The sequence below is a fragment of the Cajanus cajan genome, chromosome 6 (assembly GCF_000230855.2).
Source record: "Cajanus cajan strain Asha chromosome 6, NIPB_CcT2T_4, whole genome shotgun sequence".
NCBI classification, from domain to species: Eukaryota; Viridiplantae; Streptophyta; class Magnoliopsida; order Fabales; family Fabaceae; genus Cajanus; species Cajanus cajan.
Window position 1 is genome coordinate 62074940 of NC_138522.1, and position 52235 is coordinate 62127174.

The window sequence follows — 52235 nt, forward strand, 5'->3', positions numbered from 1 at the left end:
CCTCTTCTTACAAATGTATTTTCTATACATTAAACTAAGAATTAAATTTCTAATTAGATGTTTAAGAAATATTACTATGTTACGCTTTGTTAGTATATATTTTTTAATTGTTAACACATAGACTATTTTAAAAAGCATAATTTTTTTTACATTTTATTATACTTCAAAATATCATAATTTGTATCGTGATTTTTTTCCAAATCAAAAGGGATTGAGGTAATTTAGCACTGAATACTTATTTACAAGGAAAATAAATAAATTTTAAATTTTTTTTTTAAAGTAAAACATTTATCTTTATAAAAACATCATTAACATTTTTAATATGATTTCTAACATGTCTTTTATTATTAATTTTTAAAAATAGCTATATACAAAATGAATAAGTTAAGAGAACAATGCTTTTAAGAGAATCAAGTGTAGTGTTAATAGCAAAAGCACTACAAAAACCGTAAACAAAATTCACTTAGAAAGACTCACAGCCAGTTATAATTTAAACATAATATAATCCCATCGTTTAATTTACATAACCAACCTTACTGATAAAAAGAAGCTCAATGTCGTCCTTTGATATATATAGGCAATCTGCACGTAACTGCAGATGTGGCTTAGATCAAGATTTAGATAAGATGTTGTTATCAGAGTCGTATTATAATATAACAGGCCCATATTTGTTATTGGGCTTGACCTAAGGCAATGGGCTTGTGAGCGGTAAAAAATATCTAAGGTGATCGCGATGATCGAAACGTGTACGTGCTAGATTCGGTCTCGTAAACAGACAACACAGCAGGATCCTTGACCTTATAGATTCCCTTGCTATAAATCCATTTTCCCCCTCCATCGCAACGACCTAATCCAAATCCAGTACCGTTCTTCCTCCGACACATTTTTCTCCGATCCCCAATTTCTCCTCCTTCATCGTTGTCTTGTTTTTTTTGTTATATCAAACTGAGATAATAGATAGATAGATCTCTCTATGGGTTAATTCCGAATCCGATCTAACTATTTTCGCTTTAGGTCTTTTAATTTGGATTTGAGGTCTTCCAATACTCTTCGATTCGTTTCTCCCTTCAATCGAACGCTGTTGTGTTCAGGTCTCGTTTTGTTAGGCGTTTGAGTATTAGGGGGTTTCGAAGAGCATAGAATAATGCCTTCGCTGCCCGTTGATCTTGACTTGGTTCCTTCCTTGACCATTTTCAATGGTGCATCCTCCTTTCATCGTCTGAAAAACCTTGAAAAAAGTGATCGGCGTGGTAATCTTAGTTAACAATAGGACTTCCGTTTTCTCCCTTTCTTCTTCGTTTCTCTCTCTTTATTCCTCTTCTTCGTCGTCGTTGTTGTTGTTGATATTGTTTTGCTCTGAACGAGGTGCGAGTTAATCCGTCAACAGATCGGGGATCAGGGGATTCGTATTGTTGTTCTTTCTGTGGTTGCTATTCGCAGTTCCTGTTTTGATATTGTTATAGTTGCAGCACCAAACGTCGTTTTAAGGTATGTTTGTGTAATATTGTTTAATTTGATGTTTTTTTTGAAAGAGCTTTTTTGGGATATAATAGCTTAAGTGTCATATGTTTTCCGATTTGTGTTTGTAATGTATGATGTGATTGCTATGATGTTTTTTTTAGGACGAAACTTAGATGCAGTTATATAGGTACTGTCGGTGCTGGTGTTGATCTCTGATCAGAATTAGTTTTTTTATCTAGGTAATATAATTAAATATTTAATGCAGACCATGGTAATATACATTTACGCAAGATGTAACTCTAATTCTGATTGAAAAACAGTATCAGTACTATCTATGGTAGTGTAACTAAGTTTTGTCCTTGTTTCTAATGAGTTTTGCCTTTGTTATCTATGTAGAACATGTTTCTAGATAATATGTATGCCTATCTTGTATGTTTGTATTCAAAATCATGTTAGTGTGAACAGATCTGGCTCTGATTGTTATCTTTTAGCTAACAACAATGGGATTATGGAAATGGTTCGACAAGGTTGGATTGGCTGTGTTTAACTGTTTTATTTTATTTGTTGGTGTACTTTGTTTTGGGGGTAATTTACTCTTGAATTGTGATACTATCTAAGTCATCTTGAATCTACTTGAACTGACTGACTATGCTCGGGGTATGAACTCTACCTTGTTGGTCTCAAATTTTACCTTTAAAGGGAAATATTGAACATTTTCTTCTTAGTATTACGCATTGCCGTGGCACTTCTGTTTTGTTTTATAGGCAACTTGATTAAATGTCTATATAACTTAACTGGATCCTTGCTGTAATTAAACGGGTATCCTTGCTCCTGTTCATTGAAAGGACTATGTTTTAATAAGATTTTCCCAACTGAAGTCGGATAAAATGTTATTTGCAAAAATAGAACCTTCAATATGCGTATTACTTACATTTTTATTCTATTTGAAGGATTTTTTTTATTGGTAAATATGTTTGCCCCTGTATTTATGTATATTTTAATATTCAATCAGGTATGTATGTCATAGAATTTAATTCGAATACATTGCTAGTGTAATGTTTTCCATACTGCACTGTAATCTAATCATAGAATCCCATATAATTAAAAATGTTACATTTTCTAATAATTAATTGGGAGAGACCAGCAACACACTTTTTGACACACACACACACACACACACACATATATATATATATATACCTTTGAGCACACTCTTTTGAATTTTATAATATCTAAATTATATGGATTTCACATCTGTTTTATTTATTCTCTCTTATGATATAATGATTTTCAATAAATTTCAACCAATGGAAGGGAGTTGGGTTAAAAGAGTGTGTTAGAATCCTCTAATTAATCTAAAGGTTTGTTTGGTTCAAAGGAGGGGAGGGAAGTGATTTTAATGGAGGGGTGGTGTTATAAATTCTGTTTGGTTGATAAGAAGGGAGCTAGTTCTTTTCTTGTTTGGTTCACTAACTATTTTGTCATCTTTATAGAGAACCTAGTGGGGGACTATTGGCTCTTATCTGCTAGTTCATATTGGTTTGTCACGTATCATCAATGCAAAACTTTTATGATGCCCTTTTAATTTAATTATGGTCCACAATATACGTAGACTATGTGTGGAATGTTTTATTTAATTTATATGTGCGGAATGTTTTATTTTTTATTTGCTTATCATGTGGTTTAGCGATTAGTTATAATTGTGTTTTTATTATTCATCTGATATGTTGTTTCTTTTAGTTGCCTCTTAGTACCTGATACAATTGATGGACACGAGCTCCAATATTAATGTGCATGACGACAACTTCATAAGTAATCTTGGAATGACTTTTTGTGAGTCATTACATATTCAAGATGCCCAGAAATCTGCAGATGCTTCAGAGGGGATTGATAAAAGTAATGTGAGTGAGGAAAAAATGTGTGAAGCAGTTAAAAAGCAAGAGACAAAACTTAATATGATGTGCTTGAAAAAATCGGCAACCTTTCCAATTTCTTCAAGTTCCTCTGATATGGAGGCTGATACTTCAGTTGCAGAAGCACTCTATGAGCATTCTGCTCATCAAACTTGCTCACGCTCGATTTCTCTGCCTGTAAGTTTTCTGATTTATATCAGTAAACCTTTAATAATGTTTGAATGTCTATTATGTAAGCAATGTATGCTTTGTTCGATGAGGAAATACTGAAAGATTTAGAAAGGATTGTTTACTTGTGTTTCATTAAATAATTTCCTGTGTTCTACATCAAAATTGCTCTCAGACTCTGTTGGTACATTGTGCATTCTTCTTTTATACCAGCATTTCTAGTTATGTAAAGGGTGACTTTGCCCCTCCCACCTAGTGGTGCTTAGGGCAGATAGATGTATAACATATGCAGAAGAGGTAGTTTTCAGGATCAACTTTGACCTAGGTCACTATCACAAAGCAGCAACCTCACTGCTGAAGACTTGCACACAAGTGTTTCTGGCATTTTTGCCCAGAGGCATGGGATATGAATTCATTGCAGTTAATTATCTTATTTTAAGAGTATCACATGTAAGGTTAAGGTTATATTTCGTTTCTTGTGTCCTATGGTTTTGGTTTGGTTGTTGAGTTTCTATTAAAAATTTTCACCTTACTATATATGCATTCTAGACAGGCGATAGAATCAAATTCTGTGAAGTATATAGTTATTGACTCATCATACGGACTAATATCTATCTTAGCATGTGCCATTTTTTGTTTAATGGCTTACACTATTTTTGTATTTTATATCACAGTCTCCTTTAAAGCTTATATCTGCCATGAAAGGTAGCCGTGAGAAACATGGGGTATCGCAGGTGAAATTGAATGTGAAATGGGCCCCTGATGTGTATGATCCGGTACCTACATTATTATCACACACTGTCAGAAACAAGAAGCCGCAGAAATCTAGGAAGAAGAAGTCTGACAAGAAGAATGGAAAGAAGGGACAAAAGGGAAATTCATCTCGAGGGGGAAGCAGCAAAGATAAGCAGTTTCGCAAGCTAAGTGGGACTCCGAGTTTGTGCTATAAGTCAGTTGATGCTTGTGATAAATTGATTGGAGCTGCTACTGAATTAGGCGCTCTTGATGTTCCTAATTCTTGTGATAAAGTGATTGGAGCTTCTACTGAATTAGATGCTTTTGATGTTCGGAGCCAGGACTCATACTGTGGAACTAGTTTCTTGAAAAAATCAGTTACAGAAGTGCACTACTCGGTTGCACAAGCTTTATGAGTGAAATGCTTTGAATGTTTTGTACTGTTTCCCCCAATGTACATAAATAAGTAATGTTTTGCTGTTGGCTTGTATGGTGAAAAAAAAAGAAGACATGGGATTGTATGGTGAAAGCTGTTTGATACTCTTAATTGAGCACATGTAGTCTAGAATGGCTTTTTTATTTGTAATGTGTGACAGTTTTTTGTAGATGAGGCCATGTGACATTTTTTGTTCTATCTTTGGATTTGTGATTTGATTAGATTCGAATGGTCAATGTTGCTTCTAAAATCTAGATTCTTAAAAAAAGAAAAAATCTATATTAATCCATGTTAAGACGGGAATTGATTATTTTATGTTCAAATCACAACCTGCACGTGTACTAGTTCTGTCAACCTCTTTTAGTAGTAATTGAAAAATTGTTTTGTTCGATTGGCACCACTTTTATAATAGTTGGGATGGAAATAATGGTATGTTCAGTTGGCAAAGGAAAGTAGAAATAAATTATTGTAAATAAAATAAATTAAAAAAAAAAGTATTGTGTGATTGGGAAGAAATTAGAAATACAGAAAATTTAGTTGAATAAATTGATAGAAAAATGTCAAATTATGAATATCTTCATTCCAATTATGCAAGGTAAAATAGTATTTTTATCATATTAACTTCTGTTTCAATTAAATAAGTTAAGGACTAAATTAAGGAATAAGACATAAATAAATTTTTTTCTTTACTGCATGATATAAATCAATTTAAAACCTACTTTATACTAATATCTGTTAAATAAAATTAAAAATGTACCTTTAGAAAACCTGTATATATATATTCAGATATCATGGCATATGAGGTTATTCTTCCTAATGTTTTTTTTTTTTTTTTTTATCAAATCTAAAACTTAAATTTGAGACATTGAAGCTCGAGGAACAACCACAATATTAGTCAAACTAACAAACATGTTGAATTCTCTAAGTATAATTAATTATCAAATATATAAAAGTTTTCTAAATTTGCTGAAATTTATCATTTTCATTTAAATCGATTTATAAAAGTCTTAGCTATCTCATTTAATAAATACTAATTTATATTTTTCATAAGGATGACAAATTGTATTCAGATATTACAAATACCTACAAAAATACCTGCAAGCGAAGTAAAAATTTACTTGTAAAAATACCTACAAGCGAATTAAATATTTATCCGCAATTTTAAGCATAAGGCATATATATATATATATATATATATATATATATATATATATATATATATATATATATATATATATATATATATAAAGTTCAAGTTTGGATGCATTAGTATCCACCTTACTCCTCAGCTACTATATATTGATATAATTAAATAAAATAATAAATATAGCTTAAATATGTAAAAATTAAAAATAATAAAATAGTTCAACCCAATTCATCGTTACTCAATTTAAAATGAGTTAGGCTAAGTTGGCACGCCAATTTAAAATAGGTTAAAAATCTAAATTAACTGGCTAATGTATTAAAAATAAAAATAAGAAAAGGAAAACGGTTGAAAAAATATTTTTTTATAAAATTAATTTAAATAGAAAGATTTACTCAAAAGATGTAATATATATATATATATATATATATATATATATATATATATATATATATATATATATATATATATATATATATCAACATGTTCACTTTAATATAAAATATTTTAAAGAACGTGACTCCTCTAAAGTGCAGTAGAGTAACACTAGTTGAGATAGTGATAAAAATCAGTTAAATGTATAACAAAATTTAAAGTTAATTACACAACTCTCCTTTACTCCCTCGCTTATGATTATGCAAACAATGTCTTGTGGGGGAAGATTGTAATTTGACAAGACATAATAACAACTAAGGCAAGATAAAATTGCAAGTTAAAATTTGAATGACAAGTAGATGGATTGGTTTTAACATGGATATGTCGAATTTGCAATGTAATGGAAGGAAATGAAAGTTTGAAGACAACCTTATTTGGAAAAATTCATGATAGTTGTATATAAAGAAAGGGAATATGAAGCACTAAATCATTTATTTGATCTAGTAATATAAGGATAAAAAAGAATAAAGTTTTTATAAAATAAATGTATAGTAAGGAAGGGTAGGTAGCTAACCGTTGATAAAAAGTTTAGAGGAAGTGAGTGTTGAGCTGAAACGAATTGAAGTGTGTTGGAAATGAATAAAAGGTGAATGTCACAATAAACATTGAACTCTAGGTAAAAAAGCTCTCCAATGAAATACAATAAACCTTGGAATTCAGAGGAAATGACAAAAAGATCTTCGTTACACTTCCAATAATATTCCTAAACTCCTAAAGAAGACTCACTTTAATCTTCTAATTCCAGACCTAAAAAATTACACAACTTCTTACTTATATACTTATTTAGTTCAGATTTCAAACTCTTTATACCTGGTTAAACTTAATTTTTTTTAATAATTTTTATCTTATGTGTTTATTTAAACTATTTTTTTTTAAAAAGTAATTCCTATGTAATTTTAATTTTTTTTATAAAAAATATGTCTATTTTTTAAATTTAAACAAGGAGATCAATATATAGAGTATAATTCTTTATTTATATAACTAAAATTTATAACAATAAGTTAATAATTTTGAATATATAAATTATATTTTAGATCTTTAATAAACAATTTATATTTATTTTTACGTTATTTCGCACTGTATTGTACAATTCCTTTATTTGTGTATTTGTGGGATTGATTTATTTCTCATACGATAAATAATTTAATTATAGAATGAATTTATACTTATGCCTAGATCTCGGATAAATGAAAATTTTATTTGATACTAAATTTATTTTAAATTATTAATTTTTTTTGAAAATATATAAAATAAATATTAAAATAGTGTATTTAAATAGATAGATTAAATAAAAATGGAAACAAATTTAAAAGATATACAAATTAAAAATATCAAAGTAAATATTAAATTAATGCAAATGGATTGTATATTATATTCATAAAAAATTCAAATAATAATGAATTAGAAAAAAATGTGAGAAGAATGAAACATTTAAACATAACTATTTTTTAAAAATAATATTTTAACTATAAGATAATACTTGTCTTATGATCTTACAATTTTTGAGTTAAAATATGTTTAGTATAAGATGTTAAAGAGACACAAATATTTTCAAGTTATTTATCTTGACTTATAAGTGATGTAAGATTTTTTAATATATTAAAAAAAATGATTGTTTTAAATCAAGAAAGTCAAAAGTTAATTATTCAATATGATTTTTATTAAGAAATTAATTTTTCCTAATAGATATCGTTTTATATACATCAACATGAAAAATAAACTCTAACAACATACTTAATGAAATGGTTGATTTAATAAATAAATGAATTGCAAAAAAAAAAATATAAAGAAAAAACTAAAAAATAAAATTATATTTTAGTTTGTTTGCTTGAATAAAGTGAAACAGAGAAATACATTTAAAAGGTGAAATAAATGTCTTTAATAGGAAAAAAGACATGATACTTTTGTGTGTGGAACTTATTGACATATTACTTGTATACTATGATGATGTACAATGTGGTGATAAAACCTAAAACACTCATTCTTTTATTATATATATATATATATATATATATATATATATATATATATATATATATATATAATGGTAATTATTATAAGAAAACAAATGATAAAATATTAACGAGTATTGAAACTAAGAAATAATGTTAAAAATAAAATTGTTATTTGACTTAATTATATATTTCAGCATACATACATCTCAATTCTCAAATATACAACACTCCAAAATTAAAATGACAATTCAAATCAAACGTTCAGTGTTTTTTTTTTTTTTTTTTTTGGTATGGATGGAAGCACATGAACACAGAAAAGAGAGAGGCCGCAGAAAATAAGAGTGGAGTGAAGTCGGGCCAACCCAATAAAAAGGCCCATTGATTTAGAATTTAGAATAGACAGTCGAAAGAAACTCTACTTGCTTGTGTTCCCATCGTCTTCTAGGGTAACCACGGCGCCACTCCACCAACTGCGCCCATTCACAACCATTCTCTTCTCTTCCCAGGTTCTCCTTTTTCTCCTTTCTATCTCTATCTCTCCCTATATCTTTTCTCCGCCGTTTTGAAACCCTATCGCTATATGTGACTCTGCACATTCGCCACTGGCAGTGACGGTGGCGCACGATAAAATCGTCTTTCGCCTTTTCGATTCACCAGATCCCGATAATCGTAAATCCTTGTTTGTTCTATTTGGTCCTACAACTGTAACAGTCTTTCTAGTTTTAATGATGCTCAATTCGTGTTTTTATCTGCTGTTTAAACGCTTTTGGCTTCCTTTATTCGCTGATTCAATTGTCGTATTTGTGAATCTGTGTTTTCTTTTTCAACGTCGATGCAACGGTTTTGTTGTTAATGGTTAATCCAGCTCGCTCAGCTAAGCGAACCAAGGCAATTTTGATCGATTCTGTTTATGAATGTTCTCCCAATGTTTTGATTCCAATTTCACTGTGAACCATTGTGTAGACAATTAGACAATTCCACTTTAGATGTGTCTTATATTGTTTTGGCTGAAGTTTAATTTAATTTTTCTTCGTTGTTATTTGTCATTCTTATCTGTTGATTTTTATGTGTATTTGAACAGGGGAGCCGATTCTTGTGAGTTTTCAATATGACGTCGTTCTTGAAGCCTGAGAATGCTCTTAAAAGAGCGGAAGGTTTGTTCAAGAGAATGATTATCTTCCTTTTGTAATTTGTGTTGTTTTTTCCCTTTGTTTCTAAAACTTGATTTCATTTGTGGTATATGTAATGATGCAATTGAGTGATTATACGTTAAATTATATGTGCAGAATTAATCAATGTTGGGCAGAAGCAGGATGCTTTGCAGACACTTCATGACCTCATTACTTCGAAGAGATACAGAGCATGGCAGAAGACACTTGAAAGGATTATGTTCAAGTATGTAGAACTGTGTGTAGACATGCGCAAAGGACGGTTTGCAAAAGATGGGCTCATTCAGTACAGGATCATATGTCAGCAAGTGAATGTTAGTTCGCTGGAAGAGGTTATCAAGCATTTCATGCACCTTTCAACTGAAAAGGCTGAACAAGCTCGTAGCCAGGCTCAGGCGTTAGAAGAAGCCCTTGATGTTGATGATTTAGAGGCAGATAAAAGGCCAGAGGACCTCATGTTGAGCTATGTCAGTGGTGAGAAAGGAAAAGACAGATCTGATAGGGAGCTTGTCACTCCATGGTTTAAATTTCTTTGGGAAACATACAGAACAGTGCTTGAAATATTGCGGAACAACTCAAAACTGGAAGCCTTATATGCTGTAATCTTTCTTCTTCTCTCTCATTTTCCATCTTTTTCATGTTATAGTGGCTTCATATGTAGCTGTTTAATTTTAAAAAAATCTCATTCTTTAGCTATCAATAGTTTTGGTTTAATGTTTGACTACAGATGATGCCTCACTTGACACTTGCTATTTGTTGTTATAATTTGATGAGGAATTATTCTGTGTGTGTGTGTGAGAGTGGGGTTTAGGTGATCTTGAGTTACTGACAAATATGTGCCTCTGTGGTAGCATTAATTTTTCACATTCATGTTTTGTATACTTCAGTGTTTCTGAATTTTACAGTGTTACTAAATTTAGACATTTAACAGTGGCATGCATTCCTTAGTAGTAGTAATTAATCAATTAGTTATGGGTATTGTTGTTCTTATCGTATTCTTATTTTTCTTTGTTGCTTTCAAATGTCATATGCTTCTTTATAATTATAATAATTTAAGGATGATCATTTGCTTTTTATAATCTTGAATTTTAAATAGATTCTGATGCCATGTGCAGATGACAGCTCACCGAGCTTTCCAGTTCTGTAAGCAATATAAACGAACAACAGAGTTCCGCAGACTGTGTGAAATCATAAGAAACCATTTGGCCAATCTGAATAAATACCGTGACCAACGAGATCGTCCTGATCTTTCAGCTCCTGAAAGCTTGCAGCTATATCTTGATACAAGATTTGAGCAGCTGAAAATTGCCACTGAACTTGAACTCTGGCAGGTTGGCCATTTCTCCTTTTTGTTTTTGCAACTATTACATGTTTGTTTTTTTAATGTTTTAAGTCATGATTGTTTTTTGGCAATAAAACCTGACATTTTGTCTTTGCATGCAGGAAGCCTTCAGATCAGTGGAGGATATACATGGACTGATGTGCATGGTCAAGAAAACGCCCAAACCATCTTTGATGGTTGTCTACTATGTGAAGCTGACAGAAATATTTTGGATCTCATCCAGTCATCTTTATCATGCATATGCATGGTTCAGGCTCTTTTTGTTACAAAAAAGCTTCAATAAGAATCTGAGTCAGAAGGATTTGCAATTAATAGCTTCATCTGTTGTTCTGGCTGCACTTTCAGTGCCTCCTCATGATCGCACCTATGGTGCATCTCATTTGGAACTGGAGCATGAAAAAGAGAGAAATTTGAGGATGGCTAATCTTATTGGCTTTAATCTTGAAACTAAACCTGAAAGCAGAGAAATGGTATTTTATTTCCCCTCAGTTGTTCTCCAGAGATAGGATACACGTCTGTTTTGTAAATCTTACTATTTGTTTCTGTTTATTTTTTGAATTGTCCCCAGCTCTCAAGGTCATCACTTCTTGCTGAACTGGTAAGATATTCTCTTTAATGTTGTCTTTTTATAATTTTTTTAAATGTATGTTTGTGCATTTGCTGCATTTCACTTTTCTTGAGTTTGAGTGCTCTATGAATTCCTTCTTTTAGCACTGCCCTTTTTAATATGTGAATAAGATCTTGGTGGATGCTTTTGTAGTTACCATATTTTCGCATGGATGATGTGTGGAGCAGGGTTTCAGTTAATTTAGGATGTCTACCTTTTCTGATTAACTTTGGTTTTGGGTTATAGGTTTAGTTTATTTGAATGTGCCAAATTACAAATATATCTTTCTCTTTTATGTTGTAGCCCATGTCATGTTTTTTGCGCACATCAATATTCACGGTCATTTATCTGTATTTCACCTGTTACCTGTAAATAGTTGCTGCATGGTAATCATTTTAACATCAATATTCCTTCAGTGTTATGACTGTTTAGAGAATGGAGAGTAGATAAAAGTAAGAGAATATAAAGTATTGTTAGTGGGATGTTACTTGTTGAGGCAATAAATACTAACCAAAAACTACTATATATGTTTATATTCTAGGTAGTATACTACACTACTATTCAATTTCATTTTGTCTTAAATTGTATAGAGCCTATTCATTATGTGGTTTGGAGGTTGAGTGGACTCGGTTACCATAACTAATGCCAAATTAAAGGCAATCTTTTCAAAATATTGTTGGTAGAGTCGGTCTAATTTTTGTGTCTGTTGGATTATAGGCATCGAAGGGGGTGATGTCTTGTGTAACTCAGGAAGTGAAGGACATTTATCATCTTTTGGAACATGAATTTTATCCCTCAGATCTTGCATTAAAAGCGCTGCCCTTGTTAACTAAAATCTCAAAGTTAGGAGGCAAGCTTTCTTCTGCTTCATCTGTTCCAGAGGTGCAATTGTCTCAGTATGTCCCATCATTGGAAAGGCTAGCTACCATGAGGTTGCTGCAGCAGGTGTAGTTTCTTTGTTCAGCTCTTTTATTTTGGATGTTTATTTCTGTGAGTAAATGTATTTTTCCTTCTGTTCAGTTATGATTATGCTTGCTAACAAGTTGCCTCCTGGTCTTCTAGGTGTCTAATGTGTACCAGACAATGAAGATTGAGACCTTATCCGGAATGATTCCCTTCTTTGATTTTTCTGTAGTGGAAAAGATTTCTGTGGATGCTGTTAAGCAGAAGTTTGTATCAATGAAAGTTGATCACATGAAAAATGTTGTGATTTTTTGCAAGACGGTATGTTTCTGTTCATTCTAGTGTGGTTGCCTCCCTTTAAAATTTATGATGCAGTAGGGATTTTTTGTTGTTGTTTGGTCTAAACTCATCTAAGTAACTTTGCAGATACAATTGTGCTGATTAATTGTGTTTCTGCAGAAGTGTTATACCATGTAGTTTTAAGATGAATTTTGATAACAATGTTCTAAAATGTGTAGAATTATTTTAATTGTATCTCAGCACAGGTTCTGCCTGAATTTATCAATTGTTCTTATGTCAATTGCTTGATTTCTAATGCAGAGTCTTGAGTCTGATGGCTTAAGGGATCACTTGGCCAATTTTGCTGAACAATTAAATAAAGCAAGACAAATGATTTATCCTCCTGATAAGAAACCGTCAAAACTTGGAGCTTTACTTCCAACTTTGACAGAAGTTGTGGCCAAAGAACACAAGAGGCTTCTTGCTAGAAAATCAATCATTGAGAAGAGGAAAGAAGAACAAGAACGACAGCTTCTTGAAATGGTATAATTTTAGGAATTGTAACGTTTTTTCACACTGCCTGCTTAATTTTGGGTAATTTTTTTTTAATGTTCTCTTAGGAGGCTCTGAAAATGGTTCTTTCTCTAAAATAAATTATTCCAAGAATGCACTTTCTATTAATGTTGGATGTTAAGAATTATTTTTTTTTGTAATGATTAAACCTTTTCCTTTATATTTTATTTAAAGGAACGGGAGGAGGAGTCAAAAAGGCTAAGACTCCAGAAAATAACTGAAGAAGCCGAACAAAGACGGCTTGCCACTGAGTATGAGCAGAGGAAAAATCAGAGGATTCTCAGGGAGATAGAGGAAAGAGAAAATGAAGAAGCTCAAGCTTTACTCCAGGAAGCTGAAAAGCGTATCAAAAAGAAGGGGAAAAAGCCAATCATTGAGGGGGTAAGTTGAAGTCTGCCTTCCATTAAATTTTTGATTTGTTGAGTCTGCAAATGCTGATGATAAACCTTATTTGTAGGAAAAAATTACCAAACAGACCTTGATGGAGTTGACTTTAACTGAACAACTCCGCGAAAGGCAGGAAATGGAAAAGAAACTGCAGAAGTTAGCAAAAACCATGGATTATTTGGAAAGGGCAAAAAGAGAAGAGGCTGCTCCGCTGATTGAAGCTGCATATCAACAGCGTCTAGTGGAAGAGAGACTTCTTCATGAGCGTGAGCAACAGGTATGTGTTGGTTGTAGTAATTGAGTGATTTCATTGTGCCCAGATCTTTACCTCCCACAACTCCATTTGAACCAATTTGTGTCTTACGCAGCAAGAGGTTGAAGTGAGCAAACAAAGGCACGAGGGAGATCTCAAGGAGAAGGAGAGGCTTATTCGAATGATGGGCAATAAGGTTATTATCCAAAATCTCTTTAGCTTTTCTGTTTCTTGGCAATCATCGAAGGCAAAATGTGTTTTCTATCCTTTTGTCTATTTCAAACATTTTTGGCAGATGTTACAGGCTATTTGACTTGAGACCTGTTGTTGACTATAAGATAGTCATTTGACACCAGATTATTAGAACGATCATTATCTAATTTAGCTAATAAAAATTACTCTCTGTTTCTTTACCAGCCTTGCACTCTGGCTGATATCTTTGTCTTGTGATTGATTATGCAGGAGATATATCAAGAGAGAGTTGTGAGTCACCGGCAAGCAGAGTTTGACAGATTGAGAAGAGAACGAGAGGAGAGAATCTCTAGGATTTTACAGTCCAGGAGACAGGAGAGGGAAAAAATGAGGAAGTTTAAGTATTATCTCAAGTTAGAAGAAGAGAGACAACAAAAATTGCGTGAGGAGGAGGAAGCCCGGAAGCGGGAAGGTAATCTTTTATTTATTTAACTTCATTTTTTTAATTTCACTAAGATCGTCATATTTTGCTTTTCACTTTTTGTATTCCATTCTTCGATGGGAAATTCATATTTCACTTTATACATACTATCTTTTTACACACAATGTAGTAGTAAGCCTATCGTTTGTATTTTTCTAATTTTTGGTTTCTTTGTTATTCAGAGGCTGAAAGGAAAAAGAAGGAAGAGACCGAACGCTTAGCAAAATTGGCTGAGATAGCTGAAAAACAGAGGCAAAGAGAGAGGGAACTTGAGGAAAAGGAGAGACAAAGGAGAGAAGCATTGTTGGGCAGAGCTGCGGAACCAGCTCCTCCTGCCCGTCCATTGGAATCGGGATCTGCTGCTGCTGCCGCCCCTGCTGCTGCTGCTGCTGCTGCCGCAGCTCCAAATCCAGGGAAATACGTCCCTAAGTTCAGGCGAGAGAGAACTGAAAGCACAGGAGCTGCTCCTCCCCCTGAAACAGACCGCTGGAGTAACAGCAGGCCAGATGGTGGGTGGCGTGGTGATGATCGTAGAACCTCGTTTGGTTCTGGTGGGGGTTCAAGGTCATCTTCTACTTGGTCATCTTCTAGGAATGCCCGTTGATCATTTTGTGCCCTTATTTATTGCTGGTGACTTTTGGGAGTTCTTTGTACTTTTCCCAGTTTAGGTTCCAGAATTCTTTTTGATGCCGAGTTCTTAAATTTATTATCTTTTTATTGCGCACGAAGTCCTCTGTTGGGTTGAGGAACATGCCAAGAAAATTTTCTATTTATGATCGAGTGGATTGCATATGGTAATCGAAATTTTAATTTAGACGAGTACTTCCGACTTATATTATCTACTTGTTGGTATTTAGTTTGGCAATCGTAGAACTAGAAAGTGATCTGTAGCCTTAGTTTGTGGTTTTGTATTCAGCTTTACTTATATTTGATATTCGAAACCTGTCGTTGCCATTAATTTCTAGTGTATTTGAAATTTGACCTCCATTGCTCCTGCGCCTGGAGAAAAAAAAACGAAAAATCGAAGAGAAAGATGAGAGTAAGCCAAGTTTTAAAGTGAGATAGAGGCTGAAGAGGATTCCGCTGTACTGGAACCAGAATTCCAGATCCCGAATATTCATGAATCTGTTTTTTAATCCTGGGATATGCAATATGTATGAGTAATATTCAGTAGAATATAGGACTAACCTAAAAGCTAGGCGTTGCTATTTAGGCAAGTGAATCTAATGATAACGAACCCATCATTCTTCCTCGTAGAACTGTCCTATTCCTGTATACATTTTTATTATTGAAAGAATGGTCATTGCCTTACTTTCCAATGGTAATAGTAGACACTGTTCCAACTTTTCTAGTCCAAAATTTATTTTTCATGATCCATATTTTATACACTAACTAATATTCAATCCAAATAATAAATTCACAAGCTACTTGGGTTTGTCTTGGTAAATGTGTAAGGACTTTTTTTTTCTTTTGGTTCGTTCCTGAAGTATTAACTGCCGATAGCAGTGATTAATCTCCTTGTTATGTTGGAGGCACCTTGGTGGGATAGCTGGTCCTAAGATTTAACGCGGTTGCATACACAAGGCAAGATTCGAACTTCTGATCTTGTTTAAGCGTGGATCAACCCTTACTACTAAACTACACGCTTGGGGTTAAATGTGTAAGGACTTGAGTTCCTTGTCTTTGTAATATTTTTTTTATGAATAAAAAAATACTAAATCAACAAGTTATATGGAATTTCATTCTTTCTTCCAATAAAATTACATAATAAAGGAACTTTTCTTACATAATTATTTTGGAATTACGATTTATTTTTATACTTAAAGTTATGATTTCTAATAAATTTTAATCTACAATACTGAAGAGGGATTGATAATATTCTTATATTAAATATTAGGTAAAATTATTTTATATAGTCAATTAATTATGATATATATATATATATATATATATATATATATATATATAAATAAAAAAACTAGTGGTTATATGTGTTACATATAATTTTTTTTATATTGAATAATGGTGTAAAAGCGATTATATACTATTTATCTCTGTAATTATTGAATAATGGTGTAAAAGCGATTATATACTATTTCCTCTTTTACTGGATAAGGATTTCTATTTTCTTTAAAATAAAAAGTTGGATTAAAATATTTTGAAAAAATAAATACCTTAATTTTAATGATCTTACTTAAATAATTGTTGAAAGAGATTTTAAAAGAAATATCTTTCATTTTTTTTCGTTGCTTTCTGTCTTTTTCAGCTATCCGTTTTTACCCTCTTCTTCTTAATGTTATCTCTGTTTTTTTTTTTTTTTTTTTTTCGAATAATTTCTTCTGAAATAAAAGAAATGAAAATCATAAAATAATTTACGCCTAATTTTTAAAAATATGTTTTAAAACAAAAAAAACATTTATGATGTCATAATTGGGACCAGATCCAATTATGAGAAGACCACTTTTTCCCGCAATCAATGGATAGAAGAATCTCAGGATGGTATCTAATTTATCTATTGTTTTGGTAGCCCAACGGCGAGTCATGACATAAGTCACTCAACAAAACAAACTGTGGCGGTATTTTAATCTCTGAGATGCGTCTTGTAGCGTGCGAAATTGGGGCCGGCTACACTCTTTTTGTGATTGGACGTTACTCTCATGACGTCTGACGAAAGCAAATTTAAAAATATTTATAGCCATCCATCCAGCAATCGGGAGATACAATTTCAATCAATGGCGCTCGCAGTTCCCGGCGACGAAGAAACGCCACTCGTCGGCGGCGACACACTCGAATCGCCCAAGAGCCACCACACGAGGGATATTCACATCTTGAGCTTCGCCTTTCTCTTAGTTTTTCTCTCCTTCGGTGCTGCTCAGAATTTGCAGAGCACTTTAAACACTGTCAGTCTCTCTCTCTCTCTCTCTTTCGATTTTTCAGTTTTTGGATTTTATTGTATCTTTATTGGTGTTTGAATTTGAATTCAGGAGGATGACTTGGGTACCACATCGCTTGGGATCCTCTATTTGTCTTTCACATTCTTCTCCGTGGTTGCTTCCTTGGTGGTGAGAGTTCTCGGCGCCAAAAACGCTTTGCTTATTGGGACAACTGGCTATGTGCTTTATGTGGCTGCCAACTTGAAGCCTACTTGGTCATAGTTACTATTCATCTTGCTTTTGTGTTTTTATTTACTTTGCTGCTCTATAAAACATCACTAGTACTTTGTTTGATGGATTTAATATGGATTATATGCGTTTTTGGATCTTGAGGATTTGGTCAAACTTAGTCTTAGTACCTTTACTTTAAAATCCATAAATTAGAGTTAGAGTTCTACTATGTTAATGAAGTCTGCATTAAATTGCAAATGCATATTAGTAAGATAAAACTCTAATTTTGATCGTAGATCACCTACACATAAGGAAATGTACCCAAATTTTGTCCTTTTTGATATATGGTTGTGGTATGGGTGGAATTGTGTGTTGAGTTTTGAGAGTAACATAAGATTAGTTCTAGTTACGAGTGTACATGTTACGGTCCAACATATGCCTCTAAATCAACTATTTGATTTAGTGCTCAATCTATTATTATAAGGAGACTGTTTAGATAAACTTCTTTAGAAATACTAAAAGTCCGCTCACATAGAAGAAGAGTTCAAGGAAGCAAATAGGCCCAAACGTAACAAGAGGCTCAGCTGGCTTGATAACTTCATTAAATATTTTAAGAGTTTCTTTATTATGTTTCATTTATTTTGTTTACTGTTGGTGTAATGGCACTTTAGTCTCCAACTTGTTTTAAAAAGGGCTAAGGTTTCCCTTGACCGATATGATAAATGAAGTGTATGCACTAGATATTTGTAGTATTTTTATTATCGTTAGAGTCTTCCTTTTAGCATTCGTAGATAGGTCTACTCCTATCAAACACTTTCAGAAAAAAAAAAGGAAAAAAAAAGAGAAAAAATGAAATGTTTCTTCATAAGCTAAATCTAACTTATGCGTAAGTTAATAAGTTTTTGGAGAAATTAATATGAGAGAATTTCTACTAATTATCTTATGCACAAGTGTTTATGAAGAAACTTTTTTTTTTCTTCTTCTTATTTTTCTCTCCTAGAAGTCCTTTTGAAGAAATTTATCCAAACATGCCTTTTATCTATGGAGTGTAAACTTAATGGGCAAACCTGTTCATAGATATGCTATTATATCTGAGTATCATTTCTGTTTTACCTTATGACTATGTATGCTGTCATAATGCAAATTTATTATGCATATCCTTGACCATTGAGGGATCTTTCTGCAGGTATACATTGGTTCCTGCTTCTGTGTATCTTGGGTTTTGTGCTTCCATAATATGGGTTGGAGAGGTACATTAACATGTCAAGGTTTTATGGCTCCTTCAAATTGTCATTAGTCTTCTGTATCTTTATTGACCGTAGTTTGACTTGCCAGGGAACATATCTCACTTCTGCTGCACGCAGCCATGCTACAGATAACAACTTGCATGAAGGTGCAGTAATTGGTGACTTCAATGGGGAATTCTGGGCTGTGTATGCACTCCACCAGGTGATCATATTATTTTTTACTATTGATCACTTTGTTGTTTTTTAATCTCTTTTAAAATTTGAAATTGATTGAGAAAATACCTGTTTTGCAGTTTATTGGAAATCTTATTACATTTTTTGTACTGAGCGATGATGAGCAGGTATGTGGTGATTAGTCTTCACATGTGGCATATTTTCTTTTAATCTTTTTGTTTTAACTATCAGTTCATGTTAGCTACTGTGAATGAAGAATATCCTCTTGTGACATTTCTTCAGAAAAGGAAGCAACTTAAACTATATGATTGATGGAACTCTAGGTCCAAATTGTTGAATTCAAATAGTATAAACTTTTCTACTAAAGAAGTTCTTAACTTGTGATAGACCACTATTTATCTAGCACTCCTCTTTATCGAGTATTAGGCTTGTTTTGATTTTAAAACTAAACACTAGTAATGGTTTTCCAAGAAGGCTCATGGTGTTCACACGGTAGTTTGGCATTTCCATGTTATGTTTTTAATTTCCTTTTTGTTTTTTTTAAAATGTTTGATTAATATGTGAAAAATGTTAATTTGTATAGGCAAAATATTTCAAGGGAATGTAAATATGAGCTCCGGTTTTCCTTGTACCCCTTCAACAACAAATTATCATCTCACATGCTAACAAGTTTTGAGTTTTGGATTCAAAATATATTACACATTTTCAGGATTTGATTTTGTTTCTCATCACTGCAGGAGGGAATGTCCAAAGGCTCAACATTATTGTTTGCTGTATTCCTTATCATTATGACCTTTGGTGCAATACTAATGTGCTTCTTGCGCAAACGGCGTGCTAATAGTAAGGGACAGCATGAGCTTTCAGGTGCAGATGCTGGTGCGTGTGCGTCCTTGAAGTCTCTATCTAAATCACTTGCAAATGCATTGTCTGATGTTAAGATGTTGCTGGTCATACCCCTTATTGCATATTCTGGTCTACAGCAAGCATTTGTGTGGTAATTTCTTATGAATTGAGTCATTCATCCTTGTTGCCTTTTAATAATTCTATGATTTATGGTGTCCTTTTATTCACGTTAGATCTTGCTTGTTGATGATATACTTTTTTGTAGGGCTGAATTTACCAAGTACGTTGTGAAACCTGCAATTGGTATTTCCGGTGTGGGTAGCTCAATGGCAGCTTATGGGGCTTTTGATGGAATAGTAAGTACAGGAATGCAAAATTTGTATTTCCTTGCCATTGGTGGTTGTTTTAAATTAACTTGATTATATCATGCTAACGAGCATCTGTTTCTTATTTGCTCTTTTATTTGTTTACATTTTGAAATGACTTTAGCAACTGATACCAATATCTATGAAAATGTCAGTGTTCCTTGCTTGCTGGTCGTCTCACCTCTGGTCTCTCGTCTATTACGTCTATAGTTTCTGTTGGAGTTTTTGCTCACGCAGTCGTATTAATCTTACTTCTGCTAGATTTCAGGTCAGCAGTAGTTAATTTTGCCTGAATGAAGTTGATATTTTTTAATTTATTTCCCCCCATGTAATTTCATCTCGCCTATATCTTTCTTTGCCACTTGTGATGCAGCATAACTAGCGGATGGCTTGGTACTCTTTACATACTCTTTTTGGCTGGTTTATTGGGCATCGGTGATGGAGTTTTCATGACGCAACTTAATGCATTGATTGGAATACTATTTAAGCACGACACGGTATACAAATGTTGTCCTATTAACATGTTTACCTTGCTTGTTCATGTCTCTTTGCTGATTACCATAAATTTGATTCATAAAAATTTCACATCCCCCGGTTATTCTTCTCGCACAACTTTTTTGGAAAAACTAATTTCATTTTTTTTCTTCCTATAAATACTCGTACAGAAGTTTATCCAAATATGTCACTAGTCTAAGTCGCCTCTGATGTCAAGTATTCTTTTCCGTGCAGGAAGGGGCTTTTGCGCAGCTAAAGATATGGCAATGCGCTATAATCGCAATGGTGTTCTTTTTCGCCCCGTTGATCTCCTTCAAAGCTGTGGTTGTGATTATGCTTGCGTTCCTTTGCTTCTCATTCAGCATTTTTCTATGGCTTGCTCTGAAGGTGGGGAAGTCATCATCATCACCGTCCAACAGTCAGTGAATTTAAATCTCCTTCAACTGCAAACATTGTAGATTTTCTTATACATCCTCTGTTTGTCTTCTCGCGTGTAACACGTCCAATCGTTGGGCTATGTCTGTATTTTATGCAACGAGCTGTATAAATTAAATTGTGACAAATATCCGTGTGTTTGGTAACACATTTGTTACCACTGGACGTGGATCCGCGAAATAATTAATAGTTGCTTTTGAATTGTTTTTACGTGAATTTCTCAAAAACGTTGATCTTCAATGCTGAAGCAAACACTCATTTTTACAGTTATTCGTTAAAGAATATTTCTAGAAATAGGTACTATTTCACATGCTCAAAATTCATACGAAAATAGTTGGGGTAACTACCACATTTGTCAGATATGCTGTCAATGCGAATAGATTTCAGAATTATTCAATTGTCAGCAATCCCTCTGAAATTACTGTTCTTTCTTTTCTCTTTGGGGTATGCTGTCATTTGGGTTCTTGTCTGGAGTGTTAGACTCAGGGCAATTATCAGTTTTTTCCCCAATGAGAATCAATATTTCATACAATAATAATGTAATTCCACGACTGTGATTTTGATATCAATAAATAAAATTGACAGATCACTTGGCGTAAATCAGATGACATCAAATTGTTCTAGCTTAATCCGTAATTTCGCGTTTGAAATGTGCATATGCAGCTGCCGTAAAACAAAACTTTGATATTCATAATAATTTTAGTTGAACAAAACTATCTTCCCTAGAAAATACATGTTAAAGAAAAATTTGGCAGAGTAAAAAAAGATAGTGACAACGATTGCTGAAATGAAATGACAACACTGACAATGTCTGATAATGTATTTTTGTCTTTTAACTGAGAGATCCTCAAAATCTAAAATATATTATTATATAAAATTGAGAGCATTTTGTGATAGTCATGACAAGTACCAATTATTGTCAGACTATTTCCGTTCGATTTCCACTCTTAAATTAGTTGTATGCACGATATGTAGGTTTGTAGGTCGTGGAACGACTTAGTCATATTAATATTTATTACAAAGATATTAACTTAGTAATATCATCATATAGAGCAATGTAATTTTATAGAATATTAAATATTTCTCTCTTAACCACCAAACGAGCCTCATACGACTTGTAGACTCAATAATAATACTGTTAAAAGATAAAAATAAAAATAAAATTACATAATACTGATACTACTATTTATTTTTTTCCTATGAAGATCTCAACTATATATATAAGGTCACCAGATGAACTCCAAAGTAATACATAACCAAAAATTTCTAAGATGGGAAAGGTTTTTTTCGTTATTATTATATATTAATTTCCTACAGCTACTTATGCATTAAAAATAAAGGGAAGTATAGTAACGAATGAAGTTTGTTTTTTCTTTGATTATAAAGAATGATAGGATTGAGATACTATTTCCAATTTTCCATTTCTTTAACGGCACTACTAATAGAGATCTAACCCACAAGATCATTACATAAACTTAACCTAGTAAATCGTAAATAATTTTATTTAATTATAGCTACTTAACTAACTTCTGGGCCTTTTGGATGAAACGAAATGTTTGATACATAAGTATTTGGATGAAAGGAACGAATTTAGGAACATCCTCAGAAAATGGCAAATTGTAACTATAACTGTAACATGCTTCTTATTGCATAAGAAGATAGTTTTGATAAATTGGTGACCACAACGAGGGCTTTAACTAGCTAGGAACATCCTCAAACCTTTGAAATTGACTCGATCAACTCGTTACTGAAATCCCATAGTTTCTTTGCTAACTGTTTGCTTTTGCCAAATGCACTTGGTTTGCATTGATTGCAATCCACAAAGTACTTCCCCGTGACACCTTTCACGCTTGGGTGGAGAGCAACATAGCATGTCGTAGCTGCTCCCTGCGGATTTTTTTAAAAAAATAAAAATAAATAATGATTAGTGACAATATATTTGGAATTTAGGACCCTTTCAGATGTAACATTTTGCACCTATATTGGACTAATCCTAAAATGACCAAGTGAAAGAAAATACCTGGGGAACGTTCTTCCATATGTAGAATGTGAATACCTTCAAGAAGTCTGCAAGAAATCACATTATGGAGTTACAAAGAAATAAATTAAAAGAAAATAAACGTGCATATACTTGTGTTGTTTTTTTGTGTTTAAGGAGAATTAACATACGCATAAGGTAAGAAGAATGTCTCATAAGAGGAGTCATGATAACTCCTGGATGGACCGAGTTGGCTGTGATGTTCACACCCTCTTCCTGCATACAAATATCAGAAACCATAATTAAAATAATACATACTCAACAATTACTCAATTTCCGATTCATGTTATCATCAAGAAAGGAAAGGACCTTTGGTAGTTTCTCTTATTAATATGATCAAAGCAAGATATTCGTGGCAAAAACAAGAAATTAAACAAGTTGTGGCATTATCTCTCTCGTTTATTTATTTGTTATTATTATCTATATTGTAATTTATTTAAGGTTTATAGATAAGGTTAGAGAAGCATAGCACGAGTTGGAAAACCTGCAGGCGACGAGAAAGCTCATTTGTATGTAATATGTTAGCTAACTTGGATTGTCCATACGCCTTCTTCTTACCATAACTGAAAAGTTATAGCAGTTTGTGAAGTACTAATAATCAGAATCACAGCCATGGTGCAGTAAATTCAGGGCAGAAGCAATTGGAGTCAAAGTGAAAATTGAAAAATACCCTTTTCGCTCATTGATCTTATTGAATCTAATCCCCTTTCTGTAAGTGTAGTTATGAGCAATTGATGACAGATTTATGATCCGGCCCTCTATTCCAGTGGCTTTTGCAGTTTGTTTCATTTTGTCAAGTAGCAGGTTTGTCAAGAGGAAATGGCCTGAAAAGTGAAAAACATGAGAAAAGAAAATACTACTAGTAATAACACGACTAATGTTGATGTTTTTTAATTAGAATTGAAATTTTAACTTGGTTAATACGTCTTAATATTTAATGAATCCTTTATTACGCATATCACTAAGGTGAAATTCCAATTTTAATTATTGTTAGGACAAATACAATACCGTAAGTATTATTGATATTGTTCAATCAAAATTGAAGTGTTATCTCGATAATATGCGTTACAAATAATGGTTTGTTGCAAAAACCGTAGGTACCATAACCAAAAATGTTATGCAGAAATGCTGAGACATTACCAAGATGGTTTGTTGCAAACTGCATCTCAACCCCATCCTCTGAGAGCTTGAAGGGGCAGAACATCACTCCAGCATTGTTTCTGACATGAAAAGCCAATACTATGATCCATACTTGGAAATGACTAATGCAACTCAAGGGTAATTGATGAACCTAAAATTTGATGATGAAATAGAAGGTGGGGACTAAAACATTAAAAAAGGAAACGAACATTAAGATGTTGAGAGGAAGATCAAGAGCAATGAAGTTGTCGACAAATGATCTAACAGAATTGACTGAGCATAGGTCAAGCTTCATTATGTCTATTCGGGCAGACTTATTGTCCTCAAGTATATCTTGTTTGGCTTTCTTTGCAGACGCCATGTCTCGTGCTGCAATGATGACATGCACCTTCCGAAGAGCCAATACTCTTGTTGTCTCCAACCCTATACCACTTGCTCCTCCTGCATGTGTTATTCTTTGAGTGCTTAATTAGTACAACAGAACAATGTTATGTTGTCAGCATCCTATGCAATATGCATTGATAAAGGTCATTCAATTAGAACAAACAAGGGCTCAGCATATTTGTTATCACGCACTATTAAGGAACATCATTTTCAAACTTTTCGTGTCTAGTCCTGCATCTGTGTCAATGTTAGCACGAGATTTATTTATTTATTTTTGGTTATTGGAACACATGTACAATCCAAGAAAGCAATGCTACTCGAACTAGATAAGATCACACCTTGTTCTATTAATAATATAAAAAAAAATCTGTAAATATTTAACATTATATTTAAAGTTCGAAGTTTAAACTACTTGATTTTTTTTGTTCTGTTATACTACTTGAATAACTTTGTAGCAGTTGAATACACTAAAATCATTCACTATTTGGTATAGAAAATTATTTATTGGTTCTCAGAAAAAAAAATATTAATTAGTTTGTATAAGTAAATAACATGCATTTTGTCTCATTGAATTTAACCTTACTTTGATATTTACTTTATCACACTAAACAGTAAACACAACATAATTAATTAGATTTAGTGTCTTAAGGTCAATAATTATTTATTTATATCAGTCTATTAATTAATTTAATGTATACCAAATATTACGTGATTTTATTTTATTGCAAAGAAGCCAAACTCTACAGCCACTGATGTGCATTGTTTTTAGTTAATGAAAAATTTGTTGAAATTTTATATAAAATTAATTTAAGTTTTGTTAGAATTATTCAATTAAATATTTTTTAACTTCAATTAACAACATCGAACATTTTGAAATATTTACAAACTATTTATTAATATAATTTTTAAAATTTAATGAACTATATTTTTAGGCTTAAAAATATTTTTAATCCATCAAATCTAGGGTAAATTGTTTTCAATCCGTCAAATTTAAATCTGTTGTTTAGTTTTTATAATTTTTAAAAGTTTTATTTTAGTCATTCAAGCCACCAATAACATATATGAAAGTAACAGATTTAGACAATTATACACCATCAGTTAAATTTAGTATAATGTTTTTATTAACAGAAACATCAATAGATCAAATTATGCGACAGTATTGACAAATTTTTTAACAAAATTTAAGTATAAGCACTGAAACAAGATTTTATGAAATTAAAGGGACTAAAAAATCAATTTTAAATTTGAGAGACTAAAAACAAATTTACATTAAATTTAAGAGACTAAAAGTATTTTTAATTTTTTCTTTTATATTTTTTACAAGCAAAAATATTTAATTAATAAAATTAAAATTTTTAAAATATTTTTAGTTTATATATCAGTACTCATGTAAAGTATGTGTTATTGTTTACTTTTATATATATACATATATATATATATATATATATATATATATATATATATATATATATATAGAATCTTACTGATAGAAGTGTTAAGGGAACTTTTAAAGAATAAGAATATAATGTATTTAATAAAAATATAAAATTTAGTATAATACAAAATAAATATTTTTATTTAATATTTTTTATTTTTAAATTGTTAACAGATGTCTTAAGAGCACCTGTAAAAATTTACTTATTTTAATAAATTTGTTTATTAATTTTGGTGCAAATATTATATTTTCACACTATTTAATAAAAAAAATTACGTTACTGCATAATAATTATTTTTTTTAATAATAAACGATAAAAGAAATTGGAGAGTATGAGAAAACAAAGGCCAAATTCTCTACTGTTTTTCTTTTTCAATGAATGCTAACGAAACTTTAGTTTTAACTTTTTATTGTTGGTTGATATTTATTAAAAATTATTATTGGTTTCACGGGTCTTTCTTTAAATTAATTTAATAATAAAATCTATTAACATTTGTAATTTTTCAACTAATAATATGGAAAGTGTTAATAAGAGAGTAGGTGTCGTCATTATTTTTCCTTTTTAAATCTGCAGAACATCTTAACTATTACTTATTTTAATCTTAACATAAAATATACACATGAATTCTTTAGTAAGACTTTCATAAAGTATTGTATACACATGTTTTCCTTTTGTTTCACTCTCCCAAGTGGTATGGACAATTTTCCAAAAAAAATAAACAATATGTTTCATTCACCAAGGCGGTGCGACGATTTTTATTATGTTTCTGCAATGGTTGATTCATAAATGTTTGTCTTACATCCTGTAACTGTAACGAGTGGTGAGAGAAGAGTAGAACCAAGAGAGGTCGAGGTGGAAAGAAAATAAAATAGTGAGAAATATAATAAGAGAAAGAGAGAAAATAAAATAAAATAAAAGATTAAATATGTTTTTATTTCATTAATAACTTTATTTTCAGTCTTTCAAATTTAAAATAAATATTTTTGCTCTTATAATTTAAAATATTCTTGTTTTAGTTTTTAATTATATTTAAATTTTGTTAAAAAATTATCAAATATTGTATTAAACCTAATCGATATTAACCCCAAGCGTGTGGTTCAGCGGTAGGGGTTGATCCACGCTTAAGCAAGGTCAGGGGTTCGAATCCTATCGATATTATATAAATGTTTTAATATGTCACCTTCAAATATGTAATTGATAACTTGAAGACTTAAAACAAGATTTTTAAAAATTACATGAATTAAAAATATTAATTTTTTAATTTGAAAAATTAAAAATAAATTTATTTTAAATTTAAAAAATTAAAAACATATTTAAGTCTAAAATAAATATATGAAAAAGAAGAGTATGAAAAAAAATGTTAAGTGTACATTTAATTTATTTTATTTTAAAGAATTGATTATTTATTCTTTTTTAGATGTTTAAAAAGCGATATTTTAACAAACAAATTGCTTCATAAAAATAATCTATATCCCTAAAAACAAGTACGTGGTAAATTGTGGAGTGGAGAGACTTCATTTTTTTTTTGTAACTATAGCATTTTTACTATGTATTTATCATCAAAAAATATATCTGTTGAAGACAAAAACATATATAAAATAAATACTTTTTTTCAACATAATGTTATTTATACTTATAATTCAAGTTGCTACTACTTATGTCGGTCAATGTTAATAAAAATTGATTATTTATTAGTTTGATGGAAATGATTTTTATGAAAAATACTTATTATTTTAGATATTTTTTAAACCATTAACAAAACATAACGGTTATTTTCTCTTTACTAAACGTAGCATATCTTCCAAAATCCTTGTGTAGGAAACTGATTCCTCGAGGGAATTTTTTTAGTACGTACTTAAAAACGTAGTTATTTTATTTTTAGTCCTATTAGTGTTGAGAAGTAAGTATATATTCAATAGTTTTATCAACAATCAACTTTTATAAAAAAAAATTTACTATCTACAATCCGAAGAATTTTTTTTAAATCACTTTTTTATTTATTTATTTACGAGACTTAAACTCAAATGAATGACTTATCAGCAGAAACATAATTATTTGCCAAATACCAGCCCTGAGGTATACGATACCACAGCGTGATATATAGTTAAACAAAGTAGTTATATTTCTACAATATGGTGAGCTCACATATTGATACGAGAAGACATAAAGAATGTAACAGTATCGTTTATATTGCTTTGTATATATGCACACAAGAAGTGAGATCGATAACATAATCTGGAATAACATGAATCTTATAGAGTTTAATGGCGATAAATGACCATCTAAAGATCACAATTCACAAATATACAAGTTTGTCCACATTAAAAGCCAAAACTTGTGAATGATTAACTGTGTAGAAGTTTTTACACTAATAGTAATAATGTATGAGCATTAATATGAAACTTAAAAGGTATATATATATATACAATGAAATTGCCATTAAAAATGAACTGACCTGTGATGATTGCAGTGAGGTTGCTGGCATGAATTCCTTGAGTAACCTGTTCAGCAGTGGAGGCTGAGCCAAACCCACTCGGACCATGCATCCCTGTTACCAACGAAATAACACCCACCATCGTAAATCTACGTGGAAACTTCAAACCTTTCCTTTCTCAGTTTTAGTTTTAGTTTTAGTTGAATCTTGTGACACAATAAGAATATAGTATTTATATATGTAGACACACTTGTGTAGGTGCAGGTATGTAGCTAATGGACTATGGACAATGAGTTAATATATATGGGGCCAAGCCAATTGGTGTATTTAATAAAGTACGAAATGAAGTATAAATTTTATCAGTGCAGGGCAGTTGCAAGGTTGTTAATGCTCTTTATTTAGATGTGTATTTAATCATAACCGGTGAAACATTGTTAACACCTTCAACCACTTACGTACGTCTCAGCTCTTCATTTATATACGCTCAGATAAATTTTTCGGAATTCTAATTCAGGGTCATGAGAAATTTGAAGTTTCGAAATAATGGAAGACAACATGGTAGTTTCGAAATAATGGAAGGACAATGCTAAGATATGGTATTCTAGTTATTTTCGGCACAACTACTTGCTAAACACACCAACACCACCTTGTTTCACCGTATTAATAAAATCTGATAAATGGCTTTTTTAAGCTTATGCTGTTTTGTGATATGTTTTTTCAAGATTTAGTTTCTTATGTTTGTTACCAAAAAAATTTAAATTTTCAATTTCAAATCTTTAAGATATTATTTAAAATTTAAAAGATATTAATTCTTTTAAAATATTATTTAGAATTAAAATATATTTTATTTATTTTAGAGATTTATTTTTCTTTTAAGATTAAGATATTAGGTTAATAAATAGATACTTTTAATATGAGAAATGTTATCTAATCTATAAAAGGAATCACCATTTTAAATGAGAGAGAATGTTATATGAAGAAGAGTTTCTAAGTTTTGTCAGAAAATTTGTGAAGAATGAATTTTCAAGTTTTATCCATAAAGTAATTTTTAAGTTTTATACATAAAACTTGTGAGAAAAGCTTTCAAATTTATGATTTAGGATATAGAATTGAGGATTTTAATGACATGTATGGATGAGCATTAATAGGATCATTTTATTTTACTTTTGTTGTTATTTTTTAGATATTTTTATATTACATTGTTTATTTTAATTACACTGTTTATATTATTTGAATTTATTATTTTAGCAATATACCTTAAGATATCGATAATGGAATAGTATAACAATACTAATATTTATTGGTATTTAATAGTACCCAATGTTATAATTACTACTTAGGGCTTTATTCATTTATGGAAGGAGTAGATTTACATAGAGGTTTGCTACAATAGCTTGGGAAGTTGTTACGGTAATAACGTTAATTAATATATTGATTAACATAATTAAAGTAGGATCTCTACTTAATTAAATATTGTTTTCATTTTATTTTAAAATTGATCCAGAATTTTTTATTATTATAGTGAGTGAAAAAATTTATAAAAAGACAATGAGAATTAAATTTAAATCCTCTTACTTCTAGTTACCTTAATCACATCCCTCCAACTACTAAGTCCAAGAATATATTAACATAAATGCCTCTTTAATACAATAGCATTTTTTTTTATATAAAGGTAACAAAAATTTTCTTCCAAATATTTAATACAATTATGTACTTTTTATTTGAATTATAGACTGTTAAAATATTTTATACCAATTAATTTATGTATTTGTCGGTATACATGATTAATAGTACATAATATGAAGAAAAAAATTAAAACTAAAAAAATGTAACTAAAATATTGATAATTAAAAAAAATTACATGAATTCAAATAGTTAAGGAATTAAATTTATAACTATATAAGTTTGTGTAACGTGCATCATCTATCTTAAGTCAATTGTCTTAATACGGTATTTATTGTTTCTAAGCGTTTCATCATTCATCGTTATTGTCTTCCTTAGCAAAACTACCAGGCTCAGACTTCTTTAATATTGGCGACACCTTTTTAAGGCACCAAAACACTTTTAACTAGAAAAATGATAAAATTTGTTCTTTAGAAAAAATGTGACCAATACAAAAATTGTTTTAGGACTGATAACAAAAATGCTTCATTACTTCTCGTAGAAAAAGTTGATTAGCACCCATCTTTTGTCTTATAATAAGTGTTATATTAAAAATAAAAAATAAGTGTTATGTTAATTTTTTAATATATTATTAATTATCTCTTTTTCATTCATATCCCTAATAATATTATGTAGAAATTGAGTTTTGTCTTATATTATGTTTAGTATAAAGAAGATTAATCATAAAATTAATTTTGTAAAATCATTATTTTCTTTCATATATTTATTGGTTTTTTCTTGATTGATATGAAATAACTTAAGATGACATTTATTATGGGACAAAAGGAGTAGTATCATAAATCAGATAAATCAGATAAAAAGTGACTATTTTGTGAAATATTTAGTAAGTATTTATGACACCAACAAACACTTATATACTTAAGAAGAAATATGAAGCAAATATGTAAGTGCATCTTGAAAGATTTGCAATAATTATTTTCAAAGACTACTTATAAATATGAAATTTGATCAAAAGAGAACAAGACAATAACTCAAATATTGTAGCAATTTTTTCTCTTATGATTTTCTCTATAAAACGTTGATTTGTACCCTTAAAGTAGTTTAACTTAAGCATTTTAGCTGAAAAAAAATCTACAGAGACTTTATTTGTAAAGAATATTTAGATATTTTAAAACTTGAAAAAACTTTGTATGAAAAAAAAATACATAAATAATTGCTTGAAGAAGCAAATCAAAAACTACTTAATTTTGAGTCAACAATAACTTGTGAAATAATACTCTTGTAACTTTTAGTTATTCTAAATTATGTAGAACAACAATAACATTGAATTTCTTTACATTTAAGTGAATAAAATTAAAGATGAATATTCAATAAAAAAATTCATACTTTAAGTTTTATAATAAATAATTTATATTGTGATATAAAATTATTTTTAATTGTAGATTTTTTTTTAAACTTTGAAATTATATTTATAAACAAAATAAATTTAAAAAATTAAGAAGTTAATTTTTTTAACTGAAGAAGAAAATAGTTAACTACATTATATATCAAGATAAGGCAATTATTTTAACTTGTATATGAAAAATTATATTTATTTTCTTTACATTTAAGTGAATAAAAAAAATTTACATCCGGTAAAGAAAAATTACTAACATCGTACTTCCATCCTTTTATGTTTTAATAAAAGAATAGTAGAAAAAAGTAAAATTGATTATGAATATAAAATCAAGAAACAAATGACAATTTCTCAAACAAATTGTAATAGTTAATTTGAAATCTTTAATATCGTTGAGAATGATGGTAAATTTAAATGGTGGTGTACGCATTCAGATGATATGGTCAGTGTCTTTTAAATTCAAGTTAGTTATATATTTATTTACTTATATAAAATATTACTTTTATATACTAAATTTTTTATATATGTATATGAAAAATTATTACTTTTTATTAACATTAAAAAAATGTTACATACAAAAAATATTACTATAATATATATATGTATAAATTTATTTATGACATATAATTATATATAATTTTAGTGTTGATTTTTTCTTTAAAAAAAAATTTAGTGTTGATTTTGAATGAGAATTAATATGTATTAGGTATCATTATACTTTTTACCTAAGGTGTTAATAAAAATAATTTTTGACAAATATTATATTATTATATGATGTGTGACCACATGATAATTTTCTTTTATAGTGTAAGTTATGTTTGTCTCTGTGTTTTTTTTTTTTGTCATATCTCCCTATTCTTTAGAATAAAATTAATAATTAAAAAATATAATAAATTTAGTTAAATAAAAGTGTTGAAAAAATTAAAATACAGGGTTTATGAAAGTCAACAAGCAGCTAAGACGAAGGGAAATTGAAGGGGAAAAAACATATTTTTGTATACAAGTGTGCAACTATGCAGCCACCACACCATGCACTAAACCAAAACCAAAACCATTTGTATCATTTACAGCTTCATACAATACTATGAACTGAACTGAAGGTAGTTGGTTTTGTTTTCGCTTCAGCCCACGTTATTTAATGGATTTTTTTTAATAATATTTTTCATACTTGAACCTAGATCCAATCATAAACACGGCTATTATATTTTTCAAAAAACAAAAAATATAGGTTTAAAGGGAACTTTACTACGTTAGCATGAAATATTTTTAAACCAAAAATTTAAAAAAAAATGTAAAAATTATTGTATTTTTATTAAAAAAATGTCTTTCAAAAAATATTGAATGCAAATTTATTTACGAAATTATGATAATGAATTTCGTAGCCATTCTTTAGTGAAGGAAATGTAGCCATTATTAGGATCCATCAGGAAAAGGTGTGGCAAGTTGGCGCCTGGCGGCGACCAGAACAATGGATCGGTGGCGCTTCACAATATTGCAACTTCTGAAATAATGATGCATTATGGTGCTCATTCAATACAAGGCTCAAGGCTGGACCATATTTTATGCCACCGAGTCAAATAATAAATAAGATTCTTTTATATTAAATATTGGGAAATATGCATAGATATATATTATATATAAAAAAATAGATAAGTGAGTTATAAAATGATTTAAGTGTAATATATTCATAGCATAAAATAGTTTTATATATTAGACTTTTTATAAACATATCATTGTATTAAATGTTATAAGTAATAAAATAGAAAAAAATTAATTATCAAATTTACAAGGATTTATATAATAATTAATTAATCTAATTTAATATTAACTGAAAAGATAAATTTATTTGAGGAACAATAAAGATATTTTTTTATATATTTAGAATAAAAAAATTAAAAAGATAATTGATAATTTAAAATAAAAAAGAGAGAGATTGATTTCATCCATCTTTTTCACATGTATAATTTTTTATTATTATTCAATTTTAGTAATTATTAAGTTAATTCAATAATCAATAAAAATATTTTAATCTTTTAAATTTTTTATAAGTGTGTTTGAATGAGGATTTTAATAGAATAATTTAATTTTTTTGAAAAATTTTAAATACTTTGGTATAAAATGTTTTATCTGAATGAAAAATTTACAAATAATTTAAAATTTAAATATTTGTGAAATTCTAGTAAAATTTTAAATTTTGTCAAACAAGTAAGAATTTAAAATTAATATATATATATATATATAATAAATTTTATAATTAAAGTCCAGAAAATAAAATAGATAAAACTTCAATTATCTAAAAAAGATATAACAAAAATAAAAATTTATGGTAAGTAGTTTAAAATCCCCAATAAATAATAAGAAAAATTAAACAATTTAAAATATTATCAAACTACCGAAGTAAACTGATGTATCAAATAAAGTTGTTTAATTTCTGTTATAAACTATTAGAAAGAATGTCCAAATACTAAAATAGCTCTTAACTTTGTAAACATTTGATGGCTAACATTTTACACAATTAACCTCATTCATGATAAGCAATGGTTGCATTCGGAATTTATACACCGCATCTACTTTAGTCAACAGTCAACACCTATGTAAAACATTCCTATCCCCCACCAACAACATAATTCTTTTTGTTTGGTAATAACCAACGACAGAATTAGAAGTAACCTTTCCTAATGTTATATACTCTATCTACTCTCTATTTTTTATATAAAAAAAAAAATCATGTTAAAAAAATTAATTACTTATATTAAATTTTATTAATATTATAATATTTTTTAAAAATTGTCTTTATCATAAATATTAAAAGAAATAATACAATTGAAAAGTCATGTATTAAAAAAAAATTTATTAAATAAGATAAATGTAGTTAAACTTTGTTTATACTTAAAAAAATGTTTTTTTTTTCTTGTAAGAAGTAGCATGCAGCAGCAGCTTATTACTGCATGCACACAGAGATTAATTTAACGCAGAAATTGCTTGCAAATTGTAACGTCAATTACGTTTTAGCATTGGATATGGGTGTCTCAGCTAGCATTGATCAAGAAGACCCTTCATGATCTTCCTTACCCTTGTCCTTGTATGCAAAACGTTTGAGCTTTCAAGTGATTCTCAATCTCAGCACATATCAAGTGCCTTTGAATGGTGAAATGCAATGTATAGAAACATTCCAAATTGCATTTGTTGAATTGATTAATGTTGCAATGGGCAGGGAATAGGGTTCCACAACCCTGACACTCACCAACATCCGTTGTATTAAGATTCACTTGAACCCATCCCTATCTGCCAACTGCAGAGTGCAGAGGATATCATGGATCACTATTCCTGAGGATTAAGACCCATGAACAGGCCAAATCAATCACGCACTCTATTTAATTCCTCACATGCTCATGCCTCTCCTTCAGATAGCATCACTAATTCCCTTCACCTTCTTCAACACTGAATTCCTCACAATCACAATCATAATGGACGACAAATTTGAGCAACATCAACAAAACAAAGGTCATTTTTTTGTGGAACATTGCCAAGGAAACGCCACGTGTTCAACTAAATAATATTTCACACATTCTACTTTATATTTAACATTATTTATTGATTATTTTAAAATTATGAGTAGATTTTTTTTTAGAGTTAAAAAATAATCTATCAATTAATTAATTATTATTAGTTAATCTATTTTTTATATATAACTTTTATATATAATTTAATTATGTAATTCTTTTTACTTTTATGTCATATAGGTTAAAAATATTTTTCTTGGTGTGGCTCCAAAATTTGGGCCTTCGACTCGTGATTAGGACAGCTACCGATAGGTACACCAAAATATATGTATCGGTTGGTGAATTTATATATATATTTTTCACCAAATCTATATATTAATCTTATACTCTAAGACAAACCAAATCCATCCTATTTTATTTTCTCTTCAAAAGAGTTACATGTATTAACAACCTTCCAACCAGAAGGGAATACTAGCTTTATGAATAAACGAATCTGCCAACTCTTCTCGAGTCCCATAACTTGTGAATTTTTTTTTCTTGCAACTAACCCACATAACCATAAACATTTGACTCCAAACCATATATAACCATATCACCAGAAGAGTTATGTTTACTCTTTCTAAATTACTTATTGTATTATATATAAGTTATAAATTAAAATTCATTTCAACTCTTAAAATAAATTAATTTCTTGTTATTTGCTAAAAATATATTTAATGTAAACAAAAATAATTAATAGGTCTTTTTTAAAATAAATAAATAAACAACCGTCATATGTGCTAAATTGAAGCTTAATAGACGGCAGATATTAATTTTACCTTTTTAAAGAAATTTAAAATTTATATAATTTTTTTTATCATTTACATATTATATATCTTAGTTTATACTTTTTATTTTAACCTGGCTATAAAAATGTTTGTTTAATAAATTGAATATTAATACTTAATTTGCATGTGAGATGGGGAAAAGTATCGAGTTTGAAGGCCAAAAGAAATTTATATAACACTTTGTCCCATCTAAAACAACAAAGGGTCCATAGCTCAGTGGTAGAGCATTTGACTGCAGATCAAGAGGTCACCGGTTCGAACCCGGTTGGGCCCTAATCCTTTAGTTACATTTTATTTTCTTTTTCTTTCCTTGTATTTTTGCAAAAGGCAATTCTTCTTACATGGGCCACAACTCGAGCCCAACTAAAGATGATACTATACGCCCAAAACTTCGTTATCATGGGCTTCACACGAACCCTTGCTGTTAATATCTTTACTCGTACGATTTCATCACAATTTTAAATTTTATGGTTATTTTTTGCAATACTATATCACTTTTAATCATCAAAGTGTATTTATTATGGTTTAGAAGAACATTTCATAATGCCCAGTTTTCTTATATATCCATGCAATGGTTCTTATTATGAGTTAGAAAAACATTCCATCTACCCGAAGAGATTCACCATCTTGTCTGGGTAATAGATCATGAATGTGTAAAATGAGAAACAAATGTGTATTTATATTTTAAATTATTGGTAGCCTTACTTTCTCATTTTACACATTTCCTTAATAGTTTGTTTGGATGAAAAATTTTACAAATTCAAGGAATTTGAAATTCTTGGTATTTAAATTACTTTGATTTCAATTTTTAGTATTCTTATAATATTTTGTTTGAATAAGTCAATTTAAAAAATTTTAAATTTTAAGTTATTAGGTTGGATATGATAATTTGATTCCACAATGATAAAATTTATTTTAAAAATATATTTATATGTTGATATTTTTAAATTAAATTTTATAAAAATAAATATTAGTTAATTTTTAAATATTTAATAATTTTAAAAATTAATATTAGATAATATTTAATAATTTTAAAATATTTTGAATATTCAATAATTGAAAACATGAAGAGATAAGAGATGAGATAAAATATATAAGTGAAATAAGAAGAGAAAAAAAATGAGAAATTTCAAATTCTTACTTTTTTGAAAGAATTTTAAATTCTACTATTTCAATAAATTTTAAATTGCTTGAATTTTAAATTCTTTATAAATTTTTCATCTAAACAAGGTATTTCACCTCAAAAAATTTGAAATTCTTCAAATAAATAAATTACCCCATTTAAATTTTTCATCCAACCACACTATAAGCAAAATTCATTCTTCATGTATTTTATTTCAATAGAGGTACGTACATATTAGCTTAACCCATTCCATGTATGCCCAATGGGCCAAAACACATAGACCTTCAACTAAATGAGTATGTTATGCTTGAGTCATTATTAGGTCCTAAGTTCATGAATTGGTTTGTTGCTCAATCCGCATGCACTTTTAAATATATATATATAAATTGATGCTTTTTCATAAATGGGGAAAAACAAAAAACTGAAAAAGTTAGATGCAAATTAAGCATTGAAAAAATCACTTGAACAATTAAGAAAAACAATTAATTATATAACCTACTCCATGAATAATCCCATCAACATCAGACCAAATAATTTCTTATATCAACTAAATACCAGCTCTATGAGAGTTGTAACTTATAAAAATGGAAGCCTTTGTGCGAGTTGTGCAATGCTAATGACAATCAACCCACCCAGCTATATAGCCAACCTTTTTATGCGAGTTGTAAAAGGAAATCATGTGCAAATTGTTAGTTTCATACAACAAAATAAAGATGACGACACATGTAAATAATAAGGTTATTTTTATAAACTTTTATTATTATTATTATTTAGTTTTCTTTTTGTTTTGTACAAATATGAAGACAATTATGAATTAGTAAAAGTATATTTTTGTGTCGTTCTTTAATTAAAATTAAACTTTTACTTAAAAAATTTGTATTCACATTTAATTTAAATATTTATTACATGTTATATCAAGATGAAATTTTTATTTTAAATTAATAATAATAATAATAATAATAATAATAATAAAATCACCTATAAAATTACATCTAAATTTTATTCTTGTCCTTGAGTTTTATTATTATTTTTTAATTTAATACATTTTGAAATGTCATCGATAAGTTAAGTTATGTACGTAGAACAACTTGTGTAACTCCAACTTTAAAGAATTCATTATTTTTTTTAAGAATAAACTTGTCAAGTTCTCATATTTTGCATACTAACTCGTGTGATTAAAGATAGTGAGTATACCCAACTGTACTCACAATTCATTTGCTTTCTTAATATGTGCTTGTTGTATGTAAGTTTGTCCAAACAAAGATCAAAAAAGAAAACTTTTTATTAATAAAATGAGTGTTAGAATTTATTTTAATTCAATTTAAAAATTATGAAACAAATTCATCTTAATTTGTGTGTTAAAATGGTTTTGCAAAAAACTTGATCTACTATAAAAAAAACTATAGGCAAAATGTATAAAGATGAACAAAAAACGCTATCATCTGTGAATATTAAAAATGAACATTCAAAATTAAGTATTTTGTCAAAAAAAAAAAATATTAAGCAGATTCGTCAATTATTTGAAAATTTTTTTAAGTAGGTCCTTGATCATGTAGTTTTCTTTTTAATTGAGTCACTAATTTTTTTAAAACCACCACAAATTATTATTATTATTATTATTATTTGGCAGTTTCAAATTACCAAAAATTGAATTCAAGAACCTACTTTGTTTTAGATTTAGAACCAACTAAAAACATTAGTTTTGAAACATATTTTAAAAATTGAAATAATTCAAAACGAACTTAATGATTTTAAATTATTTGTCAAAAGGAAGTCAAGTATTTAAAGGTAGTTAATCCCACACTCACACCAGTGTCAATCGGACTGTTAAAGGAAATCCTAGTAGGTAAGGATAAACAACTTTTTTTTTCTTTCTAAACAGACATTTTATTACTAGCTATATTAATCATTCAACCCTTTAATATTTTTATTAGATAACTTTAGTTAAATAAAAAACATTTATCATATAAACTTTATATTGATATAAAATGGTTTACTATTCCATTAAAATATATTAAATTTGATATATATTATAGGAATCTTTAATTATGTAGCTATTCAATTTCAACAAAAATGATATAACATAAAAATAATACATAATTATAATTAAACAAAATTCATCAAATTCTTTGTAGCTCTCCTAGTCCTACTCACAAAATCCATGTTTGTTCACGTTACAAAACGACAATAAGGAAGCATATGGCTAAACCGCCGCGCTTTCTCTCCACTGCAAAAATAAATAAATACTAAAAATTTATCATCAAATTTTAAGATGAATAAAAAAACAAACCCAAACGTATGATTCGGCAAAAAGAATTTATCCATGCTTAAATAAGATTAGGATTCGAATCTTATCTTGTATATAGAGTTATGTTAAATCTTGGGATCAGTTATCTCATCCTTTGAAGTATCTCTAACCTAACGAGAAAATTAGTCACGTCTTTAACGAGGAGATTAGTCACACCTATCACCCTAGATATTTCATGAGCGAACCCAACAAAAGATGAATAAAAACAAAAGTCTCCCTACAGCCTACACTCACATTCAGATTCAGGGTGAGGAACGGTTAAAGAAAGAAATTTAGAATTAAAATATAAATATATAATTAGTAAATAATAATCATTAATAAAAGAAATACATATTTAAATAATTATTTTCGTCTTATTTTTTCTTTTTAAATTTTTTTTATTCAATGGATTATGCAATATATTTTTATAGATAAAGATAAATAAAAAATATAAAAAAAATATAATCCTGTGAGAGTTACGAAAGGCAAATTAAATAATAGTTAGTGAAAAATAGCATCCAATAAACCCCGTTCCCATTTGACGGTGTCGGTGATTCCCCAAAATCAATAATACTGGTTCCTTCAATTTCCCCTTCTCCTATTTTCTCAATTCGGATCTTTAGAAGAAAAAAACCTAATAAAATCCGATGGCGGCGTCGCGGCGGCTCCGGGACCTCCAATCCCAAGCGGCGAACAAGATCTGCGTCGATTGTTCCCAAAAAAACCCGCAATGGGCGTCGGTATCCTACGGCGTGTTCATGTGCTTAGAGTGCTCCGGCAAGCACCGGGGCCTCGGCGTCCACATCTCCTTCGTGCGATCCGTCACCATGGACTCCTGGTCCGAAATCCAGATCAAGAAGATGGAAGCAGGAGGCAACGACAAACTCAACGCGTTCCTCACACAATATGGCATCCCCAAGGAGACCGACATCGTCGCCAAGTACAACTCCAACGCCGCCGCCGTCTACCGCGACCGGATTCAGGCCATCGCCGACGGCCGCCCCTGGCGGGATCCCCCCGTCGTCAAGGAGGCCGTCCGCTCCGCCTCCAAGGGCAAGCCGCCGCTCTCCAACAACAACGGCGGATGGGATAATTGGGACAACGACGACGGATTTGGATCCGCCAGGAACTCCGATTTGCGCCGGAATCAATCCACCGGCGATGTCCGGGGGTTCGGCGGCGGCAGCCATGTCGCGAGGTCGAAGTCGACCGAGGATATTTACACGCGGTCGCAGCTGGAGGCCTCTGCTGCGAACAAGGAAGGGTTCTTCGCGAGGAAGATGGCGGAGAATGAGTCGCGGCCGGAGGGGCTTCCGCCGTCGCAGGGTGGCAAGTACGTTGGATTCGGATCCAGCCCTGCCCCGACCCAGAGGAATATGAATCAGCAAAACGATTATTTCTCTGTCGTTTCTCAGGTCCCAAATGGAACCTCTTTTTTGTTTTTCATGTATTTATATATACCATCGAGACATATTCTACTAATGTGATATTTTTATTTCTCTCTCTCTCTGCGTTCAGGGGATTGGTAAATTATCGTTGGCGGCTGCTTCTGCGGCTCAATCTGCTGCTAATGTTGTTCAGGCTGGGACTAAAGAGATCACTGCTAAGGTTTTTTTTTTTTTTTTTGGATTATCTGTTTAGTTTATTATTCTGTGGTTTTACTTTCTTTGAGAATTAATGTGTTTTGTTTAGATTCTCTATGTTTTAGATGGAATTCGTGTTTAACCGTGCATCTTTTGGATGCGTGGCTTCTCCTATAGTTCTTTCTCTATTAGCTAACCGAAAAACAATATAATAAAGGTTTAGTACATGAGATGAAACGGTGTTCAATGTTTTTTCATGCACCACATGTATGCATGATTGATTGGGTGGTGTTGTTGGGATTGACAGTACGTACTATCTTTGCCGTATGAGGTGTGAGTGGCAAATGACGATAGATTATTTATATATAACTTTGTGTATCCCTTGAGAACAATAGGGTACGAAGGTTAGACTGATTTGTGAGTTGCTGAAATTTAAATGAGAGCATACGATAATTTACGAACACTTTCTAGAAATTTTTTTGCAATTCGTTTTACAAGTTAATAGTAATTGGTAGTATTCCCCATAAATATGTTTGGTGTTTGTTTCTACTTTCTGTCAAAATGAATGTGTGTTTTGTTTAGCTTCTGTATGGTATGGATGGAATTTGTGTTTAGGGTATTCCAGCGCCAACTTGGATAAGTATTTTCTCCTATAGTTTATCTTTCAAAAAGGGCACTCGTTTCCCTGTTAGCAAACTGAAAGCAATATAATAGAGAAATATGCGAGATGAAACGATGTTGAATTTTTTCTCAATGCACCACTCATGCACCTGTTCAATTGGATTTTTTTGTTGGAAATTGAAATTGAAAATACTATCTTGGCATATGAGATGTGTTAATGACAATAAATTATTGATATATTACGTAATACTACACTATAACTTGTTTCTTATAAAAAAGATCAGAAGTATTAGTAATTTTTATGCATCTTTTGAATTCTTTAAACTTGATTCTGAGGATTGAGAACAATAGGGAACGAAGGGTATACTGATTTCTGACTTACTGAGATTTAAATCAGAGCATAAGACAATTTCCAAAGAATCCAAACTCATTCTCATAAGTTTTTCCCAAGTTATTTTACAATATAATAATTGCTAATTAAATCCTATAATATGGATCTATCTCTCTGAGTCTTCTAAGTCGGTTGACCTTGCCTTGTTCAAGTTGTTTTTGATATTCCCCACTCGGCCGAGTGTAGGCCAAAGCAAATGCTTAGATGAGAAGAAGTAAGGGCAGAAGTATGAACAGAGGAACAGAGAGGTATCTTCAACTCCTCTAGAGGTTGAAGAGGAGGAAGTGATGCGTGCTTCCTATTATTGCTTTCTTGTTCATGGTCATGGTTCTGAAAGTGGAAGACTTTATTTATTCCCCCTCATTTATTCTTGTATTTACATTGAGTTGATTCTAGGTAAAAAAATATTGGACTCAGCCTATACTAACTTGACAGGGTATTATTGTTGTTGTGACCCTTCATGCTTTATGCAACACTTGCTCAAGTAGAAGCTAGCTGTGGCCCTGTTTCAAACTGCTGAAAATTAGATGGTTTAACATTTCATATGCAAATCATTCTATACTTGCTTAATACTGCAATAATAATAATGGGTGATTAAAAATGAGATGCACCTTAGACTTTACTTTTACCCTTTAACCAACCAATTGTTGTTTTTAATTATAACTATTAAATGATGAAAAAATTGTCATTACAAATTCACTACATATTCTCATCCATATGAAGTTTGATTTTCTCTTTCACCTGCATCATGGATGCCTTATGAATGAAATTGATTGTTAACTGGTTCTAACTTGGAAAAAGTTTGTAATTCTTGCTATTATTGCAAGTGATTCTAACAAGGGTAGTACTATATTAGTGCTTTGCTTGAGGTGATCTGGTGGTGATGGAGATTGTGGATGAAGGTTGGTAGTTATAACTGAAATTGCTCAGGCTGTTATAATTTTGTATTTAGGATGAGTAGAGGGTGTGCTTTTTGAAGTATATGTGGAATAATCCCTTTTTGATTGGGTGTCAGATTTTCTAAATGGTAACTTGATGAACATTGTTGGAGATGGTAGGTAAACAACTCTTTGGCTTTGCAATGTAATATAGTTTGCTCAATTTTTTTTTTTCGGGGCTTTCATAAGACTGGCATTCATTATTATATGCGGTTTGAGTCATGAAGGTTTGGAGCTTTTAGGCATAAATCTCATTCTATGGTTCAATCCCTTTCAAACTTCACCAAGCAATTATTCCTGAATTAACTATTTCTTGCTTCAGGTAAAAGATGGTGGTTATGATTACAAGGTCAATGAAACTGTCAATGTTGTCTCTCAGAAGACATCAGAGATTGGACAAAGGACATGGGGTATAATGAGAGGGGTCATGGCAATGGCTACACAAAAGGTTGAGGAATACACTAGAGATAACCCAAATTGGCCATCTGATAACCGGCAACAAAATGAAAATGATAAAAACGGTTTCTATCATGAGTTCAATCAAGAGAATAAAGGCTGGAATTCTTCCACCAGAGAAGGGCAGTATTCTTCAGGTGGACAAACTAATACTTATCAATCAAGTTCTTGGGATGATTGGGACCATAAAGGTTCTAGGAAGGAAGAACCAACTAAAGGATCAGCTCCCCAATCATCAGGTGGGAAGTTTGATACTTATAACTCAAGCTCTTGGGATGATTGGGGCAATGAAGATTCGAGGAAGAAAGAACCAGCGAAAGGGTCAGCTGCCCATAGCAGTGATGGTTGGGCTGGATGGGATAATGCCAAAGATGATGGATTTGATGATATGTATGGGAGTGCATCTAATAATAAAGCTGTTGGTCATAATGATAAGTCGGGTGCTGCCTGGACAGGAGGAGGCTTTCTCTAAGGTTTGTATCATGCTATACTCTTATTTTGTTTGAATGGCTTGCACATGGAAATATTTTTAGTTTTAGCACAGTACTGTCGTTTACTTGAACAAATTCTTGACACAACCCAGAATCTTCTTTCTATGTGCCATTAGAAACCATATTGACTCACTTAATTTTAAATGGCTCAGAATCTTCTTTCTTTGCCGGTAGTAACATTTTCTCACATGCCAGTCCAATGCATCAATGATTTCATTTTTTAATTTTAACCAGCATGACTTCTGAAACTGTTGAATTTCCAAATGTGCTACTTATATGTGGTGTATGTTGCTGAAAGGGGATGATTTGCAATATTAAAGTAGTCAGCATCTTTAGTTTTCATTTAATTATTTTTTGTTTTATTATGTGTGATTATTGTGATGTTTTTCTTTATTATAGTCTTATTTCAAATACACACTTTCGAACTAGAATGTAACTGGTTATATGTCTTGAACCAGGTTTACCTAATCTCTATCATCAGGATCGAAGTTTTGTTGCACGTGACAACAATACAATACAATACCTACCGCATGGTGGCATTAGTCTATTCACCATTGTCTGCAAGTCTTTATTTTTCATCGTTCTCCCCTCCTCCCTTGTGTAATTCTTTTTATGTATTTTTTTTCTTTTTTGAGGACATCTGTATGGTTGGAAAATTAGTTTTGAATGTAAAAGTGTCCAAAGAAGGGGTCAATTGCCCAAATTTAAGATTTACTTCTACCTGGAAGTGTGACGAAACATTATTGTGACATGAAAATTTCATAATTGTTTTGAATTTTTGGCAACTTAATTTGCCTTGCCTTGTGTTATTGTTTCGTAAATTTAAATTGAACACGTGGTTCTTGTTTTATCCCCTTAATTGGTCATTACCGATTGCGCCATATGCGTAAAGCATAGATAGCGAAATACTTCCACCGCACTATGACTTATAATATAAAAAAGTTCAAGGGGGAGCAAGAAATAGATTGATTTGCAGGTTACATCGAACAACCGAAAATGATAAATAGATTGGTCTCAGATGGTACTGTTAATCACAGTATTCTTGGCCGTTGCTGTCTTAACGAGAGTACTTTCGTTTGGATTTATCAAATGCCGGTCCTGTATAACGAGCAATGAACTGGTAATGCCGCTCGAAGAGGCAAAGAGATCTCCAATGAGTCCCAGCTCGGTATGCTCGGGGCGAAAATCTGGGTTTGTCATCATGGTTGACTCAAGCTGTTGTTGCTTCCCCACAATTACTAGGTCGTAATCTTTACCTTCCCCAATTGATAACACCTCATCTGTTATGTTGGTTGTGTTCTTTTCAATGTACTCCACTGATTCCTGCCATTTAGCCTTGAACTCGTTCACTGCTTCCTCATCCAACTCCTGGGCAAAATTAAGACCACATCCTTACTGCCAAGCTCTAATAAAAAAAATGTTTGACACTTTTCTTCCTAATTTTAAATATAATCCATTAAATGTGTTATAAAAGTAAAATAAGAAACACTATTATTTGATTGGAAATTTTGATGAGGGTCATAAGAAACTTTAAGTTTTGTCTAATGTTGAAGGGAAAATTACCTTCTCTTTTTCCCAGTTGTTAGTGGATATTGGTGAGTTGTGGTTGCGTCTCTCGTCCTCCGTTTCTTTGCATGAAGTGAATCTTACAAAAAGTAGCCCAATTGCTGGATGCTCAGCCATTCTGCTACCTAACTCCAAAACCTTGCGATCATCTGGTCCACCAATGAAAATTATGCACACCCTTTTCCTTGCAGCAACACTGGTCTGTGGTCCTTGTTCGTACCTTCTGCCACCCCCACGCTTAACTAGAACTGCAACAGAGCTGGGTGCATTTTGAAGCACCCTCTGATTGACTTCCCTCCAACCCTGACCTAAGTCTTCTGTCACTTCTTCACCTTCCCCTCCCCACCTTTTGTTGAACGGCAATATGATCATTGCCACACCTTTCTTTTTTGCAACATGGCATATGTCCTCGTGCATGGTTGACAACAAAGATATGGATGTCAAATGATGCACAGTAACCTGACCCACTTCACCATATGCCTGGAATGCTATGGCGATTTGCTCATGCATCGCTCCCCTTTTGAGTCGGTTGATGAAGGGAAAACCATTCTTTCTGCTGCGTTGAACCATCAAGATGGAGGACGAGCTATCAGTGAGTTCAGTAAGTTGCATCACGTATAGTTTCAGCCGAGACATGTTGGTGGCACGAATAGATTCAATGAAGTTTATTAAAGAGGGTATGTCGCTAGTTCCATGGATGCAAGCAAGAATGCGAAGCTTCTCTTGCAAATCTGTTAGCCGCGACGGATTTTGCGAACCGTTGTTTACAGTAGAAGGTTTATATATAGCCAAGACGAGTGGAGTTGTAATGAAGGTGGTGAAGAGAGCCATGAGCACCAGAATGGTGAACATCTCGTCGTTAAGAACCTGTTTAGCCATGTAGTGCAATTAAACTTAATCCATCATAAACAAAGGAGAAACACAAGGACAAGCAATAGTCACCTTTTTCTCCCTGCCAATATTGAGAACGATTAGCTCTACCAAGCCTTTGGTGTTCATCAACACTCCAAGCGTCAAGGATTCCCTGAGCGGCACCGTACACATTACCGCCACCGCGAACGTTCCGAAAATCTTGCCGGCGCACGCTGTGGATGTAACCAGCAAAAGAAGCCCCCAATCCAGCATGCTACGTAACTTGGTCACATCAGTTTTCAAGCCACTGGAAGCAAAGTACAAGGGAAGCATCAACGTGGACACAAAGTCCTCAATTCTCCTCGTTAACTTGCTCGCAAATTCACTCCCTTTTGGTATCGTTAGCCCGAAAACAAATCCTCCAAAAATTGAATGCAAGCCTATCATATCCGTCACGAACCCCGATAGCATTACCCCCGCAAGGGTTAAACATACAAAAGTTTCGGGTAACACTTCGTGTTCGCCGCAACACTTGCGAGCAACCCGGTTCATCACCGGCCGAACCAGGATCATCATGGCGCCAACAAATGCCACTCCTGCAAGCATTCATACAATAATTACTAACACTGTTGCTCCGCTTCTCCATCAGACTTATACTTTCACTTTTACGTACATGTCTATTAACAAAAATATTATCGTCATATAATTCTATTTCGAGACTAATAACAACACTTATAAATCTTGTAAGTTTTTTGTTTTTGTTTTTCTAAACAAAAAAACATTTAGAAAAACTAAATCTTGTAGTACTTTTACATTAATTTTCAAAACTAAGAAACAAGTACTTGTAAATTTCCTTTTAGTTTTTTAATTTTTTTACTGTATTTAACATTAATTTCTTTTACGGTCATTTCTTAAACCCTAAACATAATCATTGTCATCATTATTAACAATATTATTACAATTATTATCACTTTTAATATTATTACTGTTAATAATATTTTTGTCACTATTATTACTATTGACTTTGGCTTTTCTATTATTGATATTCAAACTATCACTACTATTGAAATTGACATTGTTATGATCTCTACAATATTTGATATATCCATCAAAGAGATTATTATTACTATTAAAATAATTAGCATGAGAATTATTATTATTAAAATGATTAGCATGACGATTATGATCGCCAACGTCACCATCAATAATATCGCTACTCGGTCATTAACATCCCCCTCAAAACCACTAATTGTAAGAAATATTTGACACCACCTACATTCACATAAACAAGTAATATCACAGCACTAGCACCGATATTACTGTGATGGTACTAATTAATACACATTTAAACTAATGTTAAGATGATAAGAAATGTTGAAAATATGTTTAAAAAGTAGAAAGAAAAGTAAATGTGAGTTTAGTCCATGGTGGTAATTCGACTTGAGTACCTGAGAAGAGCACCCATATTGATGTCAAGAGGGTGATTTTGTGTTCTTGACCAGCCAAAGCGACAGCCAAGGCCAACAAAACCCAGGCAGCGACGTCGTTGAAGGCTGCAGCTGCCATGGCCGTTTCTCCAACACGTGTGGTGAGCATCTTGAGCTCCGCTAGGATGCGCGCGAGCACAGGGAAAGCTGTGATGGAGAGAGAAACCCCCAAGAAGACGAAGTGCTGAATGTAGCCAATGTTAGGGTTTTCAGAGCGGATGGTTCTCTGGAGAAGGAAGGTGACTCCGACGGCGAAGATGAAGGGGAGGGTTATTCCGGCGACCGCGATGTTAAAAGCTCGCTTGCCGCTACGGCGAATGGTGCGGAGGTCGAGCTCAAGACCGACGAGAAAAAGGTAGAATAAGAGGCCAAAGCTTGCGACAGATTCGAGCATGGTAGTGCTCCACCATGGGAACACCGTCTGCATGAATTTCTTGTTGCGCCCAATACCTGAAGGTCCCAGCAAAATCCCACCCTGCACCCATCACATGTATATATATATATATATGTTCAGGGATAATAACTTCAAACATTATTTTTTATTTTACTTTTCAAACTAACTAGTACTTTTATTTATTTATTTATTTTACATGAACTAGTATTTTAACTTAAAAATTCGTTTTTCTAATGTTCATTTAGAATTAAATTCGCGTTCATAATATTTATGCAGTTTATAATACGTGTTAAATAAAAAAAAATACTTAAACATTGAAGAGATTAAAGTAATATGGGAGATTTTATTATGTTTAGTATTTCACGTTACTCATTAGTGTGTCTGTCACATTTAACAACACGTAATTTCATGTTTAAACTTTAATATTGTCATCATAATTTTTATGGATAAAAAAAATAAAAAAAAATGACTAATAAGTATATCAACAAGAATAATATTTATCTAACAAGTCAATTTCTTAATACCAAGTTAGATTTAAACTCATTCATAAGATAATATTAAATTTTTTCATAGCAATTCAAGCCACTCGATACGAAAACAATTATCAAATCACTTATTTATATATATATATATATATATATATATATATATATATATATATATATATATTCATATTTGACATCAACTAGATTTGTAATAAATAAGTTTTTAATATATAAATTATATTTTAAATTATAATAAAATAATTTAAATTAGTTATAAAAGGTGTACGGAAGTTATACTTCATTGATAGTTTATTTAAAAAAAAAGACTTTAAAAATAAGAAGTGAAAAAATTCTAAAAAACCTTTTCACCCAAGAATAGTTCTTCGGAAATGCTTTTATTGAAGCAAAATTCTTAAAAGTTATTGTTGTTTAAGATAATTATTTTATTTTATATTAAAAAAATACAACTCAATTCAAATCAAAATTATATATACTAATATATTTTGTTTATAAATTTAACAAGAGAAATGTTAACCAAGTTGAGAAACTAAGTGGTTTCTCTTTTATCAAATCCTTAGTCCTTTTTAAGTTGCTTTTTTTAAATCCATAATAATAATTAACATTTTAGAACTTCAAATTTTAAGTAATACCTTTCAATCATATTTCTATTTAATGTTTTTACATTAAAAAAACTAAAATCGAAAATTGTTTCAATTGATTTTTTTCATTTGATTATCCTTTTTTATTTCTATAATTTCTTAAGTTTTACCTTTTAACCTTTAGGTTTAAATATTTTTTTAACCTCTACAGATTTAGTTACAGTTTCAGTTATTTTATTTTTTAGTTTGTATAGTTTTGAAATAGATATTTTTAGACTTAATATTTATTTTTTCAATTCTTTATAATCTCTGTTAGTAGATTTTTTTAATTTTTATACAAGATTTTATAATATTAATTTTATTTTATTTTTGTAATTTTATCTCTCTTGTATTAAGGTTAAAAAAAAATAGTGAATTTGAACTTACAATAATCTCGGCGACAACTTTGGGTTGACGAAGGGGTTTGAGGAAAAAGGCAAGGGTTCGGCTAACGAAGAGAACGACCATGGTTTGAACGATCAACAATGGCAGAGAGTGGTTCAGCGGATTATCGCCTTGCCAGACTCCATCCGACGCCGTTTTGATGGCGCTCGCGTTCAACATCATTTCCTCTGATTACCAAATCATAAGATATGAAGAACCTTCTTAGTTGTTGTATGCTTCAGTGTTAGAGGCATAGCTTCTTTTTATAGATTCCTTCGATGTTGGGTCCGGCCCACACTACTATTAAGCGTGGACATGTGTTCCAATTTCAATGGATTTATAACTTTTTATAAATTATAACTATTTTTCACTTTTACTACCACTTATGTATCTAATATTTATCATGCCAATGTCGATGTCAAGGAATTAAAGTATGCACTACTCAAATTGGTGGCAGGTGGAGACAAATCGCATCACACAGGTTAATGGATACTACAGCACTTGTTAGTGGAGAATAGTATAATCATCTTAACACACTAGTGAGTGGAGACTCGACACTAATCCATTCTATTTCTAGTTTTGAAAATAACAAAAAATTTAAATATTTTTCTTTCATTCACAATTTGTATATGTCTCAGACAATTAGTTCATATAATGAAACAATTTTTGATAACAAAATTTAGTATTTTCGATAATTATTTAATAACAATAAATTAATTACCTCTATTTTATTATTTAATAAAAATATTAATGACTATTATATAATAGTCACTAAAAATATATTTACATCACATCAAAATTTATTATTAACGACAATTATTTGTTAAAAAAAATTTAAGTCTCACATCGACTAGAAATAAAATAATTAAAAAGTATATAAGTGAATGATAACTCTCACCTTACAAGTATGTTTTATAAAGTTGAGTTAAGCCTATAACTTACTATTCTAAGTTGGTATTTAGGATATAAGATAATTAAATAAATTAAAGAATATATATTTAGAAGATAACCTTCATCTTCTAAGTCTCACATCAATTAAAAATAAGATAATTAAAGAGTATTTGTACTCATCTTACAAGTCCTATATCGACTAGAAATAAGATAATTAAAGAGTATTATAAATCTTTTCTTAAACTTTTAGCGACAATTTTAAATACTAGTAACAAATGACATAAAAAGTTATACACTTTTCTTGATCATTATGAGGGTCTTTACCAGCATATAGAATAATTGTCGGTAAATATTTTAGCGACACTTCATAAAATGGCTAATGTGTTAAATGCCGGTAAAAGATTTTGTAACAATTTTTATTGTCACTAAAAGTCATATTAAATGTCACTAAAAGTTCATTTTATTGTAGTTCTTTGAAAATAATACAAAAGTGTATAATGTTATTTTTACTTTGAAAATAATATGACATAATGCATATAGTCAGAAGAAGGAGAATTTATTCTATCTTATTATTTTCTAATCCAACTTCTCTCTTAGGATTAAAAAGTATACTAAATCAAAAGGATATGATAAGAGATAGAATAAGATTATTATATTATATTTACACCACAAATACTATATTGTAATAGAATAATTATTTATTTGTTCACCAAACAAGTCCTATAAGTAGCCACTTGCATATTTGTGACTCCTCAAGTGAGACACAACCTTATTGGACACCTAAAAGAAAACTTAATTCAAGAATAGCTAAATTTTATTTTGTTGGTAACCTCAAATGCTCTTAGAGAGAGTTTTAGGTATTATTTTCGTCAAAACCCTTCAAAGGGTGCTAGTCTTTTTCGTTCAACCACATATGCATGAGCAGGAAGTTGTCATTATGACCATCAATCCCACTTTTTTCCTCTCTATTTTTAAATTGACGAATAGTCATAAAAATATTTTATACATTCATTTGAATTAATGAAACATAGTATTAAATAATTTTCAAAATTTTCAAAATTTTGAAAACTTAATATATGCATTAAAAAAATTTAATTCAACAGTTGGATTGTTGAAATTCGATATAAAACATAAGTTATTAAGTAAATTAAGTATAAGTACACTTACTCTTAAAGTAAATAGATCCATTTTCTATATATAAATCATATATAATAAACTCCCATGAGTTATATTAATAATACGATTTTTACTTAATTTAAATTTATAACTTAATTATTTTTTAATTAATATTTTAATTCTAATTTTATTACTAAGTTATAATGTAATTAAATAAACCCAAAAATTATTTTGGGTTTACTTAACTAGTTGATGGGTATCTATAATTTTTTAAGTTAATACTACAATAACAAAAAAAATTAACTTACATTTTGTAACTCATAATCTAGTTAAATAAATTCAAAATATGTTATGAGTTTATCTATAACAATGTGTAAAAAGAATACACTCATTTAGTGTCCACTTTTTCAAAGAGATTTATAATCCTATTTCATATTTTAAAAAAAATAACTGCTTACTTTATTAAAAAGTAACCACCCATTTGTTTTCTTCGTGGAGGTGTGTAGTGCCTTTTTTGTTGCTAGTTTAAATAATCCCTTAAACCAGTTATATTGTCAAGTTTGTAAAATTAGTTTGTCACACAATTGACAACTAACATATGTAAGTCAAATCATCTCCCTAGAGCTCCAAAGTATGCACCAAATTAAAAAACTTT

At 30.7% G+C, this 52235-nt stretch overlaps 6 protein-coding genes and 1 non-coding gene across 9 annotated transcripts; 5 read left to right on the top strand and 2 right to left on the bottom strand.

Moving 5' to 3' along the window:
* The first annotated feature begins 1260 nt into the window (after window positions 1-1260).
* Window positions 1261-4911, top strand: LOC109796638 (uncharacterized). 2 transcript variants are annotated; one of them, XM_020356358.3, is made up of 3 exons: window positions 1261-1488; window positions 3202-3551; window positions 4217-4911. In XM_020356358.3, the coding sequence occupies exons 2-3, from the start codon at window positions 3228-3230 to the stop codon at window positions 4691-4693; spliced, it is 801 nt and encodes a 266-aa protein (XP_020211947.1). In that variant the 5' UTR covers window positions 1261-1488; window positions 3202-3227; the 3' UTR covers window positions 4694-4911. The 2 variants fall into 2 exon arrangements, with proteins under 2 accessions (XP_020211947.1, XP_020211948.1); XM_020356359.3 differs by having other exon boundaries at window positions 3213-3551.
* A 3686-nt stretch (window positions 4912-8597) lies between these two features.
* On the top strand, window positions 8598-15255 carry EIF3A (eukaryotic translation initiation factor 3A). 2 transcript variants are annotated; one of them, XM_020355868.3, is made up of 14 exons: window positions 8598-8753; window positions 9329-9401; window positions 9534-10015; window positions 10532-10747; window positions 10860-11228; window positions 11327-11356; window positions 12083-12310; window positions 12428-12589; window positions 12869-13090; window positions 13295-13501; window positions 13578-13784; window positions 13876-13956; window positions 14223-14424; window positions 14616-15255. In XM_020355868.3, exons 2-14 carry the CDS (start codon window positions 9356-9358, stop codon window positions 15035-15037), a joined length of 2874 nt encoding a protein of 957 aa, XP_020211457.1. In that variant the 5' UTR covers window positions 8598-8753; window positions 9329-9355; the 3' UTR covers window positions 15038-15255. The 2 variants fall into 2 exon arrangements, with proteins under 2 accessions (XP_020211457.1, XP_020211458.1); XM_020355869.3 differs by lacking the exon at window positions 8598-8753 and adding an exon at window positions 8776-8916.
* A 1683-nt stretch (window positions 15256-16938) lies between these two features.
* Window positions 16939-21306, top strand: LOC109797998 (Major facilitator superfamily protein). Its single transcript, XM_020358185.2, has 10 exons — window positions 16939-17333; window positions 17418-17581; window positions 18724-18787; window positions 18873-18986; window positions 19078-19125; window positions 19696-19952; window positions 20067-20157; window positions 20322-20434; window positions 20540-20663; window positions 20896-21306. The coding sequence occupies exons 1-10, from the start codon at window positions 17091-17093 to the stop codon at window positions 21085-21087; spliced, it is 1410 nt and encodes a 469-aa protein (XP_020213774.1). The 5' UTR covers window positions 16939-17090; the 3' UTR covers window positions 21088-21306.
* Window positions 21307-22446: 1140 nt separating this feature from the next.
* On the bottom strand, window positions 22447-28762 carry LOC109797500 (short-chain dehydrogenase TIC 32 B, chloroplastic). Its single transcript, XM_020357554.3, has 8 exons — window positions 28550-28762; window positions 24484-24715; window positions 24275-24354; window positions 23805-23958; window positions 23619-23697; window positions 23266-23350; window positions 23117-23163; window positions 22447-22983 (listed from the first exon to the last, which is right to left on the bottom strand). The coding sequence occupies exons 1-8, from the start codon at window positions 28668-28670 to the stop codon at window positions 22810-22812; spliced, it is 972 nt and encodes a 323-aa protein (XP_020213143.1). The 5' UTR covers window positions 28671-28762; the 3' UTR covers window positions 22447-22809.
* A 7317-nt stretch (window positions 28763-36079) lies between these two features.
* On the top strand, window positions 36080-36151 carry TRNAC-GCA (transfer RNA cysteine (anticodon GCA)). The gene has a single exon. It is a non-coding gene; the product is annotated as a tRNA-Cys (tRNA).
* A 3663-nt stretch (window positions 36152-39814) lies between these two features.
* Window positions 39815-44557, top strand: LOC109796583 (putative ADP-ribosylation factor GTPase-activating protein AGD6). The gene is made up of 4 exons (XM_020356255.3): window positions 39815-40702; window positions 40806-40895; window positions 43143-43749; window positions 44226-44557. Exons 1-3 carry the CDS (start codon window positions 39935-39937, stop codon window positions 43746-43748), a joined length of 1464 nt encoding a protein of 487 aa, XP_020211844.1. The 5' UTR covers window positions 39815-39934; the 3' UTR covers window position 43749; window positions 44226-44557.
* Window positions 44558-44715: 158 nt separating this feature from the next.
* On the bottom strand, window positions 44716-49812 carry LOC109797917 (cation/H(+) antiporter 20). Its single transcript, XM_020358084.3, has 5 exons — window positions 49577-49812; window positions 47634-48147; window positions 46276-46781; window positions 45331-46200; window positions 44716-45135 (listed from the first exon to the last, which is right to left on the bottom strand). The coding sequence occupies exons 1-5, from the start codon at window positions 49754-49756 to the stop codon at window positions 44782-44784; spliced, it is 2424 nt and encodes an 807-aa protein (XP_020213673.1). The 5' UTR covers window positions 49757-49812; the 3' UTR covers window positions 44716-44781.
* Window positions 49813-52235: the final 2423 nt, after the last annotated feature.

Excerpts from the sequence above, each read along its gene's own strand:
- LOC109796583 (XM_020356255.3), top strand. The coding sequence starts at position 39,935 with ATGGCGGCGTCGCGGCGGCTCCGGGACCTCCAATCCCAAGCGGCGAAC. Across the intron at positions 40,703-40,805 it reads ATTTCTCTGTCGTTTCTCAG|GGGATTGGTAAATTATCGTT; the intron begins GTCCCAAATGGA and ends CTCTGCGTTCAG. Across the intron at positions 40,896-43,142 it reads CTAAAGAGATCACTGCTAAG|GTAAAAGATGGTGGTTATGA; the intron begins GTTTTTTTTTTT and ends TTCTTGCTTCAG.
- EIF3A (XM_020355868.3), top strand. The coding sequence starts at position 9,356 with ATGACGTCGTTCTTGAAGCCTGAGAATGCTCTTAAAAGAGCGGAAG. Across the intron at positions 11,357-12,082 it reads CATCACTTCTTGCTGAACTG|GCATCGAAGGGGGTGATGTC; the intron begins GTAAGATATTCT and ends GTTGGATTATAG. Across the intron at positions 13,502-13,577 it reads AAAAGCCAATCATTGAGGGG|GAAAAAATTACCAAACAGAC; the intron begins GTAAGTTGAAGT and ends CCTTATTTGTAG.
- LOC109797998 (XM_020358185.2), top strand. The coding sequence starts at position 17,091 with ATGACGTCTGACGAAAGCAAATTTAAAAATATTTATAGCCATCCATCC. Across the intron at positions 19,953-20,066 it reads CTACAGCAAGCATTTGTGTG|GGCTGAATTTACCAAGTACG; the intron begins GTAATTTCTTAT and ends ACTTTTTTGTAG. Across the intron at positions 20,158-20,321 it reads ATGGGGCTTTTGATGGAATA|TGTTCCTTGCTTGCTGGTCG; the intron begins GTAAGTACAGGA and ends TGAAAATGTCAG.
- LOC109797917 (XM_020358084.3), bottom strand. The coding sequence starts at position 49,756 with ATGATGTTGAACGCGAGCGCCATCAAAACGGCGTCGGATGGAGTCTGG. Across the intron at positions 46,782-47,633 it reads AATATGGGTGCTCTTCTCAG|GAGTGGCATTTGTTGGCGCC; the intron begins GTACTCAAGTCG and ends GAATGCTTGCAG. Across the intron at positions 46,201-46,275 it reads ATATTGGCAGGGAGAAAAAG|GTTCTTAACGACGAGATGTT; the intron begins GTGACTATTGCT and ends ATGGCTAAACAG.
- LOC109796638 (XM_020356358.3), top strand. The coding sequence starts at position 3,228 with ATGGACACGAGCTCCAATATTAATGTGCATGACGACAACTTCATAAGT. Across the intron at positions 3,552-4,216 it reads CACGCTCGATTTCTCTGCCT|TCTCCTTTAAAGCTTATATC; the intron begins GTAAGTTTTCTG and ends TTTATATCACAG.
- LOC109797500 (XM_020357554.3), bottom strand. The coding sequence starts at position 28,670 with ATGGTGGGTGTTATTTCGTTGGTAACAGGGATGCATGGTCCGAGTGGG. Across the intron at positions 23,351-23,618 it reads AGCTTTCTCGTCGCCTGCAG|GAAGAGGGTGTGAACATCAC; the intron begins GTTTTCCAACTC and ends ATTTGTATGCAG. Across the intron at positions 23,164-23,265 it reads ACATTCTTCTTACCTTATGC|ACTTCTTGAAGGTATTCACA; the intron begins GTATGTTAATTC and ends GATTTCTTGCAG.